Source organism: Bacillus rossius, chromosome 14 (assembly GCF_032445375.1).
Source record: "Bacillus rossius redtenbacheri isolate Brsri chromosome 14, Brsri_v3, whole genome shotgun sequence".
NCBI lineage: Eukaryota > Metazoa > Arthropoda > Insecta > Phasmatodea > Bacillidae > Bacillus > Bacillus rossius.
Window position 1 is genome coordinate 20,243,363 of NC_086341.1, and position 72,089 is coordinate 20,315,451.

The window sequence follows — 72,089 nt, forward strand, 5'->3', positions numbered from 1 at the left end:
TACCGTTCTATTATATTAGGTTGTTTTAAGTGTGTGCAAAACACTGACATGGACAGAAATTTTTTTCTTAGCCTTAAAATACCAGACAGTTCATTAACAACAAAAGTACTTAGATACACTAAATTAATTTGTCACTTAATAGTCACATGTAAATGGTGGCTAAGAATTAACATGCAAATAAAGGTATGTATGTATGTATAGGGCCATTTTTTTTTTTTTTGCAAAAATATATTTAGACCAACAGAGAGTTAAAACTTTGTAACATTGTCATTGTTTATTTTAGGCACATGACTACTGTCAGTGCACCAATCATAGCCATCCAGTGCAAAAGAAACACATCCTGAATGACCCCTTCTAAATAGGGCAATAGCTTATTTTGCAGATGGCTGCCAATTACAAGAGAGCAATTGCTAGTGTAGGCATACCTTTTTTGCAGTCTAATGACTAATGAGCAACATTTTTTTCTCTGAAAAATACATGCCCTAGGTATGTATGTAAAGTCAATAATAAGATATTTAAAAAAAAATGTAATTCAGTACACAGGCAACATCAGTTTTTTATTCAACCGTCAATCAATTCATTCCCAGAAACTGCACAAACAAAAAGGCAGTTCACATGTCAAAAACAGGCAATCCAGAATAAAGACAAAAAATTAAGCTCAAGTTTTAGTGTATTTAATTATAAGTATCAAAAGTACTATCAACCTCTCCAATCTTCAATCTTAGTTAAAACGGAAACAAAGAGGCAGGACAAATATAGGTGCATTCCAGCTAACTGAAGACTTTAAAACTTAAATAAGTTTTACAGTAAAACTCTAAGACTTTTTCAAGGAACTGTCATCAAAAACTGTCTTAAATAGGAAAACTTCTAACATGGGAAAAAGAAAATTTTTTCTCAGCCATAGTTTGTTAAAAGTAAATATTTATAAATTGACAATTATTAAAATTAAGGCCCGGACCTATAAAACAACAGAAGAAGTTTAAATCTCTAACAGAAAAAATTAAATACCCTAGGCCCAAGACAGAATATGCAGGTCGCATGCATTCATTTGGTTAGCTATTGATATCAATATTTGACTATATGCACACACTTTACACAGTAAGCCTATAAAAATATGTTTTTTAGTTCGAATCTAATTCAAATACCAAATTATTCTCCAATACATATATAAAATTTGAATAATAAGAATGAGATAATTAGAATCCCATAAAATCATTTTTCATCACACCACAACATGGCATATACAAATTTATTTAGTAAATTAGAACATTTTTGGCATTCAAAATTTAAAGTTTTCTTTTTGATTTTTGGATTATTAACATTTAAATAAAAAGTCTGTCATATCACTAAATATCAGCTAATTAAAATTTTTGTGGAGAAATGCAAGCTGCTCTAAATTTTTGGGGAGTAGAGACTCTTCTTCAAAGTCACAATGTTGCCAGCTGGTGAGATAAGTCTCTCACTGCACATCTGTGTGGCAGGTACAGACAAGTACCGTATTTTCTTGCCACCCAGTGTGTGTGTGTGTGCTTGGGTTAAACAGGTAGACATTTTCCCCCCCTCCTAGTTTGACTTATTTTTGGAACACGCTGACAAGATAATTGCCTATGCTGTCACTATGCTAGGAGTGTGTGGGCCTGTATCCGGTCCATTCACCTTGTATTATCCACCACCAGAAAAAAATGTGGTCAAACCTTGTTAGGTTTTAGGAGTCTTTACGAGTATGCAGCCAGATGTTTTCCGTAAGATCCATACAAATGTCTTTCTCTTTGCCGCCGCCACGTTTTGAACGAAACTAATCATACAGCCGGCGTGCCATGTTTATACCATCTGATCCCCTGGATACTGACAACTGTAACACCCACATGGTGTGATTTCTAAGGGCCATGCATTTACTGATAGTTTTAGTCTATTTTTAAGGACCTTATGAACTCTCTTCTCCGTAAAATAAAATTACTGTGTTAAATCCTGCTTTACTGTCATTTCAAAATTTACGTGGCTGGAAGAAGTGGGAAAATCTTAGGGCTGGGCCGATGCCGATTCCGATTCTTAAGTATCGGCCGATATTCAGAGTATCGGCATCGGCCGCATCTGTAAAATAATTGCCGATACTTCGCGCCGATACCTCAGTCCAAGTTCTTAAACTGTGTTACAGCAAATTCTCTCTAGTACGTCCCTCTTGTTAACGTACAATCCAGTATAACGTATAAAGCCACCGGTCTTGAAACGCCATGCAAATTAATAGGCATAATAAATATATAACGTACGTTTTTCAAAGCCCTGGACTGTAATTTCTCGTTAATACGTATATTTTTGCCGATATTATTATTCAAACTATTAAACATTTTCTCATTTAATTCACAATTCTATAGCTTTGTTTAACAACAGGTCTGATGGAAATTGTTTACAGACGTTTTCTTTATTTCGTTGAGTAAAATGGCAGGTGCAGTGCTGGTAACCGTGCGGATAGAAATTTCATTCGTATAAAAAAATGTCCGTTTTTTTGTGCGATTGGTGTAGCAACATAACATTTATGCGGAATAATAAAGAATTATAAATAAAAAACGCTTAACTTTTTCAACTAAGAAAAAACGATTCGATAATATTTATCCTACAAAATGCGTATTTTCGCGTTTGAATTTGTAGCAATGGATATTGGCCGATGGCGGCCATATCTGGCTAGGTACATAAAACGTGGATTTTACGATGGCCAACGACTGACTACTAATGCGTTTATGATACCTACCGTTTGTTTTCTGTTTCGATGACCTAACCCATAATTTGTTTGTAAACATCATTTCAAATTAACATCTTTCGCAATTGTACACAAATGTAATACGTATACAACATTTATTTAACAGATCTAGTGGCACACAGTTTCCGACGCTAGTGAACATTTTGTGACGTTTCGTGAAGCTTGTTTAATGGCGACGTGACGACGTGAATAACTAGTTTATATTTTATATTTAGTGTATTACGGCAGCATATGTAGGTAGGCCTAACCGTAGAAATTATGAGTACCCAAAAGCGTGTGGGTATCAGCATTGCAAAGTTATGAAAGACATTTCTCAAAGGAAAGTTCAAACAAACATTCTTGACTATATGAAAAAAACTGTAGGTACTGTATGTTGAACAGTTGAACATTATTTTATAATTGGGTTTGAATATGTCCAGCTATTAGGGGAAGAAGTACACAAAAAATGCAAATCCTGCCAATTATTTCTCATGGACTGGTACTGTTCCAATGCATGTCAGTGCATTTGGCATGTCTAATTCAACTGTAACAAAAGGTTGTGCAGGATTTCAATTTTTGGTAAATATGTAGTGTACGGATTATCGTCAAAATTTTTTTTAAAAATCTGAAATAACTTCATTATATGCTCTTTTACGTCCTCTTTTCATTACAGCCTGCGGAGATAGGAAATTCCAAATACTTAATATGAAATTAAAAAATACTTTATAAGGAAAATATCCTTTCATAACACAAACATTTCTTTGGTTAGTATCGGCATCGAGTATCGGCAGTATCGGCCCATAAGAATCGCTATCGGTGGAATCGGTGAAAAGTGGTATCGGCCCAGCCCTAGAAAATCTTGACATAAATAACCCTGAAAATGACGAAATACCCGTAAAAATGTAGCCGCCCAATGAGAAACTCCGTGATCCAGAAATTTTTCCCAGATTTTTGGAATCCAGAACAGCCCTATTCATAAACAATTGAATTTTTTTTTTTTTTCCCCAAAATCAAATTGAATATGTATGAATAATAAACTATTAATTTTGATAGTCAAAAATTTGATTATTCACCCAGGCCTACTATAGTTATCAAAATTTAAAAAAAAACATGATGCCAACCAGCACAGGCTAAATTCTGATGCGTGCTTCTCAGGGGCGGTGGGAAAGATAAGTTGGAACGTTTGAAAATGTGTCTGAAATAAACATTTTAATTTACACAACCAACAACTTCGTATTGCTGTTAATTAAAAAAGTAAATGGTAATTTCTAATGAATAATGGAATAAAATTTTAAAAAAACCTCATTTTATATGGGAAACAAAAGTTTTTGGGTCACTTTTACATGGGCAATAACAAAGTACATTTTATGAAGAAAATGGTATAATCAAAAAGTTTCACAGTATTAGATGGGAAAACATTTTGTGTGGGAATGCCTTAATCGAGTTTTACTGTGTACCAATAAGTTACTAATTTATGAAATCACTTGTAATATGATAACAGTTGGAATAGGTGTACATCAGGATATCCTTAAGATAAAATGTTTATAGGTGTGTACTGAGATAGTGGTGAAAAGATAATAAAATTTTCAGATTAGCTGGAACATAAAAAATGGCAGTGGTATGCTGCATGCAAACGGGCACAATTTTCCACAACTCAAGTTTACTTTCCCTTACACATGAAAGAAGTACTCATATCAATAACACTGTGTGCCACAACCAACAAAAATAAACATCATTCAGAACTATAAAATTAATTTTTTTGAACATAAGCTTGCACAAAATCTTATTCCCTCATTTAACTCATGCCACCACCAATGAAAATGATAGAAACAGGTACGTATTATTCACTTTTCACTTGTGTGGTAAGAAATGCTATGGTTTTACCGTTGTAGTACATTATTCAACACTTCCTTTCACTCAGAAACCCAGTTTCTTGTGTAATTTTCCATTACTTTAACCATGGTGCCATAATGGTGTCCATGTGATCACTGCAAATGAGTTACCCTCAAACAAGGTTTTGAAATTAGGGCTGTGTACGTGCATTAGAAGTTATACTTCTGGCATGATTAAATGAAGCATAGAGAGAACCAACAAAGTCAAAGTATTCATCATCAATGCATTGTATGCTCAAACACAACTTTCTTGGCTGATGAATTATAAGAAACCTTGAAGAAAACCAAATTGCAGGAACTGTGTCTACTTTTTTTGAGCAACAAAAAAAAAAGTAGGCACTAGGCCTAGTAGCTGTAACTATTAATTCACTTTTAAAAATAAATTTCATGCTAAATCATATAGCTTGCATTTGAACAAAACTGGCCTTCATCCTGTTAAATTAATGTTGCATGGTGCGTGAACATTTTAATGCACACTAAAAACTCACCCTCATCATACCTAAAGAAGTATAACATCAAAACACGACAAAATGAAAAACTACCATATAAAAAAAAACAACTGAGATGCCCAAAAATTCAAAAACAGAATATAAAAAGTCAAAAAAAAAAAACTTTGAAACCCAGATATTTTTTTTTACAGCCGTGGACAACACGAAGGAATATTTTGTCGTGCGGAACGCAGTCTCGACACTCGCCCGCGGAGGGGGCGCGAAGCGGGGGCGGGGCGGGGGCGGAGCCCCTAGTGCAAGCTCTTGAGCAGCGCGTTGATCTTGTCCACGCACTCCTCGCGCTTCTTGCCCTGCGTCGCCTCGAGGTCGAGGAACTGCTGGCGGTTGATCTTGCCCGGGACCAGCTTCTCCACGTACACCGTCTGCTGCTGTGTGCACAGCTCCTTCAGCTGCCTGCAACCGTCCCGCACGACACGCCGGTCACCGATCAGCAGGGCCACTATCTACCGAGCAGCCAATATAATAGTATTCAAGCAAAAAAATTTTAATATGGATATTCGAACAAATTCTTTTTTTAGATACGTGTCGATATGCGACTACCAAATTTTAACTCCTAATGCAGGGAGTGCAATGGTGACAGTAGAGCGGGACGTCGGTAGAAATGGTCCGCCATTAAAAATATTGTATTTACCAGAATAAACCTCACATTTCTAATATTTATCTCATAAATAAGGATCAGATTTAAATGGGAAAATGTGATAAAACCAAAATAACACCGAAAAGCATGTTACTAAAACATTTAGCAACAAAATACATGCTAAATAATAGCATTAATCAACACTCAACCAAAGCTTTATTCAAATCACACATAAAGTAATCTGCTACTGTTTGAAATCCAAGGAAGTTATTTCCGTACAATATTAGTACCCAAGTGAAAAAATCAGAAAAATAATTTAATTTGTTTGATTGTGCATATCTTATTGCACCCATTTTTAACTGCAAATGCTCACCAATCTATATTTACTGTTTTTAATGTATCTGATTTAGACAAAATTATTAAAATTAATAAATTTAAAAAAAAAACTAAAATCTTCTGTTTTTAAAATGATATTGGACTAAAAATAAAACCATAAAATCCTGTCTCTACTCAAACACAGGCGAGAATGTCCTGAAACATTGGGCAAGAAATTTAGTGTTACCAGATTTTATTCCGGTAGTACACATTTTTATGTAGGTACCAAACTTATTGTTACGATACTACTTTCAAAGCAATTACTGCACTCTGACCTAATTCAATACATGCACATGATCAAAACCACACCATTTTAACAGTCTAAATAAAATTATTAATAGCGCCGAAAAAAAAAAATCACAGGCACTATTGCAAACAAGCACTTTATTCATCATTTCCACATACACCAAACAATCCAAGTTGATTCACTTCTGACAAGAAACGAACTTCGTCTACAATTGAAAAAACTAATATTAGACACAATTAAACCCGTAAGAGACTATTATTTGTTTAATGTGTGTGAAATACTAGTGTTGGCACATCTGGGTTTGACCATGAACTACATCAACCAAAATCTTCCCTCCCTCCATTATTTTTCTTTCTCCACTCCACTTACCCCCTCCATGAGTCACACCACTTCATTCTATTAAAACAAAAACTGTTGCAGATACAACAAAAAATTCAGAGACACATTTTTTTGTTATTCAAAATTTTATTTTCTACAACTTTTATTTTTTGCATTTTTTTCACTAGTGCACGTTTTTGAAATATGGTGTGAAATTAAGACTTTTGGGAAGTTTCAGGATATTAACTAACACTTAAATCTTCTATATTCTGTTATTACGAACACTCATCATAACAAGGATTTCTCTCATGCATTGTCAACTCTTGTAGTAGCAGGGTTCCAATGTATTTTTTACAGAAAACCTATATAAGAACTTTGATTTACTGAAGTCATGGATATAGATATTTAACAAAACTTAAAATATGGTCACAAGTTCTGTTTTAAAACTTGTTGCAACATTTATTATATTCAAAAAATATTTTTCGTTAGGGTCCAAAAATTAGGGGTGCAAAGTTTATTCAAAAATACGACTTATTCTGGTAAATACGGTAATTCTTTTTTATTCTGTTTATAAAGATAATCTGAAAAGCTATGAAAATGTGTGAAATGAATTAAAGTAACATGTATACAGTCAAACCTCATTAATCATTATTACAAACCTGAAGGGACCATAATTTTAGTACTTTGTAATAACAAGGGTTTGTATTGTATTAACCAAACTATTGGGATATCATGACAAAAAAATTGATTGAACTTTAAATGCCTATATTTACAACCATAAAGAAAATTAAAATTATATACACTGTTGGCAGTATAAGCTGGCTTCACTACATGCATAACAATTTGTAAACACTGAAGAAAACAAACACAATGCAATACTTACAGAATAAATCATAATACAAACTTAAATTTCAGTTTTCGTTCTCTCTCCATTGTCTATTTCTTCGATAATTTTAACTTTAACTTGCAATGTAAGGTCGTTGCGTTTACGTTTCGCAGTCATATTACAAAACAACTCACACTCAAAATTGAGGTTAAGACTAGGGATGGGGAATATTTACTGTACCGGTGACTTTGTCACTGCGACTGCAATGTCACGTGTCACGGTGGTGACTTTAGCTATAAGTAACAGGGCCAATGTCACGTCTCTTCGCACTTGTCGCTGCGATGCGTGTCACGGGTCACGTGTCGCTACGAGTGTGTCACCGCAGTGCGAGTCGCTGCGGCGTGGGTCACAGGTCGCTAAGAGTAACGGCGCGGTTGGCATGTCACGGGTCACGTGTCACTGCAGAGCGTGTCACTGGCGCAAGTCGCTGCGGGCGTGTCACTGCGGTGCGAGTCACAGGTCCCTAAGAGTAACGGCGCCGGGAAATTAATGGTGACTTGCCGCAGCAGCAACACGTGACACACGAGTACTTTCTCGGCGAGGTATGCGACACTGGTGTGTCCAGTTACTCTGTCCAAAATCATTAAATGATTCACAAATTTTGTGAATCTGAACTAAATGTCATTGTCCAAATTAAAAAAAAAAAAGCCAAACAAACACTGTTAATTTGGTGAAGTAGGATATTGCCAAGTTTTCGTGTTTTGCGTATTATTAAAAAATGTGATGATTAATGTTATATTTTAATAAAAAATATTTTATTTAAAAATATTTATAAATAATATAGAAGATATTTATTTCATGTGTGAAAATGCATAGTTAATAATTCCAATAAACTATGAACTAATTTGGTTTATCAATGATTACATGTTGTATGTCACATATATAAAAATATACAATTATTAGGAGATTATGTTACACTATATTTATTAATAAAAAAACTCCCGTTTTACATTTTAGCAACAAGGTCACTAACAGTGACAATGTCACGGTGACTTGACCCTGTGACTTTCATGTCACTGGTCACGGCGTGTCACAGGAACAAAATTTGTCACTGCTCCCATCACTAGTTAAGACACACATGCGTCAACAATGGAAAATATCAGAACTTTTTTTCCATAGATTGTTTAAACTTCTACGAATGTACACTTCCGACGACTAATATTAATAAGGTATAGAGTACTTTCCTTTTTCGTTTTCCGTTTACAACATGGTATCTTTTCTAGTTTAGTTACAAACATCGCCACTAGAGTTTAACATTTTATCTTGTTTTTCGACCATTTTGCGCTGTAGGATACATACATATATCTTTGGAGAAACTTTTGTTTACATGACGGTTATGAAGACGTGATTTACTTTAGACTTGGGCGGTGAAATTCGTATTAACCGTTTACTTATACACGTTAACAGCTACTTGAGGGATCAAAACAACTTCGTAATTCATATTAACCGTATTTCGTATTAAAAGTACTGAATAACATAGGAAAACATACTTTATTTTCTGGGACTGTGAAAGTACTTCGCATAAACGGGAATTTCGTACTAAGCAGATTCGTATTAATGAGGTTTGACTGTACAGAGTAGCTAATAATGAACACTTTCATATTGTAAATAGTGTTAATTCTCACTTGTCCAGCTTCTGCAACTCAGAAACCTTCTCAGCGACATCTGGGGCATCCGCCTTCAACTTCACCAGCAAGTCCGCGATGTGGCCCATCTCTGCCTTGTAGTCGGCATTGATACTTTTCATCGCACTCTGAAACAAAAAATTATTAAGTCAAAACATCCATGCTTAAGCAGACACTACAAATCTGTCTTCAAAACTAGGAATGTTTGCGAACAGGTAGTGTTTCGTGCATGATCACAAATTCAGAAAGTACATAAAAACAACCAAAATAAAAGCTCAAGATCAAGAAAAAGAGTTCTTAAGTTGGTATCTCATCCTTAAGCAGAAAGATCTTGCTAATCATTAATTCAAATCTGTTGATATTAAAAATAGTTTCGGTTCACACATACCGCAATGGTTTTATTTAGTGATGGGTCGATTCACCCTATTTCAGCATCAAGTCGAGTTCGAGTTAAACAAAGAAATTTATCTTCGAGTCGAGCTCGAGTCGAACTCATAGAAATTTGTCTTCGAGTCGAACTCGAGCCGAACTCATGGAAATTTGTCGAGATGAGTCAAACTTTGCGAGGTTCAAGTGGTAGAATGATGAGCGAAATAAATATGTTAAATATTTCTCAATATAATATAATATAATTATTGAAGGTTGCCCTACACATTTCGATTTTTGCCTTTTTTTATCTTCATACTGATGCTTTAAGTGAAAATGCACATCCAAGTGACGAATCAGGCTTGAAGTTGATGATGACTGAGTCTTGTAAATTTTTTTGTAGCACTTGCAAGTAGCTGTCTGATGATCAATTTTTTCAAAAAATTCCCAAATCTCTGCTTTTGATTTCTGTTCATCACTTGGTACGTCCCAGGCCCACTAATACTAAACCGTTTTTGATTAATATGACGCCGGCGACGCAAACATTACTTTCAAGTGAAACATAAATTTCAACAGCCTCAATTTTCCTTTTGGCCATGGAAAACTGGTTGGAGATTTCAATTATTGTTGATATTGATTTGTCAAAGTCACAACATTCCCTGGCTGTATGAAGACTTACGTAGGCCATTGGGCCAGAGTTAAAATGGCGTTTATCTAGTGTTTGTTTAGTAGTAAATATTATTTACATACTTCCAAAGCTGCCCAAATATTGACGATGTCCGTGGTCTTGTTCATGACTGAATCTAGACAACATTTTTTAATTCCGTTATAGTTAAATAAAGGTACTTTGTTGCAATTATTAGAAATATTAAGTGCATATTGAAGGATGGGATGCACTGTGCGGTTATACACGATCGAAAATAAATAATCTTCCCACTTCTTTTTCAGGGTTTTCAATGTTGGATCAGATGTTTTCCACTAGGTAGGCCTAAATAATATGTTTTATTTTGTTTTGTTTTATTTTATTTTAAAGTGCATGGTTTCGGATAAATACCTTCACAATTGGAAATTGTGCAACATTATGGTCGAGCCTAAAAACTAAACTTTGACGAGACTCGAGGACTCTATTTTAATCAACTCGGTTTTCGAGTCGAGTTAAGTTTTGCCAGCTTGACTCGACTCGACTCGCTCGATTTTTCGAGTCTCGACCCATCACTAGTTTTATTGTACCGTGTTTTATCGCATAATTGTAGCACTAATAATTAAAGGCGTCAAAATCTAGAAAAAAATTATTGTATAAATATTGCATGATTTTTTTACTACGCTGTTAGATTCTAAGCGCTTTTTGTACGTAGTAAATATGACCTTCCAAAGATCACAAAAGCAAGCACCATGCAACAGCAATCAGTTTGTCAGGCAGTGTGGTGATTATAATGGGAAAATAAAATAAAGTAATTAAAAACTTGTTTGAGATGTTTCCGAATAGTATGATTTAGTGATGGCCCGATATCCAAAAACCCGATACCGATTCCGATATTTCCAAATTTACCGATCCGATACCCGATACCCGATATTCCGATAATAGGCCTATCTCATTTCTAACACTGATTCTATAAAATTGTGGTTCTGGATTATTGTTAGAGACAATAATGAAAAATGTTAAATATTAATAAAACATACTTATGTGAATGTATATTATTTTTATTAATTGTAAAATATTGTCAATTCACATTAAATGAAATCTAATAATGAAATTATCATAATGGCCTACAAATAAGCTCTCTAAATTCAAGGTCTTAAAAAATTAAATTGTTTTTCAAGGCCAGATAAAGCAATATTCTACAGTATGCAAAAAACATATTGTAACTACAAGGAAACAAATTTCAGATTTTTGTGGAGAAATGTTAGCATTTGAATGTGTTCAGGTGAAAGGCGATTCCGTTTTTTGGTACAAATTCCACCTGCAGAGCTAAACAATCTTTTAGAATGAATTGAGGCAGGTGGAAAGCCAAGATATATTCTGGCTAACAATTTCAGTCTCGGAAAGGTAGAATTTGCCTTCCAGTATGCCAGTGGGCTGTCATTCAATGGTATGTTTGGTTCTGATAGATACTGTGCAACTTCATTTGATAAACTATTTTCAGTTTTTGAGGCTGTCGGTGAATCTTCAATCAACTGTGAACAAATAACTTGAAGAGCTGATTTAAATTTCTCTGTGGGCTCTTTAACTGGTAACTTTGGATCTGGGCAATTCTCAGGTCGGACACGTTCAGCCAGCCAGTCTACAGCCCTTTCTGCTGCGTGATGATCTTGAAACACCCTGGAAAAATATTTAAATTTTTATTTCAAGGCTTTCTATCTCTATACAAAAATCAACTTGATTTTAAAGTGTTTGTATAACTACCAACTATGTAGGTGGAAATATAAATTTTTAGTAGATACTCATTTGTGTAAAAATAAAATTTTGTTTATTAAACATTAAAGTCACTAAAAAATTACTGTAATTTGATTTTGAATTGAAACAGGTAACATCTTTTCATTAGGGCCTAAATGGTCAAGGCACTAACATACTGGCCGAGTATTATTGTATTTTGAACATTTGAACATCCTTACACCTACCCGTTTTTGTATCGTGGATCCAAAATTGTCGCAGCTGCATACACTTCGATGTTATATTCTACACCATCAAATCTACTGTGCAACGAATGCAGCATTTCAGTAATAGCAGATTTCAAACCAAACACTTTCTTTATCTTGAGTTTTTGGAGACCCCTGTCAAGACTGTTAACTAGAGGTATAACATCAGATATCATACAGTTTAATGAACTGAGAGACAAAGTCGCTTCCTTGAATAGTTTTAAGAGCTCGATGACCTCTTCGGCCAGGGTCCAGTCTGCTGGAGAAAAGTGAGTGTTAAGTCCAGGAATTTTATGAGTAATGTTTTGTAAATCTTCTTGCTGTTCAACTAGCCTTTCTAACATGTCAAAGCAAGAGTCCCATCTAGTTGGTTCTTCTTTGATGAGAGAGTGTTGTGGAAGGTTGTACTTCACCTGAGCCTCTTTCAAAATTTTTGTTGATGTAACAGACATGTGAAAATGTGACACAATTCGTTTTGCTGCTGAAGTCAAATTTTATGACAGCAGACTGATTCATGCACCCATCTTTCACAACCAAATGCAGTCTGTGTTGAACACAAGGAACATGAATAATACAATGTAGCAGAGAAACAGCATTTTTCATGTTCGCTGCACTGTCTGAAACAATGATTTTCACTTTTTCTTCAATACCCCATGCAGAAAGGGCTGCCCGAATGTTGTCGGCTATGAGCTCACCTGTGTGATTGGCACCGCAAAATGGCATCACTTCTAAAGACAGATGAATGAATTCCCACTCTTCATCTATGAAATGGGCAGTTATACTAATAAAGTCACCATCAGCACCAGACCTCCACAAATCTGTCGTAATTGCAACATGCCCAGCAGCTGACAATATGTCTTTAACTTTGGCTCTAACAGTTTCAAGTAACTCTGGAATTTGTTTACCCATAATGTCCTTCCTCCCCGGCAACAAATAGCGTGGCTGCAGGGTTTTGACAAACTGCAGAAAACCTTCATCTTCTACGATAGATGCTGGTTGCATATCGAGGCAAATCATTTTCACTAGTGACTTGTCTGCTTCAACACATCGTGGATCACTTCGTTTCCATGTTGTTTGCTTTGCTACAAAGAATCCCAAATCATGCTGCTTTAATTTTTTCTGAGGTGGTTCAGTGAACTGGCAAAAACTTGTTGAAGGTATAGAGAGAGAATCACATTTGTCAGAACCACCAACTTCTTTTTGATGATGCAGGGATAAGTGATTCCACAAATTTGATGTATTGAATGTCCTAGAAGATTTCCCACCACGCAATATTTCTTTACAGCAATAATTGCAAATTGCTTTTGCCTTATCATTGGTTTTTACTTGAAAATGTAACCAGATGTCACTTTTCAGCGGCATTTCGCATTGTAGGCCTACTCACAAAACAATAATGCTAATACTTATAACCCAGACAGCTCTATACTAACAACACAGGCGGGAGTGCAGCGTTGCCAACCGTACGGTCCTGACCGTACATGTACGGTAATTTCACTGTGTGTACGGACGTACGGTCCTGTCCTTGGATTGTACGCCATTTGTACGGTCCAATCAACACAAGTAGAATGTGGATTCTACCCAATAAAATATTTGACACAATTTTTTCAATAATATCTAACTAGTTTTGAAAATCTCAACATTTCATACACTTCCACGTAGGCCTATATTGGCTACCGTGCGGGGAATACGGTGCTTCGTAATTTTTTACCGAAGGGGAATGCCCGTACTATCTGGTTGGAGTTGGACGCTGATAAAAAAAGAGCCAGTCAGTGCGTGGCCGTTGCGTTTCTTGATTGTCGGAGTCGGTAAAAGCGCCGCGATAAAAACGTTTACGAGTGAATTGTGCACGGTGTAGCAAATCGGGTTTAATTATACACAGCAGAAATTAAGTTGGCGGGTATGACCCGACGTGTTATATTACTCAATAGACGACTTGGCCAAGAGCGTTTGTGCTCTGAATCATGGGTAGGAACAGATGATTTTGCACAAATTATGTCTGAAAACGTATGTAATAACATGAGCTGAATAGTTTTTATAGATTAGTTTATACATCTAATTCACTCTCATCAATAAATTTTAAAAGATTGCATAAGTTTTGTTACTAGGCATTTCATCCATAATAAACGTGTCAATGAAAATAACCCTTACTGCTGTTGACAATAAAGGAGTACTTCTGGCAGATTTCTCAGCGATTAAACATATGTTAATAATGGGCAGTAATTTCAAACTTGAATTTGGTGTTTATCTTATACTTTAGCTGGAGTCGTGTTACAAGCACGTAGCATTGATCCTACGGCAGAACGCGGCAGACGTGCGGTTGTTTGTGAAAAAAAAATGCTGTTTCTTCCCAGCATACAATCTGTTGTGACGTCACAAGTCGTTTATGTGACGTCACAAGTCGTTTATTCCATAACTGTGTTGGGTAAGAACAAGATTTTATTTCGTTTATTTCGTAATTCTATTTCAAGGAGAAATTAAATCATGAAGTCATTATTGTGCAATAGTTTTCTTTAATATAATTGTAAAAAAAATTAATGTACGGACCTGGATCGGGAAATACGGTCCAAATGACATTTTCGTGCGGACTTTTTTTGCTGAAGGGTTGGCAACCCAGCTTTTGTAAAACTTACGTAACGTCTTAGTATAGAACAGCAGTTGGCGACCATGAAACGACAGGGAAAGAAATAATGCCTGTTATACCAAGCAGCAACTTTATTTTTCTTCATGTTTACTTACGGCTACACCACTTATTAAATTAAATATCGTAATTATTTTCCTTTATGTTTTCAATTTATGTACACTTAGTGAACTTCGAAATTTCATCAAGCGAAAACATTTTGCGAATATCTGAACCGAATAAATATGCACTAATGACTGGGATTTGTGTACACATGGAAGAATTGTACCGTCGGGATGCATTGCAGTATCAGAAAGAAGAAATAGGCTTGAAATTGTTTCAGTGGAAAAAAATGCTTGAAATTACTAGGTAATATGGTGACGTGAAGAAAGAAAAATTACGCCCGCGGAAAATAAGCTTGGAATTACGGTTAAGGTTATGTGAGGTTATGTGAGAAGTATTATTGGCGAGAGCAAACATCGGTTATCAAAATATCGGAAGTATTTACCGATGTCCGATATTGAAAAATGTGCCGATATTACCGATCTCCGATATCGAATATCGGGCCATCACTAGTATGATTTCTAGTTCAATACGTTAAATGTTTCGGTCCCGCCATTTCCTCCATAAAATGTATGTTCTTTTGCTCATGTAAGATACCCATAAACTTATTTTCCCGTATAAAATTATGTATATAAAAGTTAAAATCCATTTGTCCTTAGGATATTAGAGCTTACTTATTTAATTAACCGAAAAATGATCATTGCTACTGTGCAGCGCATATAAAATACATGGTTGAAAAGCAAAACTTGACAATGCTGCATGGCAAACGTTCTGTAAAGATCTAAGGTTGGTTCACCTGCTTTTGCTTAATGGACAATGGACATCTTGCATAAAGTTGCATGTTTCTGTGAAAAAGATGTAGCAATGATTACCACAAGTATGTTGCGATCATCTGCAGTGCTTAAAAACTTAAGAATGCTCAGGAAATGGAAAATTGTGATGCGGGAAGAAAGAATGCTGGTGAAGAAAGTTGGTTATGTGGTATTGCAATAACAATTTTATTTGAAAGGTAAGAAAATGTTCCATGTGCCTCCTCAGCAATTTCCCAGTTTATTCTGTTGATAAATTTTGTAACATAGCATATAAATTGATCATTCGTGTCCAAGATATTAAAAGCACTTTCACTGCATCAAGGTAAAAATGTTATCATTTCCAGTGTGTATACGTCAATGAATTACTGTTCCAAGGCTGCCAGATAGACGCTAACTAGACAGCCCAGCATGCCAGCTTGCCACATTCCAAGGGAAATGCTAACCACGCCACCCCTTTCAGCAGGTATGCTAATTATTTAGTAACATGTATACATTGTAATTAATAAATAAAATCTAATTAATTAACTTCGGCTATACTTTCTGGACCTGTAATTCCCACTTGTAAAATCATTTTACTGGCTGGAATTTTTTTAGACGCGTGTATTAAAATTAAGATTTACACCAGAAATATTTAAACACTTAACAGTGCTGTAGCAGACTTAAACAACAGTACCGAGAATACATTTAGTTTTACAGAAAATCTAAAAAGGCAATTAACAATTCTGAATAATTACCAAGAAGAGAATAAACATTTTATGAAAAATTTGAACATGGACACAAGTTCTGTTTTTAAAAGTTTGGTGGGGAGCATTATTCCGAACAGCGAATATTTTTTTGATGATGGTCTCAGTATTAGGGGGTGTGATGCTTATTCGAGGGCTGCCAGACGTGTTGATTGATACCTGGAAGGCGCTGACATCCTTGCTGGTCTTCAGCTTGGCCAGCAGGTCGTCGAAGCGGGAGTACGTGAGCGCTCGCTTGTCCTGGTGAGCCATGAGCTTCTCCACGTACCCGGACACTCGCAGCTTGCTCTCCACGCCTTCGTCCTGCCAACACCACAGAGCCTCGCGAGGCCTCGCCCTGCTGCAGCACACTCCACTTGCATGCGCCCAACTACTAGGCCTGTGCGGACATTCGAATTTACAAATAGGTACTATAAAAACAAATGCTGACAAGATTGACAAAGATTCCAACAACCATCCGATTAGAAAATACAGCAGCTTTAAAACTCACTTTTTCCAACTGTATATTCCAAATTTGATTACAACTTCATGGTTTTGAAGGAAAAAACCTGACAACAAAATATTTCCTCACTATCAATGTTGCCCAAAATTAACAAAGTCACCCCAATTGACGGTAGCAATAGTTCATCACTCGTATTCAATTTGAACTCAATAAAACTCACTTAAGAAAATTTCCTAAATACAAATTTTTTAAGAAAATTAGCACCGGATCTATAAATATGTACATACAATTTTACACTTCCAATATAATTTCCCCAATAATAAATCTAAATTTATAAGTACCTGCAAAATTTTCTTAACATTAATTTACTGTACTAACACTTAGAAGTAACGAATATTTCTTTAATTAAAAATATTTGATACTTCATACATCGTGAGTATATCATACAATAGCGACCAGCCTTGGCTTCGCTTGAATGCAGTCTATAATGTGGCGTCATTTAAATATAATAAGTACTTATAAGCACCAAGACCTCGTAAGTGTCGAGTGTTTTCAAATGTTATTTACAGATAAATAAAAAGCACATAGGATGTGCTGACAGCACCAAAATTCTACTTATCTATCTAATTGTAATTATAAATTAGGATGGTATACCAGATGAAAAGGAAAAAAATAATTAGGTACCTATTAAAATATATCGTGCTGAAAGCACAGTTTGATAAAAGTATACATGATAGCATGATAGGGTGTACAGGTCAATATTGATAATGATAACATATTTAATTGGATAAGGTTTAATAGTATGTGTGTCAAAATAACTTTACAAAAAACTCATTAATTTTGAATGTCAGCATAAGCCACATGAACACCCTAAATGCCTTAACTGCTTGATTAGAAAACATCAAGATTTCTCTAATATCATTACATTTAATACAAATGTATTATAGTATGTATTATACACATAAACTTTCTAGATGAAATTCTCTAAATGATGGTAAAAATTGCATCAAAATCCATTGTGTACTTTATAAGAAATAAGCGAAAAGACAAACAAATGCGAATAGTGACTTTGTTTTATACTATTTAAAGTACAACGTACTCTGTTGAGGATAAGCCATTTGCCAGATATAAATACATAGTTTTTATTATATTCAAACCCTAAATTTATGAGGAAAAAAACTGTTGGCAATTATTTTTTTAACTATTTACTATATTGACTATTTCTGTGCATTCAGGTCTGCGTAATGAAAATATCTAGCTGACAATATCTACTCCATCAAATTCTGTAAAGTCTTTCAGATTCTATTAATATTTATATATTCTCATCATTCATGCATGATGCGACCTTCCCTATCCTTTTAAAGAACCAACCTAGCATTTTCCTGGCGTGATTTTGGGAAACCGTAGAAAACATACATCAAAGCTGGATTCTGAAGCTTCCCTAATGCTAGTTCTATTGTGCAAACTGTGAAGGTATCTGTAGTAAAAATCAGAACAAGGACACCAACAAACACGCAGACAAATTTATGTACGAAGAACAGAAAGGCACGGTAGCCACAGACATGACCACAGGGTCGTTTTGGTATGCACCTGCTGTTTGAAAGTTCCGTGCAATAAATATGAAGCATGGAGTAGGCAAAGATACATAATAATTAGGGACAAGATTATACGGTTAATTGCGATAAAATGAAATAACACCGTAAAGCGTACCAATACACCATATAACAGACATGAAAGTTAATGTACAATTTAGCCCAAAAATGCAAATAAATATATGAAAACAGCAATTTGAAAATAAAAACTTACCTCAAATTACAACAATTTTTACACCTCTTTTATAAGTTTTTAAGTTAATGACACTGGCACATATTTCAGACACAAAAATTTTCCAGTATATTTTCCTGGGTAGTGATGTTCTAGACATGCTTATTGTTATTACTACTGATTTGTTGAACAAGAGCATTATGGCTGTGTCAGTCAGAACAAGACTATTTTTGTGAAATCAGTACTAAGAAATATTTTAGTTTCATATGTGTTGAAAAAGCACATTATTTTAATGAATGAAAACAAAAACTCCAAAATCTCCTGTTTCAAAAACAAAATTCATCTTAAAATAAAACCATAAAATTTAGTCCCTAATAATAATGAATTTCCATTGCAAATACCTCAGATTCTGAATGTGAAGATGATCTATCGGAAAATGGCCTCGCAAACTTGCAATATGCTTAGCTATGTAAGGCATTCACTGCACATGTTACTACCGTGTTTTCTTGCATAATCGTCACACATTTTATTCTAAAATCAAGCTTGAAAAGTAGGGGTGCGACGATTATGTGGGAAAAAAAATTTTTGTTAAGTAAAGATATTCACGAAAACAAAACCCATTCGTGGAAAGTACGTTTATTTAAAAAGTGAAGTTTAAAGGAGCACGCCAAACTATTTAAATTAATAATTCATGCAACAAAAACCTTTCTTCAACTTTAAATAAAAAAAACAAAATCTGTGACACGAAAGTAAGCTACTTGAATCTGACGTGAACTAAGGCGTAACTGTCGTAGTACGCGCTTGCCACAAAAGGTGCGGGCCAACAAATGTAGTTAACTTGGTACTTGACAGAGAGCGCGTGTTGCATGCAATCGGCGAAGTATCGATATTCGACTACGCGCACGCGCTCTATAAGGACAGCAACATAACCAAACACGAATGATGCCAACTAGCACTGGCTACATGTTTATATACAGTACACCACAGCGACGCAGACAATCAGATAAAGGTTATAACGTTTAAAAACTTCTTTAAAAGAAAATTTACACCTCAGACAAATTCGTATTTCCGTTAATTAAATAAGTGGTAATGTCCAAATAAATATTAGATTTCTACTTTAAAATACATATTTTTATACGGAAAAGATACCTACACCGGTACACAGCGGCGACACAGACGATTAGATAAAGGGAATAACATTTAAAAACGTCTTTATAAGAAAATTTACACGTCAGACAACTTCATATTTCCGTTAATTAAATAAGTAAGTGGTAATGTCAGAATAAATATTAGATTTCTACTTTAAAATACTTCGTTTTATACGAAAAAGATACCTACACAAAGCGCTCTGCATCTAATAGCGGGACCAAAAACACTCATGCTACATTTACGCTAAAAGTTTTTTAATCCCAATTTTGACGGCCTAAAATATGGGTGCGACGATTATGCAAGTGCGACGATTATGCGATAAAAGAGGGTATTTTCCCTTTGTTTTATTTGTTACTTTTCACTGCTCAAGAGAATTTCTTGAAACAATCATCCCTGGAACATTTATGCTGAGGCTGGGTCACGCAACTTAATAAATCTCCCGGAAACAGAACCATCCACTTCCAGACGACGACGGCGGGATCTCTCACCTTGGTGATGGAGAAGTCGAGCCGCACGTAGATGATGACCAGCAGGAACAGCAGGTAGAAGGCTATGACCACGAGCAGAGGCTCTTGCAGCATGAGGATGCGCGGGAAGTTGTACTGCAACTGCAACACGCACGGAACAAACTGTACGGTATACCATCTGACAGGGGTGAACACCGTCTTCTGGACAGCACAGCTATTAAACTTAAAACGTAAAAATTAGATACCTATATTACAAAGACATCCCGAGAATGATAGGAGCCAGATCCATTAAAATTAAAAATAACCAGCATTTAAGCTCTCTTATTACTATAGATTACAAATTATAACAATGTTTTTGATAGGTTGTGCATATACTTTATCATGAGTGTTTTAAGATGTATCAATATAATTAAGCAAACAACAAACTAACATTAACTTTTGAATACACTTATGATTGCAGGTACCACAGAAAATACACTTATGTTTCTATCATCTTGGAGTGCACGAGAACCTAATGTAGTGTAATGCTTCGGGATATTCAAATCAAGCCATGGGTTGGTGGAGTTCTTTTTTTTATTCTTATTCACCACGGAACACAAACATATTAAGCTTCATCATCACTCTTCTCCACCATTTTTATATCCCTCCTTTGTTTTCCAAAACAAAACAAATAAAAAAAACACATCTGGCCATACCAACCTTCTCAATCTAAATTCTCAACACAAATAAAAATACCTTCCAGGTAAAAACATAACACATCAAAAAAAACCTTAGCCCGGGATTGCAAACACTTTACAGTAGATATCAAGTCAAACCATGCAATAAATTTAGTATTTTTGAGTTGAGTAAAAAGAACTTTTTTTTTATTTCCTCTCCAGCTTAACAGGAAATAGTGGCATAGAAGTACATATTGTACGTAAATGTATTACGAGGGTTTTTGAATTACTATCCTAGTACTAATCACATTATAGCCTGCAGTACTTATCTATAGAAACATTATTTTAAAAATATTTTACTTCAACAAACACTGTTTATTTCATGTATGTTAGTCATTACAATATTCTTAACAATATATCATAAACTAGAATTAATGAAAAAAGAACTAAATCTTTGAACTTTGTCATGAAGCAAAAGAAACTAATACAGTATATGTGAACATTTTGAACAGTTTTGTAGTAATATAGTTAACTCGGCACTAGACAGAGCACGCGCATTGCATACAATTGACAAGATATCGATATTCAAATATGTGCACACGCTCTATAAGGGAATCAACATAACCAAACATGAATGATGCCAACTAGCGCTGGGCTGGCTACATTTTTATAAGCAGAACACAGCATCGACAAAGACAAACAGATAAAGATCATAATGATTGAAAACATTATTAAAAGAAAATTTATACAACAGACATGTTCATATAACTGTTAATTAGATAGCCAAAGTAAGCTGTAATATCCTAATGAATTTTAGATTTAAACTTTAAAATACATTATTTTATACAGAATAACTACCTATACTAAGTGCTTGGAATATAACAGTGGGACCAAAAACATCATGCAACGTTTATGAGAGAATTCTTTTTCTCCAAATTTTGACCCCCTCAAATAACGGTTGGACAATTATGTGATAAAACACGGTAGTATTATAATACATCAGCCATATGTTGTATTTAACTTACTGCTGTTGTTACCAAGGAAGAGATTCACTTAGAATTTGGTCTCATTTTGTACCTTTAACCGGTATAAGAAAATTGGTTCAAGTGGGCTTGTCTCATGCTTTCGCATTCATACCTAACTTCTGCACTAATTTTGAGCAGTTAAAAGTTTTGGCTTGGGTTGTGGGAGCGGACACGTCACCCACACCCGCTCCCGTGGTTGCGGTGTCTGAAATAAGGCTCCACACGCCGGTGCGTCTCCGCTACCTCAAAGTCCTGTATGTGGCTCTCGACCACGTTGGTCTTCCTGAGCGTGACGACGGGCCGGCCCTTGGTGTCGAGGTACGTGAAGTGAAGGGTGTCGGGCAGGCGCTCCACCGGGTACGGCGTCGCCAGCTGGATGTCGTGGGAGCCCTCCGGCAGGATGACCCGCGTCGTAACCACCTCCGCGTACATGTCGTCAAACACGTGGTCCACGAGCCGCATCTTCAGGAGGTAGTCGTCCCCTGCGGAAACGCACCGCAGCCGGGATTCACAATCCTGGTTGAAGCATCTTCAGCGGGTGGGTTGTGGCGCAATTAAAAATTGTGCGGTAACATTACGAATCCCACATGTGAGTCAAAGATTCCTTGAACATGTTGTGCCTGAAATATTTTCCAAAACCTCCCATACTTTGACACACTTATTTAACAATGATTAGTAGGGGTGGGCGAATATAGATATTTTCGTTTCGAAGCGAATTCGAAGCAAATTTTTATAAATATTCCCGAATTCGAATCGAATATCGAATACTAGGCCAAATCAAAGAATTTATTAAATGCAAACACCAAACAACAGTAAACTAGCTATGTTTAGGCAAATGCTTCTGGAAAGCACATTTCAGGGACAACTGATTTTCTTTTTTTTTTTCTCTGTGACAGATTTTTCATGACTTTTTAGTTGTTTTAATTGTACAGGGTGCTGTTTCAGATAATTTTGTAGAGTTGTAGTAGTACCTGTTGGAATTTTGTATGTTTTTGACATGCTTTGCAAGTTGCTTCTTTCCCATTGGCACTCTTGGTAAAAAAAAAAAACAACCAAATAGGACTTATTGGTCTTTTGGCAGGCGGCCCCTGATTTAAACCAGAAGTATTTTCTTCCATTATTTGAATATCAACTACAAATAATGTAAACTGCTAAAAATCTTTCACACACGTTTGCTAATACATAACCTAACTTAACCATCAACGCAACATTCTCCATTAACTTAGGCCTTTTGAACCATTGCCAAAAACTTAGCCACATAACTTTTACTATTTGTATATAACTAAATACTGTATGGTAATATTATATACGGCCGTCTGAACTTCCTACGTTATTATCGTATAATAATAATTATATTGAATAAGAACGATTGAAGGTAAATATAAACTTTTTTTTCTTTTTTTAAACTTTTGGCCTTCAGTTTACGCGCACAGCCGTTTAGAGACAAACTGCTAATTGTTTATTACAATCCGTCCAACGTAAAAAAAAATATCTTTACTCTTTGCACAAAAGAAAGTGTGTGGGTGAAAAACGGAGTGGTTATATGGTCGCCATCTTTGTTTACGATTATTCACGTAACTCATTTTTTCTACTGTTCCATCCATGGAATATTTTCCCCGTTTATTTACAAATGAATTTAATTCAATAATCTTATTTCATTGGATTCAGTACCGTAACTGCTGTTTTATAAGTCCGTTGGTAATATTGTATCACGTTAAATCATTATTAATTGACGTTATTTATGCATGGAAAAAGAGCTGTTGTGGGGGGAAATTAAGACTAATACCGAAGTCGGGAATAAATCTGGCACGTTTCTAAACATGAAAATAATTGATTCGGAGTTGCTATTTACCATTTTCTCAGCAAAATACGATACAGACAATTATTTTACTCTACGCCAATGTAAGTTGAACAAAGTATAACGAACATATTTGTATTATGATTGAGGTTAGTTTAAATGATCAGGCATATAGGCTTAGGCTAAGCATGTGTGTCTTCTCATTATGCTAAGTTAACTCCCAGTTGATGTTATTGATCGTAGGCATTCTTTAACTTTTAGGTAATGTATGTATAGTAAAAGATTAGCTTAAAAACTTGAAATGTTTTTTTCTATTTTTCGAACTTCGAATAATTTCATTTTTTCGAGTACGAATTCTCATATAACAAATGTTCGACTCGAATTCGAACTTACGAAGCTTCGCCCACCCCTAATGATTAGAGCATAATATTTGTGTGTGTATATACAGAAAAATTAAAGCTATTAGGATCCCAACTCTCTTACTTCGGCCAATTTCCCTGAGTTTCCCTATTTTTCTAGTCACCTCACATCTTTCCCTTTGTTCCATCAGTCTCTTTGGCAAGATGACAGTCATAGTTGAATTCCTTTTTAACATATATAGTGTCTGACTAGTCGCAACCACGCAAAAGGAATCATAGATATACACACGCACCTTTAGCATTTATTTTTTTAACATTTACAATTATCAAAGGAAATACTGCACTGTCTAAGTTTTAAATTTGTGTTACATCTACTTTGTTTTACAATGTAACACATACTTCAGTTTTCTTGTTTTATGTGAACTGAATTATTTTAATTAAGTGGGTGAAAATTGGCAGGGGAAAAAAAGACACCATGGGACATGCGTGTGTAATCTTTTCACATGCAATGCAGAATGTGAGGACATACTCAACGATGATCAAAATTGCATAAATTGTAGTAAACCTCAGGAAAACTACCATAGGTAATCTTGATTCTAGAAGCATGATACTACACAAACATGATATAACTAATAAAATCACGTAATTTCTGTTTTTAGACTTCTGTTATGTTTAGACAAACAGAAAAAAACCATTTAAAAAAATTATATTACACCAAAAATATTCAAGCATGGAAAAGTTCTTTAAAGACTTGAATAAATTTATGTTAATCACAGCTGCCATCTCAAATAATAAAATCTGGACAGTTTATTAAGACATATTAAAATGACAAGAAAATATTTAGTTCTGGTTGTCCAGTCAGCTACATTGACACTGGTAATTAATTCTAAAAAAAATGTAAACAAAATAGTAGAGTAGACTCCTGATTATCTGTGGGTAATGACTGGCAAGTAGGAGTCCATGAATGAGTTGATATTTATGTTAGATAACAAACCTTTTCAGAAATAAACACCACATGCTTGAAGCGAACAGTCTTTCACAAAGTGTATCTAACATGAGAATAAAAACTACAGTGAGGCATCCAAAAACAAAATTAGGTTAGTGAAAGGCTGCTAGAAATTAAATTTTCATGACTTCCGCACAGTGACTTCTTATTTCGCAACTTTCTCAAAGACATTAACAACCAGATCTCTAGTTTCCTTCATTTGTTGTGATTTACATGGCCCTGTAAACACCCTAAGCCTTATAAACTAAGAATTAAATAAGTTCAAAAAGTCCGTACTGGAGTTGAACAGGTACTCGTAGCTGGGAAGGTTGTAGCCGATGACGTAGTGGGTCTTCCACCCCCCGAACAGCGGGAACCTCGGCCGCAGATCCAGCTCCACGGAGTCGCTGAGGACCCTCATGTTGGACGTGGATATGTTGCCGATCTCGTCGCGGTAGTACACGTCCGTGGCAGCCGCGGGCAGGATGGTCTGCAAACACAAACACTCGCCCTTATCACACCCAATGCATACTGCACACAGCAGCTAATACGAACATCTCCGAAACTAAACTTATTTAAAAAAAAAAACACCTGGTAGTTAATGTACCAGTTTTAAGTTAAAACTTAATTGGAGAAAATAAATGAAGTTACACTACACTGGAACATAAAGCGTTTACCCGAATCAACCGTACACAGTTTTTAATAAAATGTGTATTGAAAAAAGCATGGTAGGCAGGTTATTCAAAAACTTGACAGCGCAGCATGGCAACGCTGCATAGCACAAGTTCCGTCAAGCTCCAAGGTTGGGTAACTTGCTGTTGCTTGTTGGACGATGGACATGTTGCACAGGGTTTGTGGGAGTGCGCTGACATAGAAATGATTACTGATGACTTGCGGTTCCGGTCACCTGAAGTTGGTAAAAGAAACTAAAATGATTAAAAATGCTCAGGAATTGGGAGATTGTGGTGTGGGATGAAGTATGTTGGACCAGAAAATCATAAACATAAATCAAGGGGGAAGCTGAACTTTCTATTCTTTTATCTGCATTAAGAATCTACAGGATAGGCAGAATTGTATCGGGGTGGAGAGGGGAGGGGGGACATTAACTAAAGCTGCTATCGGCACAGCTCAAATATATAGAGACTTCTTACTCACTCCAAATTACAGCAAACGAACTAGTCATAGTGGATCTCCAAGTGTGTTCCAGGGCACTCCAGTGCACTCTACAAGATTTCCAGGTGCACCCTGTGGTATTCTAGAGAAATGTGTGTCTACTCTATTATACCATGTCACTACGGATATACCACTGTTTTTTGATAACACATAATAATTATGTACATTTTTAAAAAGTTTTCTGCAGTGGGGAATTTTGATTTAATACAATTCTTTGGACATACGGCATTGCAGTTTTGCACTGTCAGAGATACACTTCAAGAATGCAAGATAAAAAATAAAACATAAACACTCACAGAGACCAAACTGAATCAACTGGTGTAAAAGATTAAATATCAGACAGCACAGAATATTCTGTGAAAGGAACTTAAGTCATAGAAAAATAACAAAACGGATGAACCCAGTGGGCTAGCGGCGAGACAGCTTCAACAAAAACAGAAAATGCAGACAAATACCAACCTTAGACAACAAAGCAAACAGACGAACCCCACGATGATGCTAAACAGGTACTGCGGACAACACAACACAAGTGGTACCTTGATTGCCTTGACGCTGGACACTCCGCTCTGAGACTCCCGCTGGTACTCGTAGCGAGAGAACGGCCCCTTCAGGATGGCTCCCGTGTGCTCCACGTCTATCGTCTCCTCGACGGCGATATTCCCCCAGTGAGACACCTCGATCGTGCGGTCCAGGTTCGTGATCGTCACGAAGGGGGAGTTGTTCTCGTAGTGGATGCTCATTCTGTCCTGTAGGACCACATACAATCAGTGAAAAGTACTATTATAACAGGAAATGTTTTTTAATAGGGATGGGCCAGTCAAATCCAAAAATCAAAAGATTTGATATTTATTATTTAAGGAAAGAAGTTTGAAAAAAAATATTTGAGGAAGGAAAATTCACATTTTTTTTTTTTTTTTTTTTGCATTTTATATTTGATTCTTGACACCTGCATTTGTATTGGAGGGGTGTATTTGAATTTAAAATCCAAGATTCAAGAAAATTGGGATATGATCCAATACTAGGTTTTAAGGAAAAATGAAACATAATTACATTTTAAGTTTTTTTTATGTTATTTGCTTGTTCCTGAACAAATAAATTGCACGTAACCGTTTACTATTTTGCGAAAACTCTTTCACATAAACTAGGAAAGCCTGAATGTGTTACCTAGTCCATGCACTTTTCATAAACCACTGCTACACTCAAATATATCCCTGTAACCCTACATATTTTCAGCATTTATCTGATATGTCCGATTTTAAAAACTTCCATCTTCTATATTTCTGGAATACCAATAACAGTATAACACCAAGAATAAAGTACCCTAAAGCACTATAAGACCAGTTTAAACCATTGTCTAACTAATTTATGTTAAAATGAAACAATGCATTATAATTCTTGCAGATAAAAAAATAATTTGATTACACGGTTTACAAGAATAAATTTCATTTTTATACCCAATTTACCTTAAAATAAACTACAAAACTAGAGATTACAATCAATTTGTTTAGAGCATGAACAAGCATTACATAAAGTGATACCACAATACAGTAGAACCTCGCATATCCGACCATGACGGGACCAGGCCATGGTCGGAACGGCCAAAAGGTCAGATATCGGGAGGAGCAAAAAAAACGACTTTCTCAGATAGAAAAACAGCTATATCGTACTGTAATACAACTTTATTGTAAAGTATGTACTTATAAAAATGTTGCTGTATATATTTCAAACATTTACTGTTTTTAAATTAAATGAGATCAATAAAATCTAAGCATACCTTATTTAAAGAATTCAGTAATGGACTTTTGTTTTAATTTTGTCAATCTTGACTTTGCAGAAGTGTCCCTCCACTTTTTTGCCCACAATACGTCCATTGGGTTTGCATTTGGATGTTGCTCAATGTATTTCAGCGCAACTTCGAAGGCGTCCTTAGCAGCAGAATGACTCACTACGTTGTCACCGTTGGTTTCGTCTTCATCCGAGTCAATATCTTCTTCCACGGCTTTGTTCTGCACAACAGCGATAATTTCGTCGTCATTTAGTTCTTCATTGGTGTCTTCCGAAACATCAGCTTCAACAAACCACTCTTCTACATCATTCATCTGGAGATCATGCTGAAACACTTGTAAATTTTGTAATACTTCTGTGTTGTCTGTCTCAGGTTCTTCTTGTTTCAATGATGGCCAAATCTTTTTCCAAGCCTTCTGAAGGGTAGTTTGATTAATTTCGTCCCAGGCTGCAGCAACGGTGTAGATTGCGTCTTTTATGTTGAAACTTTTCATCGCCTCGAAAAGGTTACCTCCTTCTTCTGTTTTGTCCAGCAGAGAGCCGATATATTTTCTTCTGTATCTTCTCTTTAACAACTCGATGACGCCCTGATCCATAGGTTGTATTAAAGGTGTAACATGGGGCGGTAAAAATAAAGCCTTGATGTTTCCTTTATTTAATTCACATTCAGAGGGGTGACTAGGAGCATTATCTAACAGCAAAACAGCACGAGCAGGAAAGCTTTTAGACTTTAAATTTTTTTTTACTGCGGGGACAAATTCGCCAAAAAACCACTCCTTAAATAAATCGCCATCCATCCAAGCAGATGATTGATTCCGATAGAAAACTGGAAGTGTTGCCATGTTTAGATTTTTGAATGCTCTTGGTTTCTTAGATTTTCCTATGACGAACAGCGGCATTTTGTGGCTTCCCTTGGCATTGCTACAAGTTGCAATTGTGAGCCTGTCTTTAGCCAGCTTTGTTCCTAACACAGGTTCATTTTTAGCAGCTAGAGTGGTTTTTGGAAGCATTTTGTAATTTAGGCCTGTTTCATCTACATTGTACACTTGTTCGGGTACAAGTTTCTGTTCTGTGACCAACTTCTCAAATGTTGCTACAAATTCTGTAGCAGCATTATCATCAGCTGAGAGTTTTTCCCCCGCAATAATAAGATGTCGTATGCCATGACGCAACTTCCATTTATGTAGCCACCCTTCGCTAGCGCTAAATTTTTCTAGATCACCTCCCAGCTTTTCATGCAATTTTATGGCTTTTTCCTTTACGATGGGGCCTGACAATGGTATTCCCTTGCGCCTTTCCTGACAAAACCAAACCCATAATGCTTCATCGACAAGTTCAAATTTTGGTTTTTTCAACATTTTTCTACTTTTTAAGGCATTTTCTGTCTCAACTGTTGTTGAGTACGTTTCCAGATCTTTACGGGTTTTTTTCCAATCTTTTATCGTAGTCACCCCTACACCCAACTCAGAAGCTAATTTAATAACAGACTCTCCATGGTCCAATCGTTGTAAAATCTCAAGTTTTTGTTGCAGAGAAACACAAACACGTTTACGTTTTTGAGTTGCCATTGTCACACACGTAAAGCACTATGTATTGCACACTTTAAATTCTGTAGTCGTGAATAAATAATGGGGAAAAACACAAACAGTATTGACGTTAACAAACACAGAACTGTACAAGATTATAGTCAGAGCACATTACACATCAAGATTCACGGCTGAACTGACAGTTTTTGATACGAAAACAAAGCATATCGTAGATGAGTCACTCCTTCAAGCCTAACAGGCTCACCAACCGGAAGCGCGTGTGAATCACCGACAGTCGGACACTAGGTCGGATATCGGGATGAGTCGGTTGTGGGAAGGTCGGATATGCGAGGTTCTACTGTATATCAATTTAATTAAGGAGTGAATTAGGCTACAATTATGATATATGCGAGTAACAGGCAATTTGCCTGAAGTCATTTCGCCTAAAGGCGTTTTGCCTAACTCCGATTTGCCTAACGGCGTTTTGCTTAAAATGTTACTATGATGACAAAACCTCATTTTGCCTAACAGCAAATTGCCTAATGGCGTTTTGCCTAACCGCGAATTGCCTAATGGTGATTTGCCAAACGGCATTTTGCCTAACCTAACGGCGTTTTGCCTATCTGTGTTTTGCCTACCAGCGGTTTGCCTAAAGGCAATTTGCCTAACCGCAATATGCCTAACGACATTTTGCCTAGCGCTGAATTGCCTAATGGCGTTTTACCTAAAAGAGGAAAAAGCATTTTGCCTAAAGGTGTTTTGCTTAACTCCTATTTGGCCAACGGTGTTTTGCCTAACGGTGGTTTTCCTAACGGCGTTTTGCCTCAAATTAAGCAAAACGACACATGCCCTTATATGCTACACGAGTGTAGCCTACACAATAACACACAAATATGTGTGGGTTTATATGTATATATGTGTGTACATATACATATATATGTGTTGTGTATACATGTATATGTGTGTATATATAAACTGATTCACTGATTTGTTAAAACAGTTGGCCTTCTCCGTAATAACCCTCTTTAACATATAATGTTTAAGGCTAAGTCATACAAGGTTGTCCACACACATCTGTAGAAAAATTTCCCTGACTTGCACATGATCTTTCATAACCAATATTACAAAATTTTTTAAAATAACTTTAATTTTCTGAAAGAAACAAAAGACTATCCAGCTTCCACCATCCCTGTAGCTGTAATAGTTCAAACGGAACCTTACACGCGCCATTACACAGCATTCATGGATTACGAACTAAAACACTAACACTGGAAAATAAAAGTGCTCAGAGTCTGGGCGATGGCATACTGGAGCATAACATTTCCCCCTCGAATTACTATCGTTGAGGAATCACCATGACTTTTCCAGGTTTTAAAGTAAATTCCTAAACCAATTTCAACATCCCTGACTTTTCCCCAACTTTCCAGAATGTGGACACCCTGTGCTGGTTATCTCACTATCTTGGCATTACTTTCACTAGAGGAATTTATAAAACTGATAAAGAACGATGAAAACGTGGCAGACGTGGGGGGGGTACTCACGACCGTGAACGCGGGGACCTTCTCGTACGGGCCGTACGTGATGGACGCGTCCGACTGCGACGTGGGCTTCAGCTTGCTGTAGCTCTCGACGTTGCGGGAGGGGAGGGCGACCAGCGCCGACTGCTTGGCGGTGAAGTACGGGCTGTAGAAGTAGTGGCTGCCCTCGTAGATCACCAGCTGCTTCTCCTTCTGCGAGATGGCGGCGGGCAGCGGCGTCAGCAGCTTGCTGGACACCGTGTCCACGTCGACCTGCGAAGTCGCGAGGGCCGTGGCGTTAACGGTGGTCGTCTGGCTGTCTCCCGGTTCTCACCACGTCATTCACAAACCACGCAAAGTTTAATCACAAATAGCATTTAAGAGGCATTGCACTTGTCTATACAAGATTTGCTCCATGGTTCAGTCGATAACGTGTATTTTTTGGACAGTGGAAAAGGCTAAAACGGGTCCTTTCAAGGACATCTCAAGGTATGAAAAAATTCTGCACACAGTAAATTGTAAAAGGAATATAGGGAAATGTAAGGAGAATTTGTCTTTAATATCCGGTATAAAACTTAAGGGTTTCTGCTTGCAGACTGCATGCCAGTTATTGCCTGGCACGTAGAGGTGAAACGGCGTGCGATGCATGAGCCGGTGTACCCTTAACGCCCCGCACCTTTAGAGCTCGTGCCTGCAGCCGAGTGGCCACCTGAAGGTGTGTTTACGACTGGAAACCTTTAGAATTATAAACTCAACCTGTACGCAGATGAGCACACCACAAATATCTAGTTTCTGGTTGAATTAGTCATCGTTAATTCCAACCAATGAAAATGGGCAAGAATGCAGGTATGTTATATATATATATATACACACACACACACACACACACACATGTGTGCATGCATGTGTGCGTCTATACACACACACACATACTAGTTCATGCAATGCTAATATCATTTATTTCAAGCACCATAAAATGTCAGTATATTTAAAAAATATATTTTTGGATAATAAATACATTTTAAATACACGTAAAATGGCAACATTTACCAGAAACACAACCAATAAATAATTTCTGAAATCAATAATTAAATTAAAGAATACATTGTAGCTTGTTTTAAAATTCATTGCAATTTTATTTCACGTATCTTATTACTTCTTGACATGATGCAAACAATTTCCTACTTCTGCTTTCCCCAAGGAAATATTATACATGCCAAAAACACATTCTACTGTGCAGTAACTGATGCTTTCCATAATTCTTACGGAAAAATATAAAATTTGACCATCTCCGTTATTTTGGAAATCAACATATGATTTGCACCCGAACTGTCAAAAGTCCTACACAAGAATCATAAACTATTCCAATAGTATATCCTAGTCAAAGATTTTACAAGTTTTAAATTACTTGAATTTTATACCAAAAATAGCCTACAAACTGTTCTTCAAAATGGTGACATTTCTATAACTTGAAGTACATGAACAGTACACCGATTCATTTATTTGCATACTTATTTCCAGTTCGGACAGTACTTGTGATTTCACTTCCAGGAAAAAGTAGGTTAAATATACTTTGAAGCAAATTTGGACACAAACTAAATCAGGGTACACATAAATCTGATGTAAAATTTTCCTTACTTTCCCATGACTAAAATTTTAAATTTCCTCGAGTAATTTTTTTTCTCTTAAAACTACCTATTTTTCTATTTTACAAAAAGAAATAAAGATAATGCAGCCAATTTTGTTTCATAATTCCCTTAAATTTGTTCAAAATGTAAGCTAAAAAATGATTATGGAAACAGCTAAAAAATTAGACAAACTTCAAAATCATCAACATTTGATATGCAAAAACCTTGAAGACATTCAAAGGTCATAATTTTATACATCCGTCCAACAAAAGTATGAAGTAATCAAACTTTAGACGGATGGATAGACAAAATTTTTACAACCATCTTATTGGTTGCAGGTCTGATGAATGACATACGGACTGATGCGTCAGACTATCATAATTCCGACTGAACCAGTAAAAAACAAAATACAACTCAGCTATAACTTAAATTATTCAGTAACCTCATCACGAAAAAAATTCTTAGACTACCTAAGAAATTTCTTAATTTTCTTAGTTACCAAAAATTTTCAGATTTTGACAGGTTTACTTGTTTTTTTCTGTCGCTACCCACCTTGGTTGATAACTTTTCCGATGCACATTGTGAAACACGCCACAAACATTACCCGTGTGCAGTGAAATTCTATAGGTGGGTTCTATAGGTGAAATTCTATTTTACCGGTGGGTTACTTACGACAACAGATTTTCCTGGCTGCAGAGTATCTGCCAAGTCGATTCTCCAAAAGGGTTCATTTCCTCTGCCTCCCACAGTGGTTGGCACCACTTTCAAAGATGTTTTACCAGAATCACCAGTCTGAAAAAAATAACACGCATATAAGTACATGCACGCAACAAATTCTGCTCGTGAAATCAGCACAAGGTTCACCTATCTGGAAACTGCCAGAAATTTTCTAAAATAAGTTCTCTTCTGAAGGAAAAAATTTCTAAAAACTCCTCTCATTCTATCTGATGATTCTGTTCAACGACACTGCTGTATTTTGAGCAGTTAACGGATAGCTTACCATTTTTCATTTGGCACATTGAAAATCACGTAAAATTGTTTTAAAGGTTGGCAGACCTGCCAACATTCAAATTCAAAAAATCATGAGGTCCTCGATAAAAATTTTCAGGCCCATAAATACAGGTTAGATATAAAAAACAACAAATGAGAATCTTTAAATTTAAGGGACATACCTGTACATATGTTACATGGTCTCTGCTTCAAAATTTATTTCAACAAATTATAGGTTGCAGATTTAATTTAGTTGAACATAATTTAGCACTGTTGTGTAGTGATCATGCAGGGCCGCAACTAAAAAAGATGTAAAATAACATTCTGCTCGTGTAACATTATAATCACTGTTCACAGCAAAATTAATTTTTTTTTATTGGAAGCAATACACTTCACGTGTTAGCTGTGTTTTTTTGTAGTGACATGTTTCACAATGTCTCCTCTTCCACTATGTGAGATAGAAAAATCAGCACGGCACACGCTACAAAATGCAAAATTGCTTCCTTTACGTGACTCGAGTATTGATGGCAACTCGTTACTGTGAGCTTACGTAAAACTTGTTTTGTAACTTTTACAAACAAAATCTTGGGGCCCCAAAAAATCGTGAGGAAACACTATTTTGGCGTGAGGGCGTGAGACGGACCTTAAAATCGTGAGCCTCACTCCATAATCGTGAGAGTTGGCAGGTCTGGGTTGGTTAGGTTAGCTACATTTAAAGTACTGTAAATTAGTACGTAAACAGATGGTTATTTAGGTTGATGACATTTCATGTCCTGTACTTAATTCAGTTGATTATAATTTAATTTTTGATCAGTTGGGCATCTATTCTATGGAATTACCTTTTTTGACTCAAGTTCACACTGAGAGACAGGTCTTTTAAGACAGTAACAAATGACACAGATGACCAGAGATACTTGGAAAGGAATGGGCCATGCATGGCCTTTAAGTTAAATAACCATTCCAACATTCGAACATGAGTCCCCTATAATGCATGTTTGATGTCTAATCACTGCACTCACTGCCTTGCTCAGTCACAACATTCCAACTGCTGCATCGGTTGTTCAGTTGACTATTTAAGATAAGTACAGGGAGCAACTAAAACAAGGAGGGTGATAGAAAATTTGAATTCAAAAATTTTTTTTGTGGAATATTTAATCAATATCAGCAACCACTTTTTAAAGTGACGTCTAATAATTCGATGAACGCCGGCTGCACGCACGAAAAAGTGTCCCGTTACACACATTGTCCCGTTACGCTGTGTTCCGTTACGCTCATTGTATGCTTGCGCCGCATCTATCTCTCTTCCACTCGATTGGAACAACCATCGATCCGACTTTTTCGAGGCACATTAAACTTGAAACACTCCCATTCCTTTCCTACTTTTCCTATCATCATCCTATCCTTAAAATAATAACACAGATTGGAAGACGTTAAATAGCAAACATGTATAAAAGTTATAGTTAAAATAATCTCTTTGTATCATGAAGTAAAGGAAATTTTGTCTTTATACTGAATCAATTTAATGTTATGGTGTAGAAAAAGAATGCATGGTTGTGACTTGTGTAGTGTCGAGGAAAAAGAATGAACGTGTTCATGTTTTGTGATATTGAATTTAGCAGCATTTGGATGGTAATTTTAAATTTAAAATAATACATATGAGAGTAATAGTAAATGAATACCATAACGCCAGGAAAAGTAAGTGGATTTTAAGGATTATTAAATCTTTAGTGACATGCAATAATGTTATGTGTTAATTTTGTGTACTGTGTTCGATGAAAGGTGTATTGATTCAGTAGCAATGTTAGGTAAATTTAATGTTTTCTTTGGTAGGTTATTCATTAAATTTGTTAGGTAACATAAATTGTCTCCTTTTCCTAGGGTAGATCAAGTTACACTCTTTGAAGTAATAACAAAGCAAACTGTTTGGTGAGGGTGGGGCAGCTAAATATTTTTTTTGTAAGTTTACGTAGCGATCTAAAATGGATATTGATGAAGTCGCCAACAAGATGATGCTGAAGTAATTACGACCTGTTGCTTCTTACTGTATGTACGTAGGAATAGGGCGTTAAGATGTAGAATATCACATGCTTGTTTAGCACAAAATTTATGTTTTGACTGTAGTATTTATTCCATGCCCGAAAGTTAGTTTCATAATGAATCCCTTTATTGCTAAAACTTGTATCTTAGGATTTCAAACATGCTCACTGAAACACTAAGGTATGATAGGTTATAATTGTGGCAATATCCCTGTACTTGTCTTCTTGAATTTACATATTTCTGTGAGGCGTCTATGTTAACGCACAGCCTTTACAAAGAGGTTATGTTAACCCCACCACCGCACGCAAACAGAACATGTAAGTATCGACTAATAATTCTTACCTGAGCACTAATGAAACAGAGCTTTTTTGCGAACTGCTGTTCTGTTGTGAACATAAAACTCTTCACCCCAGATTTTCCTGTGTTTTCGAGGGTTATTTTGTGAGATATTCTCACAAGTTGAGAGCTAATATCGATAGACCGGTGAACATTTTTGTTGACAAGATCATTATTTAAGGAATCTGCTGCTTCCACAAGCACACCACTTAAAACCAGCACACAAAAACACAGTAGAACGACACACGAATGCATCGTTAATAACTCGCTGGCTAGGAAATCGAACAGTCCATTCAAATCTCCACTTCAAATCAACATCAAATAAGCAGACACGCTACTGCTACGTGGCGTCGAACGGGTGGCAACCATAGACCGCATACATTGTAGAAAGGCAACAAACCCAGAGATTAGGAAAGGATATGTAGTAGCATTATTAGTCAGACGTGAAACCGTTTCTTTTTCTCTCTTTTTTTAAGTTTTAATTTTTACATTTTCATATGGCGGACGTTTGTTTATATTTGTATCAGCTTTTATTAATGACTGTATTTAAGCTGTTCGGAAGAAAATTATATCGAAATATTACCAATTAATACGTTTATACATCGAAAGTACAAAAAGAATCTTCATAATACAAAATTTATTACATGAGTCGATATTTGGACTCCAATTGAACCTCAAATACAGGTTCAGCTGATTAATTTGTAAATAAACGGCCGCCATATTTATACGTGAAGTACACAGAAACCTACTGTGTCCGGCAGTTATCTTAGCGTCTCTCAGCGCTAGGTGCGGGGATAGCGGGACCGGAGAAAGAAGAGGGGGTAAGCAGGTGACACGTAGCCGAGAGCCGTGTAGTGGCTGTTAGGAAAATATCGCCCTTCAGTGTATACCCGAAAATGGAAGGCGAAGGTGGCAGCTCGCAGAGGCGCGGTAAAGTAATACATAGCGGAGAGCGGGAAATAATAAAAACCATTTATTCTATAGTATCAGTTGCTAATACTCCAAAAAAAAGCGCAAAATTGGCTTAAATGGAAAGTTTAACATTGTAAGTTATATGTTCTGCATTGTTTGTACACTATGAATGCTGCAAATCTAATAGTAATAGTAATTAAGTTTATCAAAATTTTGTTTTTCGTCACCTAATACAATCAATTATCATGGAAAGAGAACTTCACACTTACATTAAACAATTCATATAATATTTATGAGGTTTTGAAGGTTATAATATGCATTCTAAAGTGGAAATACAATGCAAATTGTATTTACATTTCTAATAAATAATCGATTAAAGGTGCATTAAAATATAAATCCACACATACACAAGCATTTTTTAAATGCCATTAACGTTGGTAGTCAGATGTTTCCTAAACGACTGACATGAAGTTAAAGCAGCAAATATAACATAACAAGCTCCATGTTTAGTTAAATGTAAAGCCAGCACTAAATGGCACGTTTTAAGTACGGAAACCGGAGAACGATAAGGGCTAGACTGCGTCATCAACTGTGAAATAGCTTTCGTGCGGAGAGCTACTATTGCGTAATGTTTTGGTCGTTTGCTTTTTTTTGTAAGACTTTTTTTAAAAATAACTTTGAGACGACAATGAATTGAGAAGCATAGTTTAAAATTTATTTTACGTATTAAGTGACCTAGTTTTCCAAAATAAATCGTGTCTGGTTTTCGCTAGTTACTGAGTTAACAACATTTCAATTAATTTTGGTTAGCATAATAATTAGCAGACACTGTAGGTATATTTGATGGGACAAAGTAAAATGTTGCAGGTTTAGATAATAGTTTGTTACTTTTCCTGACAGATGAGTACAAATATTCGAGCACAACCACTGAAATTTACACAATGTTACACTTATGTAGTACAAGTACAATTCATAGGATTTATCACTTTTGGTTTGGTAACCCAGCGCTCTTAGCCAAAAGGCCTTACCGCCCTGGGGCTCCCACTGGTGTGGATACAGACTTACGTAGTGTAGGAAGTCACGCGCCGAATGTTTTCTGTTCTGCTAGTACAAACCTGGCCGCTGACCTTGACAATAGGATATCGCTTTCTCTTAGCCTTCCCCTCCCCTCCAGACAGGACTAGGGAGCTCAGATGCCAAGTTATCTGCCGGGCACAGTACCTTCCCTTTTTGTTTCACCCCCCTCATCAAGAATCGGATCTTATGGTCCATGGAGTTAGGAATAGTCGTTATGATCCATCTGTATAATTCCCTTATCTCTGCAAAAAAAACCATGAAATAATGAGAATAACAGTCTGTTTTTCATATAAGTTCAAAATTTGTAGTACTCATTCAGCCACGATGTTCGGGCGCTTACCATGTTGAAACAATCTGTTTAACTATATATATAGTGGTAGGGAACAATAAAATGATTACTTTATTTTTCTTTCAAAAATTGTTGACAGTGTGTTTCAAACATTTGATTAAAAATACCATTCCGAATAAGTGAAACTTCATGGTTAAAAGGAATTGAAAGCTTGGAGGAGACACAAAAATTCCAAACATGTGCACGAGTGTGCTTTTATACAAGCATACAGGCGAGTGTACAGGTATGCAAGTGTATACGATTGTGTGTAAGTATCCAAGTGCGACAAATTAGGATTACCAAGAAAGTATGCGATTGAACAGTGTTCAAGTGCGCAAGTCTGCAAGCATGCCAGTGGGATATTATGCAAAATATGTCATCGAGTGCTGCTGCTGCCATATTTATTTTTAACAAATAAATTTATAGCTAAATATGACATATATATTCATCTTCAATAAAGTACGTAATGGAGGCTCACAATTGTAACAAACTTGACAACGAAAATCTGCAAATTATCTATTTTATTCGTTATGCCCCTCTTCACAGCCTTTCCACAACTCCTGAGTGTTGAAGTTTTGTTTTTCAACTACCATCTGACTGTGACTTACCCTACAGATTTAAAGAAGTTTCACTTCAAAAAACACATAAATAATTTACCTATAGTAATTAAAAAGAAATATCCTTCCTGAATTGAATGGATTGTTACATATTTTTTTTTATTCTTTTTAAGAGTGAATATAAAGAAAAAGCATGGGTGAGAAGAGACCATTTAAAAAATTGCATACTCTGCCAAGATATGTCTCAGTTTAAGCAAAGCAAAAAATTTTTTTCGTATGATAGGTAATGTGATTTATAAGCCCATGTGCGGATGTGCCTATGACCAATAAGGTTTCACGGCCAAGTTTGCACAATTTAATTTATTTTTATTTTTAGTAAAAATCATTTCTGGTACTAAAATGTGCTAAAATAAGATTAAATAATACACATTAAAGTAATTTTGAGCAGGCTCGTTTCCCAGCAGTGTGTAAACGTAGCGAATGTTGCTCAGTGGCCATTGATGATGTTGCTTATAGCCAGCTGTTGTAGAGTGCAGCCTCCATGGGGAGGCGGAAGGTGGAGTATTCGGCCCCCGTGGCTCACAAAGTACATATTTTCGTCGGGAGAAACGATGGCTACTGTAAGCTGGCAGGTGCGGCTAGTAATTCACATGTTTGGGACCCGTGGAAACGCCCCTGTGTCGACGCCTAGCACACACTCATGTAGCTGGGATAAGTGAAAGGAAAGATCACTAGACCAAGAAACAGTACTCACAGTTTCGTTGCTGAAGGCGGGGGCTGTATTGTAGCAAGTGGGCACTGATAAGAGCAACTACAATCATGCTTCCAAAATGAAACTAATTAATTTTATATTTTAATTGGCACTTACCTTCAGTCAGAAATTGTGGTGCTGTCTGCATGCGTCTGTAACCGAAAATTACTGAAACCACCCCTAAATTAATGTCTGTTCACGTGCCAGATGGTGCGAAGTGAGAAACTGATTAAGGAGATATACAACCCCCACTCAAAAACCGGCTGAGTTGTATGAGGAGCTCAGAATAAAATAAAATTACATGACTAAGTAAACTATTAACAATAAACAAAAAGATGCAGGAGCTTCGTGTGACAGTTTTGGCCCTCGATGATGGTCCAAGCTGGACTTGTGGCAACGACTCCGGGGTGGCAATTCCGCGCACTTGGGGTGGAAAATGACATAACCACAACTAAATTTAAATAAATCTGTTGGGTAGTTTGTTTATAAATACTCTGAGGGGGGACACATAATATACACTTTCACGATGATCTGCCTTCTTGCAGTTATATGGTCTTAATAACAAAACTGGAACTAACAACACACAAACAAGGCAGTAAGGACATAGGGCATGCTCCGGAACTGCAGCGCGCTGTGGATGTGGCTGAGGTGAGGAATTAGTTAATTTAAAACCTTAAGTTTGTTTGGAAACTATTCCTTTAATTTTCTGAATATTCATATTTTTTACTATATATATATATATATATATATATATATATATATATATATATACATATATATACACATATACATAAATAAAAAGCTTAATTTTGTTTGTATCTAATTGTACTACTATCAAAATATTTTCTATCGATATTAAGATTTAACTGACTGGAATAAAGCAAATTTAAAAAAATATCACCTGACTTGGAAATTAGATCATAAAAATTATTCCCATTTCCTGGATATTTTTATAAGCGATTTATTTGTATTAATACCACGGCTTACACGAAGCTCTTCCTGCCAAAGACATGTGGTGTCCTATAACGTATAACACAATCAAAAATTGGTTATATATCGTGTTAAGTAACACAGTTACAAATTCGAACATATGTGAACTATCATTTTTATTTGTAAGTTATCAAGTCATATTAGTTTTTAAGTAGGTACTACATAAAATTCATTCTATCAAATACAAAATCAAGTTATTATAAATAAAAAGCTTAATTTTGTTTGTATCTAATTGTACTACTATCAAAATATTTTCTATCGATATTAAGATTTAACTGACTGGAATAATGCAAATTTAAAAAAAATATCACCTGACTTGGAAATTAGATCATAAAAATTATTCCCATTTCCTGGATATTTTTATAAGCGATTTATTTGTATTAATACCACGGCTTACACGAAGCTCTTCCTGCCAAAGACACGTGGTGTCCTATAACGTATAACACAATCAAAAATTGGTTATATATCGTGTTAAGTAACACAGTTACAAATTTGAAGTATTTTTTATGGAAGTAATCAGATTCTTATGATTAGCGCAATAAATTTACTATAAGCATCAGAAGCACTAACAGTATAACCCAACGATTTTAAAACAACACGAACAGAAATTTGAGGGATGGTTTTAGATTGACATATTGTGATATTCACCCTACGTAAAACCATACCAAGATAAACCAGCTAATGCCTATGTCATTAGTAGCTTTGCCTGTTTGATAATAAAAAAAAGTACTGAGTGAGATGATTGAAATCGTTAATGGATTCATGCGATTTTTGTTTTGTTTAATGTACTTTTTATTTCTGTTTTTATTCTGTCACGAACGTTATTGCCACGATCGATTCCACGGGGCGATGTTGTTGGACTACATCTACCACGTAAACAGCACGCTTTTGTGCACGAGGGCATACGTACTGCGTCGTTCTTCTTGGCGCTAAGCCCTTCATGTCCAAGAATTTATCCATAAAGTGAATTAACATACTCTTCATTGTGGCGCATGGAAGGTAAGGAATGCCAACTGTACCTCTCCGCACTAATGGCTACCTCCTGGTGGTACCAAGAGTGTTTACCAAAATGGGTTCTAACAGGTAGCTACGTCCCTCGACACCCTTAGTTGCTGGAAAGAGGTGTCTGGTGAGGTGGAAAAGCTCTCTCTGCAGGCAACGGCAGAAGGCTTGAAAATATCAACGGGGAGTCAGCACCGCTAGGCCCTCAGGCTGTGGGTCCCAAGGCCTTGGATCAATGTGAAAATCCAAAGACATATTGGCTATGACTGGACCTGGGCGGGGCTTCTGCCCTGGAAACAAACAACCCGTTTTGAGGGAAATTTTCCTGTTTAAGTCCTAAAAAAGTCAATGGCTTGAAAATTTCCCAAGAAGCTTCAAATCCCCATGGGCAAGCCGCCTTAGGCCACCAATGTCATGACCTCGAACATTAGGATATCATAGCCGCCATTTTGAATACTGGCGTCATAGTTTTTCGTTACGACCGCCATCTTGAAAATTCGTAATTATTACCAGTAAATTTTGGAAAATATTTTAAAATTTATAAAAAAAAATTGTAAAGAAAGTTCCGACATTTTTAAAATAATGATATCCGTAATTATTTAACTAGAAATTCGGGGGAAAATTTAATTCAAAAAACATGATTTACATACAATTTTAATAAAATTTTAATTAAAATATCCACTAACATCATGTTGCTGGGAGTGCTCGGTTTGAACTCGGCGAGAGAAAAATAAAAATGGTGACGGATCCTTCCTCAACGGAAGCCACCGGCAGACTGACCTCCTACCATAAATGCCAAGGTATATATCAGCCAGTCAGTATGACATCACGTCAGCTATCTTGTTTTCTTCTGTTGGAGGCCGCCATCTTGGATCCGACATATTGTTTTCGTCTATCAGTGTGTGCTACCACCATATTAGTTTAATTTTGACCCACTAGAGTGCAGTATTCATTTATTGCCAGGGCGCCCGCCATATTTAAATTCGTCCGCCATCTTGTAAATATGTAATTATTAAGAAGGAAATTCGGGAAAAATTACAAAATTCATTAAAAAATTACTTGTTAAAATAATTATTAATTCGCTCGATTATAGTCCTTGGTTAGATTCTTGATCCAAAGAAAAGATAATTAATGATATATCATATCAATTTAACATAAAAAGTGACAGGTTTCAGAAATAACACAACAAAATTACAAACAAAATATTTGTTGGATCAATATTACTCTACTACAGTAACACTACCTAATGTTAGCTATCTAATAAACATTTAGTTCTGCGTTGACTAATTCTGAGCTCAAAATGGTTGACTGAGTACAGAGACCAGCCAGATCTTTTCCTACATAGTCTTTTTCTTTCCGACAGAGTTTCTCGATACTGTGTTTAACAGAATACTTTACATCGTCGGAATTGTAAATGGGAGCATTCGCTGTCTTGAATGCACACTTATTTACTTTGTCCTCGAATGGATATGGTTTGCCATACATTAAATCCAGCCACAAATTATAATTTAAAGATCCGTATGTTGCTACTTCATCAGTAAGCTTATTGATAATGTTCTGCTTGATGTCATTATTGAAAGTACAACATTTTTTGACTCACTAAATGTATTTAGATAATAGTAGTCTCTTAACATTCCACGAAATGCAGATTTCACCAAGTGTAGTCCGTTATCATTTGCATGTAATGTACCAAGCACAGTGTTAGGTTTATATTCATGTCCAGGCCTCATCGCAATCGGTTGCTGAACATTGTTTTTGTGCCTGTACGCAAACGAGTCTCCAATTTAAAGCAAGGAGTCGAAATATCTGCAGGTAGTTCAACAGTAGGTACACGAACTTCACCTTTACAGTTTTTCTCATGTCGTATCAAACTGTCAATACGTTTAACCCAAACATGGTACTCATCGCAGCGAAACTTCATACGAGAAGGATTATTCGTGTATTTACTCCTCTCGTGTCTTCGTGCAAAAGACATATCGCAGTAGCTGCAAGTATTTCTAATCGATGAAGACGAACGATTCAGACCCAAACTAGATGCTGATGTAACTGCTGTACTACCTTTTCCCGGAGTACTCTTAAGCAAATCGATACATCTCTGTTGCAGTGAAACCTTTACTTTATACTGAACAGCAGGGCCTTTGCATGTCTTCGAGTGTCTTTTCAACTTATCATTTTTCGTAAATTGCTTGAGACGCATTTTATAGCTAAACATTTTGCGAGAACGATTATTAGCACATTCTGTATTCTCGTGTCGACAAAAATTACTGTTGGTCGAGAAAATCTTGTCACAGCAAAGGCATCAATGTTCGCTAGTTGTTGACGAATCACCAACCATTTGAGTCTCAATCGACGACGAAACGTTATCGAGGTTTCCTCTGCAGCCAGCACTGCAAGAATTAAAAGTATCTTCTGCCGGTGGAACCACGCATGTCTAGTGTGATTGGTGACGATGATCGGGATCTGCGTGGACGCTGACGAGATATACGCAGTCGATGGTACAGCTTTCGTCAAGGTCTTCGTGTTCGTTGTCCACAATGCCAACGGCATCTGCGTCGCCGTCGTTTTCACTGCTGTCGATGTCTCCGCTACCATTGAGGTCTCCGTTACCATCGTCGTCGCTGTCATCAGGATTTGCTCCTCGATGGTAGACCGTCCATCAAGAGAGAGCCGATTCGCACTACACAGCTGTCAGAGGTCCCTGCCGCCGATCCATCATATTGCCATCCGGGGCAGTTAGTGTGTGCGAGACCAGAAACCGAAGTTTCTATAACTCGCTTAGTGCATAGTAAATCAGGTGCACCCCACACTTTTGTAGAATCACTTGGATCAACGGGCGGGGCGCGTGTCTTGTGGGATAAGTTTGGCACACGGGCCTGTGTGTGCGCTGGTATGTTGTGTAACTGAGGTCCCTGTCGTCTGGGACTCGCTTATATACCCGCAGCCGCCAGGATAATATGCAAGTCAAAACATGAACCATTAACATTAATATGCGAGCATATAAGGAAGCACATTTAACAACAAGGACACGCATTACAGTATGAAATTGCAACTTGGTAGGATACGATCTCATCACAGAGACGCGATCTTATCGCAGTGATACTATCTCATCACAGGGATACGATCGTAAGGCCGCGATACAATCTCATCACAGAGATACGATCTTATCGCAGTGATATAATCTCATCGCAGGGATACGATCGTATCCCTCCGATGCGATTGTATCGCGGCCTTGCTTAAAGCTGTATTAATTTAATCAAAACCTAATAAAAATAGTTAGTTCCTGATGTTAACTTTTTTTTTCTTACAGATGATGAAGATAAGCTGTTATTCAAATGTTACGTGGCTATTTCTACTGCCACACGATACCACGTCTCAGTTGCTTGTGGCAAACCGTAACGAAAATTTTAAGTGCGAGCCAGTAGTATTAACGTCAACAGGAATGGAATCCATAAACTTATTTAGTTCCGGAGGTACATTCAAGCTTCGAGCACATAACTACACCGGCCAATCAGAACGTCATGCTTTACTGAGCATGAAACGAATCATCCACAAAGATAAACTTGACCTTGAAGGAGTCACCCTGAAAGCTATTGTCAAGAGCGTAAGTAATTTTTTTTATCATCCTAAGCTTATTCTGGAGAAATCTCAACGCTCTTCAGACCACGGTCTTTCGGTGACGAGATTTTAACATAATTACCATGTGTAAGAGCTGATAAATGTAAAATTTCTCTATCCTTATTGCAAAAATGTAATTAATTTACTTAAGAGTATCTGAATTTTATTTGTTATATTTTCATTTTTTTGCAATTGAAGTACAGCACAAATCAGCATGCACAGTAATTATATTAACTTAAAATTCTAAATGAATTAATTTTTTACTAACATTCCCTAACTTATTTTAACTTGATTTTAAAAAGGCTTAAAATGGTGTTTTTTTTTTCACTTATTATATATTCAGAATAGTGATTTTTTTTATTTTCCTATATAATTTGATTTTAATTTTTTAAGATAATTTTTTGTTCAGACCGGTTCAGTGGATTGGAATAAGTTGGATACAGCTTATTTGATTTTAAACACAGCATTTAATAATTGTAGAATTTCATTATTTCAATCAGTTTTAAAATTGTATTAGTATTTTTTTAACACGTCTGTATTCTTCACAGCTTCAATGATTATTTTCTAGTGTTGTGTTGTATCGTTCTTATCTTGTTTTAGCAGTCTTCGGCTCTCTTTGTCCGGAGATACCACAACAGAACAGAAATCAGCGGATTTGTTGGAGAAATGTGGAAACTCTTAGAAGAAATGCTTAATTTCAGGTAATTTGCCAACTTGAAAAAAAATATTAATTTTTTTAACCATGTCGTCTCAAATTTTTATCTCTGGCACACGTGACTGCATCTGAATGTAACTGCTGAGGTAAATTTTATTTATTTTCAAGAATACATCAGAATTTATCACTATGGCTTCAATAACTCATCTCAGAACGTTCAAATAATAATTCTGACTGTTTTTTTAAATTCCTGTTTGTGCATTTTGATGCTGTTGACTATTTATAATCTACAACTCAATTACAAGTGTTATCGGTTCTTAGCATATATTTGCAGCAGTTGCCGCCTCCCGGGCTAGCAGAGCGCTCCCTTCCCCTCCATCCTTTCCCCCTCTCCACCTTGCCCCAGCCTAACCCCTCCGCACTTCCCCTCCTTTCCCGAGGCTTCCCGTCTTCCCTTCTCCTCGTTTCTCGAACCTTCCCCTCCGCCGCTTTTCTCTATTGTTCTCGAAAGACAGCTCGCCTGTATATAAGGCCGCGAGTTTGCTTAGGCCGGCACTGTCTTTAGTCACTCTCGCTCGTAGGCAGTCCGCTGGGAGGAGGCCGCACTACTCATGCTCATGGTTGATTAGTTATGTTAGAAGCTTCGCTCTAAATCCACTATGGATCTCTGCCTTGTAATTTCCGCGGGCATTAATGGTCTGTTTGCTCAAGTTTAACTTCTTTCTTACGAGCCTTCTGCTCTTGATAGAGTGGTCTAGATGGGTCTTGTACCTAATTTTGTTGGATGCTCCATTTACCACCGACCTTAATTTACATGAGTGTTTGCTTGATTATTTGTTTTGCGCATTGGGCTTCCTCCCTGTCGTAATATTTTTGTCTTTTAGCTGGGGTTCGCGATTCCCATTTAAACTTGCCATGAAAACTTATGTTGCGTGTAAACGTAATGCATAATTTAAAGCCTTAATATGTATACTTAATTGTTTGATAACGAATTTGCTCTGCGTGAGACTTTTATATGATTTTTGTCTGCCTGCTAAGGTCTTTTAAATGTACATTAATTAAGAGAATTTTCCTTATGCGCAGTACTTAAATACGTGTTACGTCAGGCGCATATTTCATTGCGCAAATTGTTCATGATGCTCTCTTTTCAAGCATCTGTTTTATACTCATGTTTGTAAAAACCACAACGATTAATGGGTGTTGCCTGCACATTTGTTATATCTATTTGTACCTTATCATTTTTGTTTAATGAATAAAATATATTTTTTTTTCTACTTTCATGTTTTTTCTAATATAACAACATTTTTACAACTGCTGTTGTATCATACTGGAATGGTACACCATTGGTTCCCACTTAACCAGTTGAAGTTACATCGATCCCACTTACACCCAGCTTCAACGTGATCACTTAGTGAAGTGGCTTAGTGATAAGAAACGAGACTCGCACGGGTTCAATTCCATTACCGGTCATTTAGATTTCTGTTTCCCGTAGATTCCTGAAATCATTCACGAAATTCCTGAAATGTTCATTACCATTGGCCAAGGCTAATAACTTTCTGAATATTTCATATTTATGTGTTTTTTTTTTGTATCTTAAAGTTTTTTTACTCTATCATTCTAAACAGCATATCTTCACCTTTTGAACCAAACTTGTAACGCCAATATTGTACACTTATTTTTAATTTTTTTTACATTTTTGCATTGAGTTAAAATTAATTTCCAAATGCCTCTCGAAGTGTTCCAACAAAACGTTTTCTATGAAAAACAATTCCCAAGTTATCAAACAAATGTACAATTTTCATGTAAATCTATGTAATAAAATTTTTTAATATAATCTGCACCTCGGAGGCATAACACACTGTCACACAAAAACTATATTTTACAAGAGAACAGTTAAAAGAATTTTAAAAAATGTCTCATTTATATACTTAATTATATTCCACCTAAAATATGTGAATTTTCGACACACCGCAGATCTCCGTGTTGTATGCCAATAGAAAAACCGTCAAACGGTTGTCAAGATTTTGGTTAAAATTGCATTTTTCCCAAAAGTGGACATTGTGCCATAAGTCTCCAAGGCACAGATACACAAAATAATGTTTGTTTGGTTCTTTGTTGTCTATCTAAATAATATCTACAGTAAACATGAGATTTAGAAAGAAAATAAAGAGAGCGAGTCCTTCAGTTCTCGCCAATGGCGTGTAAACATTTAACCTCAGTAACGAGCAAACTAATGTGTTCTAATATTGTTCATGCTGCAATCAAAATTATAATACGTACCTCGGACACGAAATCAAATGAATATTTCTTAAAAATAAATTAACTGATAAATAAAACAGTCGCATTTCAAATACCAAAATTCCTGAATGTGAATCACACACATACTATCTGCGCTCGCCACTAGGATTCGCTGCCTGAATCGTAAACGTTGCTCGCCGCCATCAAACGCAGATAGCAAATAGCAGCACGAAACAACCGAAAATTCAAAATATTAGAAACGGCTCCGATGAAAACCCGGCTTTGGACCTGATTTCCGATAAGGAATTTTATTAAAATACTGCCCATCTAATTAAAATTCTCTAAACAGTTGATACTACAAAGTTTCCACACACGTTATATGTTACACTTCTTTAGAATTACCAAAATATTAACCTGAAACGTTTAAAAAAAACGTATTATAACACTAAGTATATGTTTGTCGATTTGTTTTTGCTTAAACGACTAAAATCAGTCCGTAAGAACTTCCTGCAAAAAAACTTAACCTTATTGACCTGATTAAACATTATTATATAATAAAGGTATTAAAAAGTTTTAAAAAAAATACAGTGATGAGATTTAAACCTCACCCCTTGAGGTTACCAAGCAAACTCTCTTCCGTTTGCCAGTAAGACTATTGGAAAATTATATAGAGAATATGTATTATAATAATACCAATACCAGTTATTTTAGGTATTTTAAAACTTGTGATTACTTTTCACTATGACAATTTTAGTTTACCAACTATATTCCAGGGTGGTTTCACTATAATAAAGTTTTTTTTTAAATTTTGCACACCTATACTTATGGTATGGCCTATAATGTTTACGAAAGTTACTATGTACGAGTTTACGTTGCTGCACGTGGGTCCGCCATCGTTGTGACACATTTCCGGGCAACACCAGCTGTTTCAGCTAGTTTTGTATGGATACATATTTCCTGCGCCCTAATCTTGAGTCACCGCCCGAATCACCAGTCTACGCAGAAACAATTTTTGACGTGACAACGTCTAATAAATCGATGAACGCCGGCTGCACGCACGAAAAAGTGTCCCGTTACGCACATTGTTCCGTTACTCTGTGTTCCGTTACGCTGTCGGCGAGTGCAGTAATAATAGGTTATGTTACAATTGACTAAAAAGGTATGGTGATTCATATAATTGATGATAGATATTTGATTACACTTTATTTATATGAAAACTTCTTCATAATTATATTTAAACTTTATAGCTAAACGCCAGTTTTTAAAATTAATTACAAGTCATCTACACGTGAACTATTTCATCGACTGTTTATAAAGTGAAGTGATAAGTTAATGTGGTTTTCATTGCTTATTACAACAACAATTTCGGCAATAAAGGTTAATTATTCTTGCATTTTAAAAATCTGATTACTAGTATAATTTTAAGTATTTATTCTTTTTTTATTTAAAATAAAAATGATTCAATTTTATTCATAAAAGTATGCAATCATTTCATCAATGTTTTGTTATAACGTTGTCACGTTAAACTATCGTCCATAAACCGACTTTACAGACAACCAATTTTTTTGTACTTTTACGAAACATTCCTTTCGAAACCAGTTGCCAAGAAGTAGTTCGTAATACTACAAGAAATATACATTATAACTATGTAAAAACACATGACTACGGTTATTTTTTCATTTATGAAATACGTTTATCGAGATGCTACTGAGTATACCTATTTTACAAAAAAAAAAAATTGGTGCATGATTTTATATTTTTAATTGATGATTATTTCAAGCACATTTTTTTTAAAACCATGCATAAGTTAATCAAATATTCAGTAATTGGAGTTTTTTGTTTTATTGTGTTTACTGATGTGCAAAGTTAATCCTGGAAAGCTATATAGGGAAAGGTTTACCTATTTACCTACCAAGGACTTTTAACTTTTGGAGGTACGCAAAGAATAAATGCCTGGATGAGAATCCGAACCCAGTATTACAGCGAACACTAATTTTGTTAGAAATAAATTTTTTTTTTATCATGGTAATGTACTGATTTACAAATATCTGAAGTGTGACGTGAATATTTCTGATCCGTTTCCACAGAGCAGTGTTTCCTGTGCAGGAGCGAGTTCGTGGCGGGGGATCTCTCCCCGGGGCTGACTTTGAGGAACGGAACCTGCACGGGCATGACCGGCGCCGTCCAGAGGAACGAGGTCCACGTGATCCTGTCGCTCATGAAGCTGACGTCACCGCGGCTGCGCTGCGGGCACTGGCCCACCCCCTGGGCGTCCGTCAGGTGCGCGCGCTCCGAGCCCACAACACGATGGGAAGACTACGATTCACTCGTCCTTCTGGATAGACCAAAATACTCACGTTGGCAAGCCTTCTTTTCACAGACGAGAGAGCCAAACCCGAAGTTCATGCTCGCTTTTTTTTTCCGTACAACAACAGGTGTATTTATTTGGGGGAAACCGTTTACATGATTTCACAGTATCTTTAATGTAGCTATCCTAACCAAATCAACCGTCCACAATGTTTTAAAGTATTTATAATGTAGCTAATCTAATTAACCATTAGTTATCATGAGTAGTATATGTTTTTACAATGAACAAAAAAAAAACGAAGATGCACGATCGGGCGTTTGGCTCTCTCGTCTGTTGAAAGACGTGAGTATTCGGGTATGTCCAGAAGGACGAGTGAATCGTAGGCTTCCCGAACACGATAGTCCGTAGCCCGTCCGCTTACACATGTCGCCAACTGTTGAATAAACATAAATTAAAATAGATTTAATTAAATTTTTTTTTGTTTTTTAATTGTTATTGTATATTAGTCTCCTAGAAAATGTATTTCAAAATCCACCGTTTCAAAGCAAACATAAACTTATTCCCAGTTCCCCTATGTACAGTCCGTGGTCGTTCTCGCTTAAAACGCATTCGCTTTCTTGTTTTCATCAATTGTGGTTAAAAACCATGTTTAAAAAATAATAATTTCAAACTGAAGAACACAATTCTTACACCTCGATTATCCCCCTCCCCCCCCTCCCCCACCGCCCGGATACTCCAATTATGTAATTGATAATATTTCTCAAAAACGTTTCCTTAACATTTATTTTTTGAAGAAAACATTGTTAATATTGTCTTTATTTTTCTCCATAGTAAAATTTCACGCGTGGATGAATATATTCAGGAAAATATGTTTATAAGTAGTTAATAAGGACTAGGGTTGTGTGGATGTAAAATTACTTTAACGATATTAAAATTATTCGCAGTTAAAGAACTTTACACTGCGAAGTCACACGATCGAATTTAAACATCACGTCACGAATTTAACTAACGAGGAACCAAGTTTTTCCGAGCCCACCATAGACTGTGTATAACCATGCAACATTTACCATCTCCCCTACAGTTATATCATTTTTTTTATAATCTGCAATAAATTTAAGTTTGCTCCGAGATCATGGTCGGTGATGATTTCAGCCTACGCATCCTGCTGAGCCTGCCGGAAGGAGAAGAGCCCGCCGCAAGGGACCGCCACGTGCACGGGTTCCCGCTCAGCGTCTGGTTGTCGGTGGTCGCCTGCGCTCTGCTCCTGGGGTTGGGCCTGGCCGCGTCCATCCTCTGGGCGCCCGGCGTCGACCGAGACCGGCGTCGGCCAACGAGCCGCCTCCCGGTGCTCGCCGAGGCCGTGCAGGCCACCGCGGGAGCCATCGTGTGCCAGCAAGGTGGGGTCTCTCTCCTCTGCAACCTTCCCCCTCTTCCTTCACAACCAGCCAACCAGCCTTCCACCCCGCCGCCGTGTGCCAGCAAGGTGGGGTCCCTCTCCTCACCAACCTTCCCCCCACCAGCTAGCCTTCCACCCCGCCACCGTGTGCCAGCAAGGTGGGGTCTCTCTCCACTGCAACCTTCCCCCCACCAGCTAGACTTCCACCCCGCCGCCGTGAGCCAGCAAGGTGGGGTCGCTCTCCTCTGCAACCTTCCCCCCACCAGCTAGCCTTCCACCCCGCCGTGTGCCAGGAAGGTGGGGTCTCTCTCCTCTGCAACCTTCCCCCCACAAGCTAGCCTTCCACCCTGCCGTATGCCAGCAAGGTGGGGTCTCTCTCCTCTGCAACCTTCCCCCTCTTCCTTCACAACCAGCCAACCAGCCTTCCACCCCGCCGCCGTGTGCCAGCAAGGTGGGGTCCCTCTGCTCACCAACCTTCCCCCCACCAGCTAGCCTTCCACCCCGCCACCGTGTGCCAGCAAGGTGGGGTCTCTCTCCACTGCAACCTTCCCCCCACCAGCTAGCCTTCCACCCCGCCACCGTGTGCTAGCAAGGTGGGGTCTCTCTCCTCTGCAACCTTCCCCCCACAAGCTAGCCTTCCACCCTGCCGTGTGCCAGCAAGGTGGGGTCTCTCTCCTCTGCAACCTTCCCCCCACCAGCAAGCTGTTTAGCCCCCCGCCGTGTGCCAGTAAGGTGGGGTGTATCTCCTTTGCAACCTTCCCCTCACCAGCTAGCCTTCCACCCCGCCGCCATGTGCCAGTAAGGTGGGGTCTCTCTCCTCTGCAACCTTCCCCCCACCAGCTAGCCATCCACCCCGCCACCGTGTGCTAGCAAGGTGGGGTCTCTCTCCTCTGCAACCTTCCCCCCACCAGCTAGCCTTCCACCCCGCCACCGTGTGCAAGCAAGGTGGGGTCTCTATCCTCTGCAACCTTCCCCCTCACCAGCTAGCCTTCCACCCAGCCACCTCTGTGCGCCAGCAAGGTAGGGTCTCTCTCCTCTGCAACATTCCCCCCACCAGCTAGCCTTCCACCCCGCCGCAGTGTGCCAGCAAGGTGGGGTCTCTCTCCTCTGCAACCTTCCCCCCACCAGCTAGCCGTCCACCCCGCCACCGTGTGCTAGCAAGGTGGGGTCTCTCTCCTCTGCAACCTTCCCCCCACCAGCTAGCCTTCCACCCCGCCACCGTGTGCAAGCAAGGTGGGGTCTCTCTCCTCTGCAACCTTCCCCCCACCAGCTAGCCTTCCACCCCGCCACCGTGTGCTAGCAAGGTGAGGTCTCTCTCCTCTGCAACCTTCCCCCCACCAGCTAGCCTTCCACCCCACCAGCGTGTGCAAGCAAGGTGGGGTCTCTCTCCTCTGCAACCTTCCCCCCACCAGCTAGCCTTCCACCCCGCCACCGTGTGCTAGCAAGGTGGGGTCTCTCTCCTCTGCAACCTTCCCCCCACCAGCTAGCCATCCACCCCGCCACCGTGTGCAAGCAAGGTGGGGTCTCTCTCCTCTGCAAACTCCCCCCCACCAGCTAGCCTTCCACCCCGCCACCCTGCGCCAGAAAGGTGGTGTCCCTCTCCTATGCAACCTAACTCCCTCTCTCATACCCAACACCATTCTTAAGAGTATGACAAAACAAACCAATTTTAACAGAAGCTTGTTGACAAAACTAAAAAAAACCACAGTAAAACAGAAAAAACCCAACCAAAAACCACAAAATTAAAAATATTACCTTGGAAACCCATTGGGTTTTCCTTGACGACAAAAAAATTAAAAAACGCATCGATGCTTTCATCTTCGAAGAATGAACTTTCTTTGCAAAAACCTTTCCAATAAAACCCCAATTTAATGTCCCACCTTCCTGGGCTCTCTTTTATGTTTTCATATATATAATTTATGATTTTATGGGTTTAGCTTATGATTTGTTATGATGGTTGATTAAATCAAGACATACTGGTTTTAGTTATTTTATATAATGCATAAGTATCATTATGGTTACATGGAATGAGCTGCAAGGAGTTGCTAAGTATTAACATATAAACCTCGTTCAGTCACTCCCTCGACGCATCGCGCGGATCTGAGGTGTCTGGACGAGCGGCGAACGACGCTACCCGGGAGAGCCAACTCGCTCGGCGACCGTCCACCGTCCAGACGCTCTCTCTCTCTCTCTCTCTCTCTCTCTCTCTCTCTCTCTCTCTCTCTCTCTCTCTCTCTCTCTCGATGAGGCTCGACGCCGCTCCCCGTGGCCTCGGCGGAAGGCGTACGGCCAGAGATGGAAGCACCTGTTCGTACCTGGTTCCTCTTGTTTCAAAACCTCGAGGATACTGCGCCGTTGGCAGTGTCCTGCAGTTTCACGTCTCGCTGCCCTGGACTGAGGACTGTCGCCGGCTGCCCTTGCGACACAAGTCCGCTGCGTTGCACTTAATACCTACTGGGACACATTCCCTGCAGGTGTTTTTACTCCTCTGCTACTGACTGTGGCGTAAGTCGCCGATAACAACACATGCAATGTGCAGAACTTCAGGAGAGAAATAAAAACCAAACTAGTTTATGTTTATGAGCATCATTCAAGATTGATAGTTCTGTTTTTGGTTTTAGAATTTTTTTTTGAAGTTATACTTCTAATGTGACTTCCAACAAGGTTGCGTTAAACGATTAACGCTACCATGGAGAATAACGCTACCATGGAGAATTATTTGTATGCAATTAAAAACTATTTTTAATGATGCCAAAGAAGTATAACTTCTCACGCGCGTATCTAAGTACACGCACCCATTTTTTTGACTATAGGTGTTTTTAGAAAAGTTGAAATGACTAAAATGTGTGTTTTAAGTATATATATGTGGAATGAGACACCCGGTACAGATACTTGAAAGCAAAGAGGGTCTTGCATTACACCTCTATGTTGATCTCTCTGCAGTGCCGGCCCGACCGTGGTAGTTGTCCCGTGCGCGGTTCGTCCAGAGGACTCTTGTTGCAGCCTACCACGGCACGCCGCACACCTGCTCCGCCCGCCTGGTCCTGCTGCTGTGCTACGCGACCGGCATAGTGCTCATGACGTCCTACTCGGGGCGGGCGGTGTCTCGCTCCGCCGTGCGGAGGGACAGGCTGCCTTTCGCCTCGCTCGAAGGGATGCGCGCCAGCGGGGAGGGATACGAGCTGGGCATGATCGCCAACAGCTCCTCCCACCAGATGTTCCGCGTGAGTTCTTTTTGACGTGACAACGTCCAATAAATCGATGAACGCCGGCTGCACGCACGAAAAAGTGTCCCGTTACGCACATTTTTCCGTTACGCTGTGTCCTGTTACGCTCATTGTTCCGTTACGCTGTGTCCCATTACACTCATTGTTCCGTTAAGCTGTGTTCCGTTACGCTGTCGGCGAGTGCAGTAATAATAGGTTATGTTACAATTGACTAAAAACTTATGGTGATTCATATAATTGATGCTAGATATTTGATTACACTTTATTTATATGAAAACTTCTTCATAATTATATTTAAACTTTATAGCTAAACGCCAGTTTTTAAAATTAATTACAAGTCATCTACAAGTGAACTGTTTCGTCGACTGTTTATAAAGTGAAGTGAAAAGTTAATGTGGTTTTCATTACAACAATTTCGGCAATAAAGGTTACTAGTATCATTTCAAGTATTTATTCTTTTATTATTAAAATAAAAAATTATTCAATTTTATTCATAAAAGTATGCAATCAATTCATCAATGTTTTGTTATGACGTTGTCACGTTAAACTATCATCCGTAAACCGACTTTACAGACAACCAATTTTTTTTCTAACCTAACTAAATACTAAGTGTATTTGGGAGGGGTCTGGGTTAGGGAGAGACTCTAAGTGCGTCTCAGGCCAAAGTCTATAAGCTCTAATCATGCAGGTTTTAAGCCATGCAGGAGAGGAAGCATGCATAATGTGCTAGGAAGGGGATTGGCCAGCGATGGCAGCAATTGGCGCCATGACTAACTTCCCGCACTGACTATTCTAGAGTAAAACTAGATAAGTTGGGCCCAGGTAAAACCTGCATAGATAACGGGAAAACCCTGGGCTCTGACATGCGGGATGCAAAAGTTTCATGCGTTAGTATCAAGCAGGATCCTTACGGGAAACAGAAGGATGGTTCCGGAAGAAGAGTTGGACAGAGTTAAAAAAGAGTCTACCATGCGGGGGGTTTAAGGAAGTGTGAAGAAAGTTGAGTTGAATAATTAAAACGCTGGATTAAACGCTGCAATTGTTTGTTATGCAGTGTTACGCCCCTCGTGCCTCAAAATTAAATTATTTTAAATTAATTAAAAAGAGCCTTGGAAACTTGCTGGGTAAGAATAATAAGAAATATAAAGTTATTGACCAGAGGTGGCACGAGGTGGAGAACAAAACAATTTGGAACTCCCTGCACACAAGCAACTTGGGAGCTGGTGGATCGTTTAAGGGAAGAAGGTATATCATAAATAAATTTACACTACACAAGTAGCTTGGTCTACAGGTTCCCTGTTTTATTTAAAAAATGTAAATAATGAATTCTGTTTTCAATTTGATTTGGCATTTGTAAGTTTCCCAATTAATGATATTAACAATATATTTAAGTTTTTCGAGAATGGGCCGGCCCGATATTATTATAACAACACATACTCAACTTTAACAACAAACAATTACATAAACAAAAATTTATAAGTATCACACCAAAATTTGATTCGTCCAATGATTACATCGATAATTAGTTTTATTCATTCTACATGTTCTTCAGGAAAGCACTGTTCGCTGGTAGACTATTCATTCGATTAATGTAGTTCGTAGCTAGAAAGTGGGAGGGGGGGAGTGTTGATTTTACATTACCACCCGGGTCTTCAAAAAATAACGTCGGGTCGCGGAAACATCTCTTCTAACGTGACCCGCAGTGGAGGTGCAGGACAACGAGCTGGGAGCAATTTGTCTCTCCAGCACTTCGACCCTGTCTGAAACCCAAGTCAAATTCAAAACGAATTAGACCTGCTTCCAGACAGTCATACACCGTCGGCGCAAAAGGCCAACAAACGGGAATGTGGGGGAAAAGGCCGGATTACTCGCCAAACAGGGTGTAGAGTTCGGAGCTCACTAGGTGTCTCGCGCCGACATCAGGATGCCGCGGACCGAGAAGTCGCGGATGCGCGGACAAAACCAAAAATTTAGAAGAAAAAAAAAAACTAAAACTTTAAAATTAGAGACATGACTTGAACTAATTACTACTACTGATCGGCTACTGTACAAATGGGATCACATCCCTTAGAGCAACTGACTACATCTCTTCTGCACACGAATTCGCAATTCCCGCGAAAAGCCTCCTAGCGCAGAGGACGCCGAGAGGACGTGGTCAGTAGCCGCGATCAGAGGACTGAGTGCCGCAATGGCGGACAAAGCTCCTAATTAAATCGGGTGGTGAGGCCCTAGGTCAAAGGAGGGGGAAGGTTCGGTTCTAGGCCGAAAATTTCCGAAGGTGCCCGAGTGGTTGTACGCACGACTTCAGTAGTTCGCGCCAAAGAGCGACTGCTGCGGTCTCTACCGGCAGGTACAGGAAGCAACAAACAATCGACTTCTACAGGTCGGGAGGAAGAAGCATAGGGCCATAAGGCGTAGCGGCGCTGCGCTCTGGCGGCATAAAGGGGAACTAACGGAGGCGGTGAACTGACTCGCCGCCAGGTGTCACGAGCGTAGTCTCAGCTCGCTGGCCACCATGGGTGAAGTTGCTTTTTTCTGCCGCTAGGTGTTGCGGAGGTCTCTTTAGGACCAGGGAGAAGGTCCTTGAAATAGGCCATCGTCCCGTCAGGTCACTGCTCCTAGCTTTATTTCTCAGAACTAATGTGAGGTGGAGAGAGAGGAAGGGGGGACAGAAAACGCCACTCCGCTGGGAACACAGCTCCACTGGAGCCCCATTCGTGACAAGACTTACTACTCTCAGCAGGTCTCTGAGAAGTAGCAGCTTGCAGCCCAGAAGCTGCTCTATGCAGTTTTGATCATGAAGAGAAATAATATTACAAACTCGGGACGTGACTGCAGGCGAGAGAAATTTTAAGCTGGTTGCCAGCCAAGTATTAGATCTACAAAATATCAGATACGTCTCTGGGAAAGGTGCTTCAGACTACTGGCACAAAGTTTAAACACGAGGCGTACACCGGCCTAACAAAAAGTAAATCGCCCCCTTGTAACCAAATAAAATTAGAAAAATAAAATTTCCAAAATTAATTTAAAATTATAGTAAAATTAGAAAAAAAAAGTGTCAAAATTCCTAATTTCCGGCACAGCAGCGTGTGATTCAAAGTTTCGGGCCTTTCAGAAACATGGCCGGCACTTGAGGTGAGGCCAGCCAGGCGACCCATGCCATCAGACATGAGGGTCAGTACAAACACAACAGGCAGAGAACCCGAGGGGGGCCCGACCATACACCTGCGTGCTTCGCACTATTTTGAATCAGCACTATGGTTTTTGGGCGCGAGAGGTCCGCGAGAGTTCCTGGTCCTGCGCGTTTTATAACCCGGCAACTTAGTAATTATTGACCTTGGAAATTTCCGTTCCTCGCAGCTCCTCCCTCCCTAACTTCCACCCCTCCTACCTCTCCGAATCGTCTGCAGGTAGGGGAGGGCCACTCCTCCCTCAAGGACAACGTACACGAACACACTTCACTCTCTTTTGCGATGTTGTTGGAAGGTATTCCCACCAACGCGACACCGCGTCGTGTAATACCGACCCGCGAAGCACCATCTCGGGAGCGGCGTATCCGGGCAGCGCACAACTGGCAACTGATCCCCTCCACTCCACTCCACTCCGCTGGAATCACGTGACCGCCGCCTGACACTGGGGTCTGCGCAGGTCGGAAGTTGCCGGACTATATACCCTCGGCGGCTGTTGGCTCACGCTTCAAGGGATCTGCACCCCCAAAGGGTCGAAACCAAACCCTACACCTTGAATGTAAACTTAAGTTTTAACTGACTTAGTACATCAGCTGGTTTTTAAATAAATCCATTCTAATTGGGGAATAACTGCTGATAAATCAGAGTAATCTAATCACGGGAATTAGCTGTAATAAAAATCCACTGTTATAAGTAGAGACGTTCCTACAAATGTTTAGTAAAAATGTTTCTTATTTGGAATTTTTTATGTCCGTCACACGATTTTTATTCTTCTGAACGAAACAATATATAAAATGGTAATCCTCGCAGTTTATGAAAAATGTTTGCCTTAAACTGAAAATTAACGTTTAATATTGTGTAGATTTTTTTTCTCTACGTGTTTGAACACACACTGTTGGTCCCTGTACGGTGTTCTTGCGGTGGTCAACTACCCTTGAAGATAGCTGTGACAGAGCACGCCGAAACGTCGGGTAACCATTGATTATACAGACGTGGTCACATCCCAGAAATCAATAAGTAGTTAGTGACTCTGACTACTAAATACGATCCACACATCAGTTTGATAGGTACCGATCAACAAATGGAAGAACAACTAGCATGACGAGGACTTCTTAGATCTGGAGGACTCTCCGAATAATTTTTTTTGGTAAACAAGAAATGGTAAGTTTTGATCGCGGCAACACTGTGCGCAGAGATCCAAGGTTAAAAAAATTCAAACACCTTCCATACTTTCGACTGATTGTACGCAGTATTTTTAAATATTGAGAAAAACCTTCCCTTCCCCTCACGCCAACCGAAGCGGCCCCACAAACGTCGAGGCGAAGGCCTCATCTGGCAACCCCGCCTCCAACGCAGCGCTGCGGTTACGTCAGCAGTGCCGGCTAGCCAATCAGCGCCTTCGCCGACGAGTTGTTTTGGAGGAAGAACCCCGCCAAACTCCCTATTCTGCCTCACGCTTATATTCCAGCACGGAAAAAATTGCGAACACTGTTGCCAAAGTGACACTAGCCGGATTGTTAACATTAAAAAAATATTATTAACAATTCTAAAATTACAGCAAGTTTCAAACTTTTTTAAGGTATATTTCGAATAAATAGTACATATTTTAGCCATTACCATAGAGAAACTTTAGGGAAAAAAATTTATATAAATATATATAACATTTTAGGAACACGATAACAGCTGTAATTCAACACAAATCGCTTCCAAACTAATACATAAAATATAATCATGGAAAATTTCGGTCGAGTCCGACCAAAGAAGTAGAAATGGGGAAGGTTTTTTGAAAAACAGAAAAATCGCTATGACTTCCATAATCTGATGAATATCACATCCGTTTGAACGTATTATAACTCGTAGGGGTAATACCAAAAGCCTTTGTCTAAATACATTTTTGATACGACCAACCATAACTACAAGGGGTAGAAAAATAACAAGAATTGAAGGACAAAAAATTAATAACTCCCTTAGTAACTACAATATCAAATACGTTAAAACTGTTTGTAACCCTTATAAATATTACCTAAAACATTTGTCTAAAATAATTTTTGATACAACTTACCATTAGTGAAAAGGGTGGATAAAAAGGGGTTAAAATTAAAATAATATCTACCTTACTAATGACACCATCAAATCCGTTGAAATTGTTTGTAAATCTTATGATTTTTATATAAAACTTTTGTCTGAAACAGTTTTTGATAACATGAGCCTTGCTGCTGGGAGTTGAAAAAACAGGGATAAAATTAAAAATATTTTCATAATATCCATGTACACTATCAAATTCGTTCTAATTTATTGCAAAACCATGAGTTATTGTCTAAGATTTCGCAGGATATGATTTTGTATACAACCTAACATTACTGTAAAGGGTGGAATGAATTGGCTGACTAAAAAAAATCATGACCCCGTTAGTAGACACATATATATCCGTTAAATAGGTTTGAAACCCTACAAATATTACTTAAAACATTAGTCTGAAATAATTTCTGATACAACCAACCAGTGCAAAGCGTGTATAAAGAGGTTAAAATACGAAAATAAATTCATAACTCCCTTAATAAGCACACCATCAAATCCATTTATAATTATAGTAAAACTTAAAATTGTTATCTAAAACATTTCTCTAAAACAATTTTTGATAATACAAACAATTCTTGCAATGGTTTAAAAAAAATAACTGGGGTTGTAATAACAAAATAAATAAAATATCACTAACATGTACGCTATCGAATTCATTCTTATTTTTGTTTAAGTTTCTAAATATTGTGTAAACGTTTAGTTAAAATTAATTTTTATCTAACAAAACATAACTGCAAGAGGTGGAAATAACAAGGTCTGGAAGTATACTATTACATCCGTTATAATATGTTAAATATATTCTAAACTTCATCTAAAATTTTAGCTGAAACCATTTTTGATGAAACTAATAAAATTTTTAAAGAATTCAAAACTCTTTCAGAATTAAATCCGTTCGAATTTATTTTAAAACATCTTATCTTAAACCTTAGTGCAAAGCCAATTTTATACGATCACGCAAGTGATGAAAAATTATTTTTTAAAGGACAAAAAAAAAATCCAATAATTACCTTAGATGGCATAATACATAATTCGTTCTAAGCTATTCAATTATGGATGTATTTAGTTAAAAATATTAAAAAAAATTCCTTGCAAGAAAAATGAGAAAATGTTTAATTGATCATTTTGTAATATTAGATAACATAAATATATTATGTACATCAAGTTATTAAAATGTTGCAGAATTTTGTATAAGTTTCCAAAATATTTTAAGAAGAAATAGGCACTTCGAAATCTACGTACGCCTGTAGGCTGTGCCGAAATGGATTTTTATTTTATATTAGAATGCTGATTTACCGAAGACTATATATGTGTCTGTTGACAGTATTATTTAAGCTATAGTCATTCTGAAAAAATAAACGTATAATTCAATGCTAAACCCCAAATATTATTTTACAGTAGATACTTGTAGCAGTCAGTCGCTCTCAATAACTAGCAATTCCGCAAAATAATGTGATATACTCTAAACGTAAAAAAGCCAAGAAATTAAAAGATATAAAAAATTGTCAAAATAAAAGTTGAAACTAAGATGAGGTCTTTCAATTATGACTCCTTAGACATTAATTTTTTCTTTTTTCAGATGATGCTCTTGATGAAGTACGACATGACAATGCATTTCCCAAATTCTCATTCTAAATTTCACTTCTAAAAATACAATGTTTCATAACATAATAAATTTTCATTAGATTACACAGTTTTCTGAAATTTTGTAGTCATATATATGTGTGTGTGTATATATATATATGGCAAAATAGCACCCCTAAACAAGGACAGCGTCAATGGCAGAAATCTTGCATTGGGAAAAGAGAGTAAATGTACATTTGTAAACTAAGGATGAGACACCCTAGAGGAGAGAGAATATTTCGTCCGCGGCCCCTAGCCGCATCTGAAGTAGGCAACCTACCACGCTGTGCTGTTCGCCGTGTAATCTACGACATTTGCCCTAGGCGCACCGTCGAGGCGCACAAAATCATTGTTCTTATCCCTTCGTCTCTTTCCTTACTCACTCACGTAACCAGAACTTAAAAAAATTAAATTAAAATTAGCACAAAAAATTCAAAACATTTTTTGTATAATACTGCATACCATATTTATTAAAAAAATATTATCGAGATATTCAACAATTATTAGCTAATGCAAAGTAAACTAAAATATATTAATTGCATACTATGTCATTTGAAAACAATACAAAATAAAATATTATATGTTTTTGTTTTGCTGATGATAACAAAAATAAGAACACAAATTCGTTACAACCTGGTTAACATATTTAACAAAGCATTTCTATCTATTATAAAAATTTTTTTACATATAACATCAATTAAAATTGCGTTGAATATGTAAAGTTTGATAAAAATAATTTTATTACAGAAGTTTCTTCATATCAATTTTTTCATGTTAAATTTTGAGCACTTTTATCTCGAAACAAAAACCTAATATTATTAATAAATTAAATTACAAAATCTTTTTTTAAATTAATATATTTATATAACAAAGTCCATAATTAATTTTAAGATGCAAAAGATACAATGAATTTAAGTTACGGAATTACTCTTATTAAATTGATGTGATTAAATTGTGTCCCTATTATTTTGAAGTTATATTTCTTTAGGCATGTTATGAAAAAATGAAAAGAGTATAAATTTTTACCATGCGCGCACAGTATGCAAAAACAATCGACATGGTTACAAAGGGCTACATAACAATAAAATTTAAATATGTTCTTTGAAATAAATTATTTTAGTGATTGTTTTTAAATGCTAGTTCAATTAATTAAAAACATAACTATAAGTTGTAAAAATTGTGTTAATAAACTTTTTAAAGAGTATTTTCGAGTATATTTATATAATTGAGTTATGTTTACATATGCATAACTATGTCAGGTTGCTTATAAGCTTCCGTTGTCACAGGCAGGGAGTGTCTGTGGAAGGTTTAGTTGTCTCCTGGCCGTTTTCATGGGAATGTTTGTGAGGTTATGTTCCCGTATGTATAATTTAATTTTATTATGTATTATAACTTTGTATTTTGTATTTTATTGTTTTAAAAAAATTAAAATTAATATGTTCGTATGGACATTAACATTTTATATTGATTTTCATTATTAAAAAAATTGATCTTAATTATTTTAACTAAATTAAATAATTATACAGAAATGTTTATATTAATACTTAATATTGAGTATTCATTTAAAAATAATAATTTTATAGTATTTCTAATTTACAACCGTATTTGTACTATTACTGCCGTACATTTAATATTATATTTATATTAATTATTTGCATGCAAAATTAAAGTTAGTTTTTTTTATTACGGTAAATAAGTATAACTTCTACGAACAAATACGAATAAAAGGCACCCATTGTATTTTTTTTTTCATTTCAGAGCTCAACGAGTGGTTTACTGAACAGCATCTACCGCGAGCAGATGGGCCACGACTGGAGAAAGTATCCGGGAACTCAAGAGAAAGCCGTAACGCAATTGTGCAGCAGAGAAAACTACGCGTTCCTCGGTCCTTACGAGCTGATGCGTCCCCAGCTGATGAAAGCAAACTGTAACATCGTCGCCGTACCGGAGCCATTCTCGAGGGTCACTTTCGGCCCGTTGCTTGGAAAAAACAGCCCCTATATTCGCCCTTTGAACAGAGGGTGAGTCTTCACTGTAAAATACGCATACGCTTTAAACCACCAGGATTTCACTCAGATATAAAACGGGTTCCCCCTTGTTTAAATGGTACATTAATTAGATTTCAGAATAAAGACTATTTATGAACATTTTTGTTTTACTTTTCAAATTACTTTAACAATTAATCGCGGAACAGTAAATTTTATAAGGATTATTAGTTTTTAAAAGTTAATATTTTTTGGTAGGGAATATTTAACTCCCAAAGAAAATAAATTGGCAAGCAAAAGTACTTATGGATGTCAGGTAGGATTTCATATAGCACATAATAATACTTTTACTGTAAAATGACACCAAAGCAACTACTGGTTTCCTATGTCACATATATGACACATTGAAAGCAATACTTTTTAAAAAGAAAACTATCTTGAAATTAAAAAAAAAACATTCCAAAAAAAAACATTCATACAGGTCATTAAAATAAACTTACTTCTTAAATTTCTGCCAATACACTCAAAAATAACTCTTTCCAAAATATCTATAAATTTTTGATAAAGTTTGCACTTTTTTTCGTAGAGCAGTTGAAAAATACATTCAGAGGTAAATAACCCACTGTGATTAACTTAATTTCTCAAACTACTAAAATAAGTTGTATTTAACTTTGATATTAAACAAAGAATATTTCTTGCACTTTCAAATACGATTACCATTATTGTAACCCAATAAGTTAACTTCAGCCTGATGATGCCCGCTATAGAAAACACTAGATTTGTTAACTGAAAGGACTTTCTCGATATGAAAGTGGAGATATTTTCTTACTTCGCTATTTTAAAGCATGTTTACTATATTTTTTTTTAAATAGTTCATCTCTACTCAAACTTGTTTGCAGCACTTGACAGATAACTGTGCGCAGAGATTTGATTTGTGGAAATTGGTAAAATAGCTAAGGACACATTTTTGTTGGCAACCAAACCTAAGGAGAATAAAAGGGATAGCAGTAGCATTAAAGCTGGAAACCATTATGTACCAGGCATTACTGTACCGTACTTTAGTTAAATGGTAATGTAAAGGTGGAGTGTGCCTGCCAATCCCCTACTTGGAGTAGAAAAACAAAGAGAAATTCAGAATTGCAAAAAAATATATATATATATATTTGAAAATATTTTGCAAAAATTACTCGGGTTACTAACGAGAGGTAACAGGGAAAGGCTTTACAGGGCTTTCATAAGTGAGTATCACGGCTTCATTCTGTTTCCACACCAAAAATTTATCCATCAAGCTATATTTTACAAAGCGCAGTCATGATTTTATCAAAACGCAGTTTAAAAAAAAAATCACTTAAATTGAATGCCCACGGCATAAATAAAATTTGTTACTTAAACTATTTTTTTTCTTCTTAGAGCCTTTGTAATAATTTTCGCTTTATTACGGATGTGGGGAGTTCCATATACAATAATTAGTGATAAAGTTATTGCGACTCGTGAACTCGTCGCAAAGTTACTAATGTCGGTGCTGCGAAGGAGAAACAGCACTAAAAAAAAAAAATGTGTCCGGGAGTTCTTCCACCTGGCGGAGTTCATGCGAACACTAAAACGAAAATGGCCACTTTTTTCTCGCAGTTCATGAAACAAATCAGTTGTCCGTGAAGCACAGGAGTGACGTTTCCGCAATTCCGTGGCGAATCCAAGCGAAATACACTCGTGCTTGGACATCACCGAAAGTCTGTGGAAATAAATTTCTTCAAAGTTCGACGGCGATCCTCTGACGTCACGCGCCGCGGAGACACGTCCACAGCTCCGTCCGTGACGTCAGCCGAGTCCAACTTACACTAGCTGTGCCTTGGCTAGCAGGAGAAGGCACGCTTAGCTTGCGCTGCCATACCGTTCCGACTCCAAACGAGACGACACAATTTACGTAAGCAAAATTGTCAGTCTAGCCAGCAGGTAGCAGGGATTCTCACTCGAAATGGGAATTGAAGTTGCTCGCTGCCAGCAACAAAGGAGTCCACAGTGAATGTATATTCAGTGAACCAAAAAAAAATTTTTGATCTGCGTTAATGTCCATGGCAAGAAATAATTCTCCTGCGGGCAAAAAAAAACTAGGTACGGCCACAGACTTGCGTGAGACGTTAACAAAAACGTTGGCTCCGGCATTACTTGGTAGTTCGTGGCTAGAGTGGGGCGTGCGAACTGGAGGCTGGGTAGTAGCCACCCCTCTCGGATCGTCGGGCCTCGCGATCCACGTACATCCATCGGGGTGACTGAAATGCTGCCCCTTGGATGGGCAGCCCTTCAGGACTTTTCTGACAGTGGTTAGTTTGTAAAGTAACCTAACCTAACCTAACCTAAACTAACCACTGTCAGAAAAATCCTGAAGGACTGCCCATCCAAGGGGCAACAATTCAGACAACCTTTCAAAAACACTACTGTCAGAACAATCCTGAAGCCTGCCCTTCCAAGGGCAACAATTCAGACAACCTTTCAAAAACACTACTGTCAGAAAAATCCTGATGGGCTGCCCTTCCAAGAGGAAAGTTTTCAGGATTATTTAAACACTTAAAGAAACATGTTTTCAGAAATTGGATGGGCTGCCCTTCCAGTCGCTGTACAAACTAACCACTGTCAGAAAAATCCTGAAGGGCTGCCCATCCAAGGGGCAACAATTCAGCTCCCCCCATCCATCTGGTAGCTCGCTCAGCCACAGGTGTAGTCTCCATGGTAGCAGCGACTACCCCGAGGTGCCGCTCAGCCTGAGCGCCCGCACAAACAAAAATGGGGTGTGGCTGTGTCATGGACATGGCCGTGTGTTGTACGTGAATACGTGTACGTAACAGCTAATATTTTCCATACAAAATATAAAATAACGCAATTTTTTATATTTTAACACCATATATATTCACTGGAACTATTTTACACTAATGTTTTATACGTGCAACCGATAGATTCTGACGAGAGCTGACGATTGAAACTCAAACGAACGTCGTAGCTTCTCCGAGTCAAAAGTTATACTAAATGGAAATCTCGAAACGCAGCCAAAATGACTTTAAAATGGCGGCGCTTCCCCTCTCCGCCGCGTGCTATTGCGTCACAGTCCTCACTTAGCGTAACGAATTCTTTGATCATTTATCTATCCAGTGGTGTAATTAAATTTTGGATAGAGATTATAGATATGTAGCTGCTGTATCCCCCGATTTTGTTATAATTATTTTTTTTTAATTGCCTCCCACTATGGAAGCAATTTTAAAGACGTATTCACGTCAACACACCCATGTTTTCGCATTAGTTCCATAGTCAGAGCACAACATTTGCCAAAGTCATGGTAGGCTCCCCAGACACAAACCTGAGTAATTATGGTACTTCCCAGGTACGAGCGTAAAAGTAAAATAGAACGCTAAGAAATACAAATACTTGAAAGTTTACAAATGTACACGTAAACTGACCCACCGCTAACTAATATAAGCAAAAATCACAAAACTATAAACTGGCAAATGCAGATCGTTAGAAATAACTCAAATTTAAATCCAAGCCAAAAATTACGTTAGCGCATAGAGTAAGATACAATTATAGAAATGCAATAAAAAACTATTAAAGTAAACAAAAGATTAACGCCTAATCTGTATAAAAAAATTTGGCACCAGTGGACTGAACGAAATACAGCCTTTACGACATAGGTCGAGAATAAATGAGAAAACTTTTGTTGGAGAAGGGGGTAGGGGGTTCAGTGTGTGTCTTTTTTTTTTACGAAGATATAAAAATTTCCGAGAAAATTAACCATAGGAAGTATTGAAAGTAAACGGATATAAAAACAGCATGGGGTTACAGAAGGGATGAATAATGACGATTAGTAAAATATTTAATTTAAAAACATAAAAACAAGAATGTTAAAATTTCTTAAGCTGTTTATAATGAACATGGCGTTAATCCCACATATTTGGGGGGGGGGGGGAAATTTATTCAAAAATATAAGTAATAAATATTTTTTTTTATTTTTTTTCCAGATACCTGAAGGTTTGGGAAACTGGCTTAAGGTCCTGTCTGCAGCAGAGGTTCCTTGGGACCACGCTGCATTCCAGCTCCAACAACCACCAAACAGTGTCTCTGAAAGATGTCGTATCTCTGCTGCTTTTGTGTGCATTCGGTTGTTTGCTGGCCACGTTTATCCTCGCTGCGGAGTTGATCCTGTCGTTTGTCCAGGACTCGCAGGTGAAAAGCTGTTCTCGATGCCCAAGTATCCTGTGGAACAATTGAATATGACTCGTGCAGCAGCAGTAGAGACTGAGCTGTTATGACTGTTGTAACTGCACCGTATAACCTACAACCTAGAAGCACCTGAACCACCGGGTTTTTACTTATTCACGAATTCAGGCCGACAATTACCAAAACTGAAAATCAGGACAACCAAGCGTTGTGTACCAACTGATGACCGAACGGGACTAGGGTTCCAATCTGTGTTCCGTTCATCCTGATTTTAGTATTCAATTCCCCCCTCCCCCGAAATCACTCCAGGCACAATGTTGGAATTGTTTCCTTTACTAAGCCACGACTAAGTACTTACAAAATTCGTGTTAAATTTTGGTACAAGTATTAAAACTCCATGCACTTGTACGCAAAACAAGCTGTCCTTGACCTTTCGTAAAAACATCAGAGATAATTTTTTAATGTATTTATTAGACTGCAACTTTTAATTTGGAAAATATAGAAAAAAACAGCGTCGCATTCGTTACTTTATAGAGAACAAAAAAAAAAGGTTGAATATCTTTGACGCCATGTCTGTTCCAACACACCGGATTTAAGCATTTGTGACTTCTTCCTGTTGGGTAACCTCAAGGAAAAGGTTTTCAAACATCTTCTTCACACCTTGGAAGAACTGAAGATACAAATTTGGGAGGAAATCGCCGTTACGCTCCTCGAAATGTGTCGAAAAGCAGACGAAAAGTTCCGAAATCACCTTCACCAATGTATCGCTGCTGGTGGCCACCATCTTCCTGATGTGATCTTCAGAACTTGATAAAAAAAAATTGGGGATGTATACTGATTCCAATAAAATAAACCTAATCTCTGTTAAGTTATTTAGTTTTTTTTTAATGGCCTTTCAAAACCGATACACACATTTTGCCCCACTCTGCACAAGTTGAGCTGAAACCAATGTCATTGAACATTTCAATCGCAGCATGGACACGAAAGACCACCCAAAACCCCTTTTTTTTACGCTGAAAGTTAAACACGGCACCTTTGGTTCGCTAGTCAGTCGCTCAAACACCGTGAGTTACAAAAGGGTAAATTATCAGAAAAGTTATTAAATAAAGTTTGTACATCTAACTTCAGTGTAAAGGGCGTGGTTATTTGAACACTTATCTGCCTATTTATATGGTCGGCGACTGCGCAGAAGTACTGTACACACACAGTTCCTGAGGTGCAGTGGAGAGTGCCCTAATTGGAGAAGGGGGGTATAGATGAAGGGGATATTATTCCACCCCTTAAGCGAAATCCTTTAAAAAATAAAATATTGTTTACACTAACAAAAGGAAACAAAACTATTCTAAAGCAAACGGCAGACAAAGAGGTTCTGCCTTCCCCTCGCCACGTCTTGAAATAAAATTCAACTATGATCCTGTTTGCCTGCTATTAACAAATGCACACTCTGGGCAGACAGCGACGACGGGTTCTGTTGCCCGTGGGTCTGATTGTGTTATTCTCAACATTACTAACGACAAGTTTACGGATGGTCACGGGAACAGATCGTCATTTTTAAGCTGCACAGACGCAAAGCTATGTCCAGTTCGGAGACTGCCTGCGGTTGGATCCAGTCGAACCATTTCACTGATTTGGCCAGTGACTGTAGCCTCGTTTACAAGGAGCTAGGTGATTGGCGACTAGGTGTGGTCAAATCCCGCGTGTGGCTAGTCGTTGGTGTGTGAGAATACCAAAATAAATCTCACAGGCGGGAGAACCTTGCATCTCTTCCAAATTCTCGCGGTGTGGATTTGATCACTGAAACCTAAATTACCATGATGGTCTACTGTGCTTTTCAAAGTATGGTCAGTTTTTTTATATTAATGTACCAATTTATCTGTCATTAATATATTATCACAGAATCACTATAAAAAAACAATTAATTGCAATTAAAACATATTTTAGAGCTTCTAATTTTTCATTATTTTTCAAACAACTTCAATGCGTCGAACTACCACACAATCGCATTAAAAAAAACAGCACTGCGTAAACTACTACAACACAATTCTATTAATTATGCTGCAATAAAAGTAAGGCATCCCAAGGATTTTTTTCATTAGTTTTAATGCAAATATGGACTGGAAACGTATCCCCTCGGAAAGGTTAGGTTAGGTTAGGTTAGGTAAGGTTAGGTTAGAGGGGATAACTTTCACGATTTTAAAGCAGATAATAATATGTATTTTAATAAATCGGAAAGGGTACCCATCCAATTTTATTTTCTGATGCGTCATTGTACAGAAAATCCTTAAAGGTACCCTTTCCGAGGGGATATCTTTCCAGTGCATATTTGCATTAAAACCGAATCACTTTAAGAAATCGGGAAGGGTACCTTTCCAGTTCTACCCAGATACACTACCGCCACCAAAAGAATGAAAGGTACCCTTTCCGAGGGGATACAATTCTGTCGTCCCCTCCCTATCGACCCACTTCCCTTCTCTCGTGCCATTCTAGTCACCGGGAAGATTGTCCGCGCCACCGTAGGTATCACACTTCAACAACCAACAAATGTCACTGTTTGTTTAATGTAAAGAAACGTATATGTTTTAAGTATTTTTGTTATGAATATAAGGTCATATTATTATTCCATTACTGTTCCTAAAATTACATTTTACTTATAATAAAAGTGATTAGACTAGCACACACTTCTGGAGTTTTTAATAACATAATCAGTGAACCACACTTAGTTTAAGTAAGCTATTGAACCTTTAAGTAAAACCTAATTTAAATTGAAATTTTCAGTTACCAAATTTAAGTACCAAGTATTAAAAGATAGTAACAAATAGCTTAATGCGTTCATATCGTTTTAAAAATGGAGTAAAACTAAACGTTTCATACAAAGTTTTTGGTGTTTTTGGATATTTATGAGATATACGGTTAGGGTATACGGTTGTTTTGGTAAACAAAATTTCACTCAAATTTTAAGTTTTAAAATTCCGTAAGCTAGTAGAATTTAATCCAACTCTTTATGAAAATATTCACTTTTCCAGGTTTTTTTATACAAAGTACTGAGAGTTGGTTAGTTTAATTCGTAAATATTTTTTCATATAAATAATATTTTGGAGATACTTTAAATTATGTAATTAAGGCCTAAAGTAAAACGCTCGTGTGAGTCAAATTCATGTTACACAATCGTATATCTATTAGGAAAACTTGACCGATTATTTAATTTAAATAGTTTAATTATAAAAGATAAAACATATTTTGCTAAATTTTGGAAAATGATTCAATCATCGATATGATGTTGAATTTATTTATTAAGAGTTAAAATAAAAATAGATTATTCATGTGACTTTTCTGATACAGTAAATCGAATACTAAGAAATAGTATTAAATTTGAATGCCAGTTTATGTAACTAATATTATGTGACAAAATGTAAAATTAAAATTTATATTAATAGGACACAATTTGCTTATATTACTTTATTTGACTATATTCACTTGTGCAAATTAGACAACTTCCATATATGTATGTGAATAAAGTTTTGATAATACATCAACCATACATTTTCTACTCTAAAATACATAATTAAACATTTGCATAAGTTATACATATTCTACATGCCTCTTTACAGTATTTAAATAATGAAATATTAAACAGGGCTTGCTTAGCACACTTTATTGCATTTAAGCTACATAGTGTTTAAGCTAAACAATAATAATATAACTCGTGTGGATCCAAAACCTGTCTTCTTCACAAAAATAGTGGAATTAGTTAGTGATACTGACACATTCTGTATTTGAATTCATACCCTGTGATGTGGTCAGATTGAACAAAAAAAAAACGGGAGAATTTGAGAACTCAGGTTTTGGAACTATATGACAGTAAATTAATGAACTATTATTTTATAATACTTTAACAGAAAACTTCTTCTGAGAAAGAT

General features: G+C 37.3%; 2 protein-coding genes across 2 annotated transcripts in view; both read right to left on the reverse strand.

Annotated features, from left to right (window-relative positions):
- Positions 1 to 531: 531 nt before the first annotated feature.
- On the reverse strand, positions 532 to 36,431 carry LOC134538700 (dolichyl-diphosphooligosaccharide--protein glycosyltransferase subunit 1). Its single transcript, XM_063380135.1, has 10 exons — positions 36,045 to 36,431; positions 33,348 to 33,467; positions 31,072 to 31,320; positions 26,756 to 26,965; positions 25,344 to 25,536; positions 22,148 to 22,386; positions 20,245 to 20,364; positions 16,561 to 16,704; positions 9,164 to 9,291; positions 532 to 5,528 (listed from the first exon to the last, which is right to left on the reverse strand). The coding sequence occupies exons 1-10, from the start codon at positions 36,291 to 36,293 to the stop codon at positions 5,366 to 5,368; spliced, it is 1,815 nt and encodes a 604-aa protein (XP_063236205.1). The 5' UTR covers positions 36,294 to 36,431; the 3' UTR covers positions 532 to 5,365.
- A 31,552-nt stretch (positions 36,432 to 67,983) lies between these two features.
- Positions 67,984 to 72,089, reverse strand: part of LOC134538932 (uncharacterized) — a 19,807-nt gene continuing 15,701 nt past the window's right edge. Inside the window, exon 3 of the mRNA XM_063380548.1 lies at positions 67,984 to 68,208. Coding sequence (XP_063236618.1) covers positions 67,999 to 68,208 — 210 coding nt within the window. The 3' untranslated portion in view covers positions 67,984 to 67,998. The remainder of the gene's footprint in view (positions 68,209 to 72,089) is intronic.

What these genes read in the sequence shown, in the direction of transcription:
- LOC134538700 (XM_063380135.1), bottom strand. Translation starts at nt 36,293, where the DNA reads ATGCATTCGTGTGTCGTTCTACTGTGTTTTTGTGTGCTGGTTTTAAGT. An exon ending in CCAGCGTCAAGGCAATCAAG is followed by an intron (nt 25,537 to 26,755) that starts GTACCACTTGTG and finishes TTGTGTTTGCAG; the next exon opens with ACCATCCTGCCCGCGGCTGC. An exon ending in TCGACTTCTCCATCACCAAG is followed by an intron (nt 16,705 to 20,244) that starts GTGAGAGATCCC and finishes TGGTGTTGGCAG; the next exon opens with GACGAAGGCGTGGAGAGCAA.